Source organism: Scyliorhinus torazame, chromosome 5 (genome assembly GCF_047496885.1).
Source record: "Scyliorhinus torazame isolate Kashiwa2021f chromosome 5, sScyTor2.1, whole genome shotgun sequence".
Classification (NCBI taxonomy): Eukaryota; Metazoa; Chordata; class Chondrichthyes; order Carcharhiniformes; family Scyliorhinidae; genus Scyliorhinus; species Scyliorhinus torazame.
Window position 1 is genome coordinate 89,219,542 of NC_092711.1, and position 65,461 is coordinate 89,285,002.

The window sequence follows — 65,461 nt, forward strand, 5'->3', positions numbered from 1 at the left end:
CATTTACTGGTTTTCTCCCTCTTTCTTTCTTTAATCTATTACAACACCCTCATGAAATTCAACACTTCTATTAAATAGGATCAGACAGACATAGAGAGAGATACAGAGGAAAGGAGAGACAGAAGAATTGTGAGAAAAAATGAGATTTTAAACAGCAGAAAGGTGAGGTGGCGAGAGATAAAAGCTGAGAAATAGAGGAAACAAGCAACACAGAAAGAATGATATAAAATATAAGGGAGCAGGTTATCAGTTCCCAGCTACAGAGAGCAGAGGGAACTCAGCGACTGATCCACAGTCACAGCCGCTTCTGTCCGGGAATGGAGACTCTGAACAGAAATAACCGGCTCATTTGTAAATGTCACCACAATGTGATCTGTGTGACTCTGCACTGACTCTGTGGACAGATATAGGCCGCCTTGACAGATGTTCTCACCAGATTGTGGTCCCTGGATTTATTTTCAGCTCAGAAGTGAGATGTGCGGTTTGGAACCGGCAGCAGAGAAACAGGAAGTTGTGTCTCCTGAGAATGAAACAGCAGGCATCAGTCTCATGTTATCACCGTGAACAGTCTTCCTGCCTGTGAGGGTGAGCTCACTCTGACAGCATCAAGAACACACACAGATTGCTGCCGGTCTCAGCATCACATTCACCTCCATTCCCATTTTAAACATCAAAATAGGAGGTTATTTAGATTTTTAACATATTCACTGAACAGGAAGATGGACTGAGGATTATCACTGGGAGAAATGAGGGGACATTATAAAAATTAAATTTTCCTCAAAGAGGGTTATTAGAAAATAGGAGATTTAAAGTTAATCTGAGCCAATCAGAGAGAGAGAAAGTGGGAGATAGAGAGAGAAAGGATTCAGTCTCCAGAAATGAGATGTTGGAGGAGAGGTTCAGTGTGTTCTGTGCTTCTTCAGAGAGAGAAATTAAGTAAGTTTAGGTGCTCTCTGAAATAGAAAGTTTAAAGGAGAGAGTGTCAGAGAGAAAGATAGAGAGAGGTGGGAGGTATGTGAAATGAGTGAGTGTGAGAGCGGAGAGAGGTTAAGTGAGAATATGAGAGAGAACAGAGATGTTCTGTGAATGAGAGACAGGAGAGCAGGTTCATATACCTGAGGATCACTGAGAATGATCAGAATAAGGAGACCACCCAGAAAACGGCCAATAGGAATCTTCAGCTGAACACATCACTCATTCTTAAAGGGACAGTCCGGGCTCTGACACTGTTCAGCTCCCAGTTAAAGGGGCAGGCACAGCTTCGCCCTTTTCTCTGTTATGTTTATGATTGTTCAAGGCTGGTAGGAGTGAGATTCATTTAAAAGGGCAGAATGTGGGAAGCATACAAGTCCAAAGATGTGCAGGTTTGGTGGATTGCCCTGATTTTAAATTGCCCTCAGTGTCCGAAAAGGTGCAGTGGGGTTGCTGGGTTATGGGGATGGGGTAGAGGTGTGGGCTTAAGTAGGGTGCTCTTTCCAAGAGCCGATGCAGACTCGATGGGCCGAATGACCTCCTTCTGCACTGTAAATTCTATGATTCTATGAAAACTGGGAATTCTTGGACACAAGCATCAGCTCCTTCTTTATCTGGGAATCAAACTGTTGTCTAATTGTCCCAGCAGTTACCAGGCTCCTGTGAGCTGCTCCAGCTGCTATTTTAATGCAGACTTCAACCAATCTATTTTAAGTAGGGTTCTATTCAATTCATTGTGACTGTCACACAAGCACATTTTCAGTCTGGAAACATAAACCAGCTGCTTTACATTCAATCAGGAACATCGCAGTTTTACACCAATCTCAGATTTGACAGCACGTTTCCAGCATTCACCATTGTTCTTCCTGACTCTAAACACAATTGTAAAGGTGCTTCTGTTCTGTGTCTATGAGCCCTGAGATATGGAAGATACTGGGACACATTTCTTACACGCCTCAGGATTAACCCACACGGGTATTTTGCTGACAGTGAAGAGAGATGAGAAAGACCAAAGTGTTGTTTGTCCCTCTCAGTGTGACCCTGAAGGACTGTGTCCAGGCTCAAGTTCTGTTCCTGCCGTATGATCCTTCCCCAGATTGTCCTTTCTGAGCTCCAGACCGGTGATGTTCAGCACTCAGGTGGGAAAGACAAAAGTCTGTAACAACGTTTCAAACACATTAATTCAGAATAATAAACATCATCAGCAGATTAAGACAGTCAGAGTGAACATTATTAGGTCCTGTACATGATTAACAGCATCAATCAGGGTATAATCTAAACCTTGTAGTCGCTTGTGAACTCGCTGGTGTGTTAGCAGGTGGGATGAGTGAGTAAACCCCTTTCCTCAGACATTGCAGTTGAATGGCCCCTCCCCAGTGTGAACTCTCTGGTGATTCAATAGGCTGGATGAACGAGTGAATCCCTTCCCACACACTGAGCAAGTGAACGGCCTCTCCTCACTGTGAACCTGCTGATGTGTCAGAAGATTGTATGAACGTGTGAATCCCTTCCCACATTCAGAGCAGGTGAACGGTCTATCCCCTGTATGAAGTTGCTGGTGTATCAGAAGGTTGGATGAATTAATGAATCCTTTCCCACAGTCAGAGCAAGTGAATGGCCTCTCCCCAGTGAGAATTCTCTTGTGGTTCAGTAGGGCAGGTGGACGGTTGAATCCTTTCCCATGCACAGAGCAGGTGAATGGTCTCTCCCCAGTGTAAGCATATTGGTGTGTTAGTAAATTCTTTGTGTTTTCAAAGCTCTTCTCACAGTCAGGACAGTTAAAAAATGTGTTATCAGAGTGAACAAGTTGATGTGTCTGCAGGTGGGATGACTAAATGAATCCTTTCCCACACAGGGAGCAGGAGAACATTCTCTCCCCAGTGTTAATACGTTGATGTGTCAGCAGATCCTTTTTACATTTAAAACTCTTCTCACAGTCAGGACATATAAATGGTCTCTTATCAGTATGAACAAGTTGGTGAATCCCTTCCCACAAACAGGGCAGGTGAATGACCTTTCCTCAGTGTTAACTCGCTGGTGTGTCAGACGTTTGTATGAATGGGTGAATCCCTTCCCACAAATGGAGCAGATGAACGGTCTCTCCCCAGTGTGACTTCGACGATGAACTTCCAGCTGTGATGGGTAACTGAATCCCTTCCCACAGTCCGCACATTTCCACAGTTTCTCCATGGTGAGGGGTCTATCTGTCTCTCCCGGTTGAAGCTTTGTCCACACACAAACAAGTGTTTAATTTCTCCCTGCAGTGAATGATGTGATACTTTTTTTGAGGCTGTGTAACTGGTTAAAACTCTCTCCACAGTCAGTGGATTGGTAAACTCTCATTGGGGGTGGGTCTCGGTGCTTTTGCAGTCACACTGCTGAAACAGAACAAACACTTCTCCTTCCAAATTCAAAGACTGAAGATATTGAGCTCTTAATGAATTGAGTGACTGTCAGATTTCGATGTGATGTTTGGTTTGAATTTTCTGTCGGCCAATCCTCCACTTCGAATATCCTGGAAAAGGAGTTTACAAAAGTCATCACTGTCAATCCAGGGTAGAAATTCTGAACAGACAATTCCAGTTTATCTGGAACTTTTTTCCCTCTCTTGTTCCCCCAAAGCTGTAAATCCCCGTCCCACACACTCTCCCTCCTCCCTGGGCTGAAATCCAAACCCATCTCACCATCTGCACCATTTCTTTCCTCCACTCCCAGTTTTCTGCCTCACTCACCCTAACTTGAAGGTGGTCTGTGGAGGAGCTGTTGTCAAGTGACACTTAAACCTGAAACACTTCTTCAGTGTTTCCCTCCCTACCCCCTTCTCTAACCAAAAAAAAACAACCGCTGTAAAGATCAAGACTTCTACCTCTAGTCGAGGTAGAAGTAGAAAGCAGTTGAACCGTGAGGTCAAAGCCTGCAGGTAAAGGATTGGCTGGTGACTGGTAAGTAGTTTTTCTTTTATTTTCCCTCAGGTGTTATCGTGCGGGGCACAGAGGTTGCTGAGTGAGTGCTTGCTGAGAAGGGGAGTGAATAAGAAGTAAGCTCTTTCATTCTTTTTCTTTTTTTTTCTAGAGGGAATGGCAGTGAAGGTAGTGCAATGTTCCTCCTGCAGAATGTTTGAGGTGAGGGACGCCGTCAGTTTCTGTGCTGATTTCATCTGTGGGAAGTGCACCCATCTCAGCTCCTCAGGAACCGCATTAAGGAACTGGAGATCGAGCTGGATGAACTTCGGATCATTCTGGAGGCAGAGGTCATCATCGATAGAAGCTTCAGGGATGTAGTTACTCCGAAGAATAAAGATAGATGGGTGATGGTGAAAGGGGCTGGGAGGAAGCAGTCAGTACAGGGAACCCTTGTGGTCATTCCCCTTAGTAACAAGTATACCGCTTTGGGTACTGTTGGGGGGGCGGGCACTTACCAGGAGTAAGCCATGGGGTACAGGTCTCTGGCACAGAGTCTGTCCCTGTTGCTCAGAATGGAAGGGGGGAGAGGAGTAGAGCATTCGTCATTGGAGACGCCATAGTTAGGGGGATAGAAAGGAGATTCAGTGGGAACGAGAGAGACTCGCGGTTGGTGTGTTGCCTCCCAGGTGCCAGGGTGCGTGATGTCTTGGATCGTGTTTTCGGGATCCTTAAGGGGGAGGGGGAGCAGCCCCAAGTCGTGGTCCACATAGGTACCAATAACATAGGTAGGAAAAGGGATAGGGATGTAAGGCAGGAATTCAGGGAGCTAGGGTGGGAACTTAGATCCAGGACAAACAGAGTTATTATCGCTGGGTTGTTACCCGTGCCACGTGATAGTGAGACGAGGAATAGGGAGAGAGAGGAGTTGAACACTTGGCTACAGGGATGGTGCAGGATGGGGGGGTTTCAGATTTCTGGATAATTGGGGCTCATTCTGGGGTCGGTAGGACCTCTACAAATGGGATGGTCTACACCTGGACCAGAGGGGTACCAATATCCTGGGGGGGAAATTTGCTAATGCCTTTCGGGAGGGTTTAAACAAGTTCAGCAGGGGCTTGGGAACCTGAATTGTAGCTCCAGTATACAGGAGGTTGAGAGTAGTGAGGTCATGAGTAAGGTTTCAAAGTTGCAGGAGTGTACCGGCAGGCAGGAAGGTGGTTTAAAGTGTGTCTTCTTCAATGCCAGGAACATCCAGAATAAGGTGGGTGAACTTGCGGCATGGGTTGGTACCTGGGACTTCGATGTTGTGGCCATTTCGGAGACATGGATAGAGCAGGGGCAGGAATGGTTGTTGCAGGTGCCGGGGTTTAGATATTTCATTAAGCTCAGGGAAGGTGGTAACAGAGGTGGAGGGGTGGCACTGTTAGTCAAGGACAGTATTACGGTGGCAGAAAGGACGTTTGATGAGGACTCGTCTACTGAGGTAGTATGGGCTGAGGTTAGAAACAGGAAAGGAGAGGTCACCCTGTTAGGGGTTTTCTCTAGGTCTCCGAAAAGTTCCAGAGATGTAGAGGAAAGGATTGCAAAGATGATTCTCGATAGGAGCGAAAGCAACAGGGTAGTTGTTATGGGGGACTTTAACTTTCCAAATATTGACTGGAAACGCTATAGTTCGAGTACATTAGATGGGTCCGTTTTTGTCCAATGTGTGCAGGAGGGTTTCCTGACACAGTATGTAGATAGGCCAACGAGAGGTGAGGCCATATTGGATTTGGTACTGGGTAATGAACCAGGACAGGTGTTAGATTTGGAGGTAGATGAGCACTTTGGTGATAGTGACCACAATTCGATTACGTTTACTTTAGAGATGGAAAGGGATAGGTATATACTGCAGGGCAAGAGTTATATCTGGGGGAAAGGCAATTATGATGCAATGAGGCATGACTTAGGATGCATCGGATGGAGAGGAAAACTCTCAGGGGATGGGCACAATGGTAATGTGGAGCTTGTTCAAGGAACAGCTACTGCGTGTCCTTGATAAGTATGTACCTGTCAGGCAGGGAGGAAGTGGTCGAGCAAGGGAACCATGGTTTACTAACTCAGTCAAAACACTTGTCAAGAGGAAGAAGGAGGCTTATGTAAAGATGAGACATGAAGGTTCAGTTAGGGCGCTCGAGAGTTACAAGTTAGCTAGAAAGGACCTAAAGAGAGAGCTAAGAAGAGCCAGGAGGGGACATGAGAAGTCTTTGGCAGGTAGGATCAAGGATAACCCTAAAACTTTTTATAGATGTGTCAGGAATAAACGAATGACTCGGGTAAGAGTAGGGCCAGTCAAGGACAGTCGTGGGAAGCTGTGCTTGGAGTCCGAGGAGATAGGAGAGGTGCTAAATTAAATTTTTTCATTGGTATTCTCACAGGAAAAAGACAATGTTGTCGAGGAGAATACTGAGATTCAGGCTACTCGACTAGAAGGGCTTGAGGTTCATAAGGAGGAGGTGTTAGCAATTCTGGAAAGTGTGAAAATAGATAAGTCCCCTGGGCCGGATGGGATTTATCCTAGGATTCTCTGGGAAGCTAGGGAGGAGATTGCTGAGCCTTTGGCTTTGATCTTTAAGTCATCTTTGTCTACAGGAATAGTGCCAGAAGACTGGAGGATAGCAAATGTTGTCCCCTTGTTCAAGAAGGGGAGTAGAGACAAACCCGGTAATTATAGACCAGTGAGCCTTACTTCTGTTGTGGGAAAAATCTTGGAAAGGTTTATAAGAGATAGGATGTATAATCATCTGGAAAGGAATAATTTGATTAGAGATAGTCAACACGGTTTTGTGAAGAGTAGGTCGTGCCTCACAAACCTTATTGAGTTCTTTGAGAAGGTGACCAAACAGGTGGATGAGGGTAAAGCATTTGATGTGGTGTATATGGATTTCAGTAAAGCATTTGATAAGGTTCCCCACGGTAGGCTACTGCAGAAAATACGGAGGCATGGGATTCAGGGTGATTTAGCAGTTTGGATCAGAAATTGGCTAGCTGGAAGAAGTCAAAGAGTGGTGGTTGATGGGAAATGTTCAGACTGGAGTCCAGTTACTAGTGGTGTACCACAAGGATCTGCTTTGGGGCCACTGCTGTTTGTCATTTTTATAAATGACCTGGAGGAGGGCGTAGAAGGATGGGTGAGTAAATTTGCAGATGACACTAAAGTCGGTGGAGTTGTGGACAGTGCGGAAGGATGTTACAAGTTACAGAGGGACATAGATAAGCTGCAGCGCTGGGCTGAGAGGTGGCAAATGGAGTTTAATGCAGAAAAGTGTGAGGTGATTCATTTTGGAAGGAATAACAGGAAGACAGAGTACTGGGTTAATGGTAAGATTCTTGGCAGTGTGGATGAGCAGAGAGATCGCGGTGTCCATGTACATAGATCCCTGAAAGTTGCCACCCAGGTTGAGAGGGTTGGTAAGAAGGCATACGGTGTGTTAGCGTTTATTGGTAGAGGGATTGAGTTTCGGAGCCATGAGGTCATGTTGCAGCTGTACAAAACTCTGGTGCGGCCGCATTTGGAGTCTTGCGGGCAATTCTGGTCGCTGCATTATAGGAAGGATGTGGAAGCATTGGAAAGGGTGCAGAGGAGATTTACCAGAATGTTGCCTGGTATGGAGGGAAGATCTTATGAGGAAAGGCTGAGGGACTTGAGGCTGTTTTCGTTAGAGAGAAGGTCAAGAGGTGACTTAATTGAGGCATACAAGATGATCAGAGGATTGGATAGGGTGGACAGTGAGAGCCTTTTTCCTCGGATGGTGATGTCTAGCACGAGGGGACATAGCTTTAAATTGAGGGGAAATAGATATAAGACAGACTACTCAGAGAGTAGTAAGGGTGTGGAATGCCCTGCCTGCAACAGTACTGGACTCGCCAACACTAAGGGCATTCAAATGGTCATTGGAAAGACATATGGAAGATAGCCGAATAGTATAGATGGGCTTTAGAGTGGTTTCACAGGTCGGCGCAACATCGAGGGCGGTAGGACCGGTACTGCGCTGTAATGTTCTATGTCCTCCTTTGCCTGGGTTCAGTTCTCCAGCTCCTGTCTGCAGACTGACACTAAAATCAATGGGTCTTATTGGGGGGTTTGGGTTCTCCCCATTGTCCCCGCTCGCGGAGGCTCTAATTCAGCCTCTGGGAGCCGCAGTCACTCTCACTGCGGCTACGCTGAGCCAGGAGCAGCACCGCGCATGCTCCGTACAGGGAGGCAACTTCCGGGGGCGGGACATTCGGACGCCTGCGCCTCCTGTGATGGAGATAGGGCGTATTCATCCGCGCCTGGCATTCCGGGTAGTCTTATCCGCCATTATTCCATTACGTTTCTCAGGGTGATAAATTGGTTCCGGCACCTTTGATACAGTTCGGTGTTTGCACCGAATGGGGCGGCCGCCTCGGTGTCTTTCTCTCTGATTGGCCTCTGTTAACGGCTGTCATCTGTTTAGGAGGCGATATGCAGCAGGACACCTGCGCGGCCGCCATCTTTCTCAGGTGCAGCAGGGCGCATGTGCGGCCGTCGTTGAACCGGAAGCCGGAAGAGAGAATCTTGTGAAATTCCTTTGGAAACTCCTTTCGAAATACGAGGATTTACTGATGGGAACGTCAAACCAAACATCACATCATCCTCTGACTGAGTTACTCGATTCATCAGGACCTGAAAATCATTGGGCGGTAAAATGGTTTTTCTGTTCTGTCTGAGGGCAAAGATTTCAGATATCAGAGTGACTGGGAAAATGTAAATGACCATTCCGGGTTAAATTTGAGACTAATTACACCGATCACATTGGGGAAGTTAAATAATTTGCTGTTGTACTCTTATGTATGCAGATACATTTTAAAATTACCGCATTAGCATACTTGGCAGTTAAACTGGGCAAACTGCTGACCTTGTTCGTAGTGAGAGTTACTATCCGGGATTTTGTTAAAGTTTGTTGTTTTGTGTTGCATTTCATTCAGCTCATCGTGGCTACAAAGTAGGTATTCAGCCGAATCCCAATTTCCAGATTGTGGTCTGTAGCTTTTTAAGTTACATCAATTCGAATGTCTATCTGAATACTTTTTAAATGTTATGAGGGTTTCTGCCATAATTTCAGGCAGCATGTCACAGATCCTCACCACCCTCTAAACCTCCTAGTCCTTCCCTAAATCTCTGTCCCCTTTTATATGTATCCCTCAACCAAAGGGAATAGGACCCTCCTTTCCAATCTATTTAAATCCCTCTGAATTTAAAAAATATATAAATTTATATTTTTCTCCAATTAAGGGGCAATTTAATTTTGCCAAGCCATCTAACGTGCACATTTTTGGGTTGTGGGGGTGAAACCCACACAGAAAATGGGAGAATGTGCAAACTCCTTACAGACTGTGACCCAGGGCCAGGATCGAACCCGTGTCCCCAACACGCAGGCGCACAACCACTGTGCCACCATGAAACGCCAGAATTTTATACATTTAGAATAATCTTTACTATTGTCACAAGTAGTCTTACATTAACACTGCAATGAAGTTACTGTGAAAATCCCCGTAATCACATTCAGGCACCTATTCGGGTACGCAGAGGGAGAATTCGGAATGTCCAATTCACCTAACAAGCATGTCTTTCGGGACATGTGGGAGGAAACCCATACAGACACTGGGAGAACCTGTTGACTCTACGCAGACAGTGTCCCAAGTGGGAATTGAACCCTGGGACCCTGGTGCTGTGAAGCAACAGTGCTAACCACTGTGCTACCGCGCCGCCCATAAAACAGTCCAGCTCTATGTTCTCAGATTAAAGAAGCTGAAGCGCCCAGAGTGGGTCTTGAACCCATGGCCCTGGGATTAAGACTCCCATGCTCTGCCGACTGAGCTAGCCAGGCTGCTTTTCACAATTTCATTTGGGGGGGTTTAAACTAATGCAGCAGGGGCATGGGAACCTGGATTGTAGTTTTAGGGTAAGGGAGAATGAGAGTATAGAGGTCAGGAGCTCAGATTTGACGTCGGAGGAGGGGGCCAGTGTTCAGGTAGGTGGTTTGAAGTGTGTCTACTTCAATGCCAGGAGTATACGAAATAAGGTAGGGGAACTGGCAGCATGGGTTGGTACCTGGGACTTCGATGTTGTGGCCATTTCGGAGACGTGGATAGAGCAGGGACAGGAATGGATGTTGCAGGTTCCGGGGTTTAGGTGTTTTAGTAAGCTCAGGGAAGGAGGCAAAAGAGGGGGAGGTGTGGCGCTGCTAGTCAAGAGCAGTATTACGGTGGCGGAGAGGATGCTAGATGGGGACTCATCTTCCGAGGTAGTATGGGCTGAGGTTAGAAACAGGAAAGGAGAGGTCACCCTGTTGGGAGTTTTCTATAGGCCTCCAAATAGTTCTAGGGATGTAGAGGAAAGGATGGCGAAGATGATCCTGGATATGAGCGAAAGTAACAGGGTAGTTATTATGGGAGACTTTAACTTTCCAAATATTGACTGGAAAAGATATAGTTCGAGTACATTAGATGGGTCGTTTTTTGTTCAGTGTGTGCAGGAGGGTTTCCTGACACAGTTTGTTGACAGGCCAACAAGAGGTGAGGCCACATTGGATTTGGTTTTGGGTAATGAACCAGGCCAGGTGTTGGATTTGGAGGTAGGTGAGCACTTTGGGGACAGTGACCACAATTCGGTGACGTTTACGTTAAGGATGGAAAGGGATAAGTATACACCGCAGGGCAAGAGTTATAGCTGGGGGAAGGGAAATTATGATGCCATTAGACGTGACTTGGGGGGGATAAGGTGGAGAAGTAGGCTGCAAGTTTTGGACACACTGGATAAGTGGAGCTTGTTCAAGGATCAGCTATTGCGTGTTCTTGATAAGTATGTACCGGTCAGGCAGGGAGGAAGGTGCCGAGCGAGGGAACCGTGGTTTACCAAAGAAGTGGAATCTCTTGTTAAGAGGAAGAAGGAGGCCTATGTGAAGATGAGGTGTGAAGTTTCAGTTGGGGCGATGGATAGTTACAAGGTAGCGAGGAAGGATCTAAAGAGAGAGCTAAGACGAGCAAGGAGGGGACATGAGAAGTATTTGGCAGGAAGGATCAAGGAAAACCCAAAAGCTTTCTATAGGTATGTCAGGAATAAGCGAATGACTAGGGACAGAGTAGGACCAGTCAAGGACAGGGATGGGAAGTTGTGTGTAGAGTCTGAAGAGATAGGCGAGATACTAAATGAATATTTTTCGTCAGTATTCACTCAGGAAAAAGATAATGTTGTGGAGGAGAATGCTGAGCTCCAGGTAAATAGATTAGATGGCATTGAGGTAAGTAGGGAAGAGGTGTTGGCAATTCTGGACAGGCTGAAAATAGATAAGTCCCCGGGGCCTGATGGGATTTATCCTAGGATTCTCTGGGAGGCCAGGGAAGAGATTGCTGGACCATTGGCTTTGATTTTTATGTCATCATTGGATACAGGAATAGTGCCAGAGGACTGGAGGATAGCAAATGTGGTCCCTTTGTTCAAAAAGGGGAGCAGAGACAACCCCGGCAACTATAGACCGGTGAGCCTCACGTCTGTAGTGGGTAAAGTCTTGGAGGGCATTATAAGAGACAAGATTTATAATCATCTAGATAGGAATAATATGATCAGGGATAGTCAGCATGGCTTTGTGAAGGGTAGGTCATGCCTCACAAACCTTATCGAGTTCTTTGAGAAGGTGACTGAACAGGTAGACGAGGGTAGAGCAGTTGATGTGGTGTATATGGATTTCAGCAAAGCGTTTGATAAGGTTCCCCACGGTAGGCTATTGCAGAAAATACGGAGGCTGGGGATTGAGGGTGATTTAGAGATGTGGATCAGAAATTGGCTAGCTGAAAGAAGACAGAGGGTGGTGGTTGATGGGAAATGTTCAGAATGGAGTTCTGTCACAAGTGGAGTACCACAAGGATCTGTTCTGGGGCCGTTGCTGTTTGTCATTTTTATCAATGACCTAGAGGAAGGCGCAGAAGGGTGGGTGAGTAAATTTGCAGACGATACTAAAGTCGGTGGTGTTGTCGATAGTGAGGAAGGAAGTAGCAGGTTACAGAGGGATATAGATAAGCTGCAGTGCTGGGCTGAGAGGTGGCAAATGGAGTTTAATGTAGAGAAGTGTGAGGTGATTCACTTTGGAAGGAAAAACAGGAATGTGGAATATGTGGCTAATGGAAAAGTTCTTGAAAGTGTGGATGAGCAGAGGGATCTAGGTGTCCATGTACATAGATCCCTGAAAGTTGCCACCCAGGTTGATAGGGTGGTGAAGAAGGCCTATGGAGTGTTGGCCTTTATTGGTAGAGGGATTGAGTTCCGGAGTCAGGAGGTCATGTTGCAGCTGTACAGAACTCTGGTACGGCCGCATTTGGAGTATTGCGTACAGTTCTGGTCACCGCATTATAGGAAGGACGTGGAGGCTTTGGAACGGGTGCAGAGGAGATTTACCAGGATGTTGCCTGGTATGGAGGGAAAATCTTATGAGGAAAGGCTGATGGACTTGAGGTTGTTTTCGTTAGAGAGAAGAAGGTTAAGAGGAGACTTAATAGAGGCATACAAAATGATCAGAGGGTTAGATAGGGTGGACAGTGAGAGCCTTCTCCCGCGGATGGATATGGCTGGCACGAGGGGACATAACTTTAAACTGAGGGGTAATAGATATAGGACAGAGGTCAGAGGTAGGTTCTTTACGCAAAGAGTAGTGAGGCCGTGGAATGCCCTACCTGCTACAGTAGTGAACTCGCCAACATTGAGGGCATTTAAAAGTTTATTGGATAAACATATGGATGATAATGGCATAGTGTAGGTTAGATGGCTTTTGTTTCGGTGCAACATCGTGGGCCGAAGGGCCTGTACTGCGCTGTATTGTTCTATGTTCTATGTTCTATGTTCTATGTCTCTCCTCAGTCTTTTCTGTTCCAAAGAAAACAGTCCCAGTTTATCCAAACTTTCCTCAGAGCAAACATTGTCAATTTCTGGCTGATGTTCGTAAATCCCCTCTGTACTTTCTCTAGTGCAATCTTCCTGTACATGAATCTAGCTCTGGCCTAACTAGTCCTGTCCTGCCATTTATCATGTAATCCTTTGCCTTGTTTTCCATCCAGTTTTCTTCCTCACTATCACCAATGTTTAATCATTTTTGTGTCACATGTAAACTTCTTATTCATGTTCCTACATTTACTTTCAAATCAATGATGTAAACCAGGAGTGAAGGGCCCAGTACTGATTGCTTTGAAACCGGCACTGGAAACAGCCCTTTGATTTTCTCTTTTTTATGGGATGTGAGTGTCACGGGCAAACCAGTTTGGTTGCCCATTCCTAATTGCCCTTAAACTGAGGGGCTTGCTAGGCAATTCAGAATTAAGTACATTTCAGTGAGTTGGCCAGATCAGGTAACACAGGTACAGACTTAATGGGCCGAATGGTCTCCTTCTGCACTGTAGATTCTATGATTAATTCTGACCTTGGGTCACTGTCTCTGCGGAGTTTTCCTGCGTCTGCGTAGATTTCCTTTCCGGGTGCTCTGGTTTCCTCCCACAGTCCAAGAATGTGCAGATTAGGTGGATTGGCTGTGCTAAATTGTCCCTGGGAGGTGTTACGGGGAAAGGGTGGGGAATTTGCCAAGGTAGGGTGCTCTTTCAGAGGGTTGCTATGGGCTCGATTGGCCGAATGGCCTCCTTCTGCACTGAGGGGATTCTATGATGCTACATTGGATCCAATGATATATTCACTCACACACTGCAGCCTGACTCTTATTATTGGAACAGACAGTGTTTGTTACACTCAAAGTGAGTGAATCCTTTGCTGTTTCTCCTCTGGGCCCCATCTCCACTATTAGTGTCTAATTGTCCTACTGAGACTCTCACTGTTATTATTGGACAATCAGCGCACAGTCTGAGCCTGTGGCCGCTCTCACCATCTGTAACCGTCATAATGCCTGGGTGATTGACGGCAGCTCCAGACCAATAGGAGGTGGAGGGGCAGGATTGGAGGACCGACCGAGAGCGGCTAGTCCTCCAACCAATCGGAGTGAATGAGGGGTGGGGCCCGCTGTGATTGAAGCATGCGCTGTGTGGGTAATGGAGATGCAGAAGGGCTGTGTCTTCAGATCCGAAATCGTGAGAGGCGATTAACAATATGGAGGGAGCGAGAGATCGTGGGGGTGGGTGGAAACGTCGTGTAAAGCTGTTGTAAGCCGCAAACTTCGGAAGAGAGTTCACGGTTGTTTATAAATATGAGAAATGCCAATAAAAAGTTTTTTTTTAAAAAAGGAAAAGAGTTTAAGGTACCCAGTTTGTACTGAGCGGAGCTACGGCTCCTCATGTTCGGCTCGGGTTAATGGCCGTCATCTTTATTGGATGTGCATCAGGGCGCATGCGCGTTTGTCATCTTTGTCGGGGCGATGTTTCAATGAGTGGGAGGAGCTTGTTCCCCATTGTTCAGAATGGAGGCAACTTGTCCATCAAACTGGATTAGTCTTTGAGTCCCAATGTCTTATTGATGATGCAAAGTGGCGGCAGAGATGGAAAGAAAAGGAAGCCAATCCTGCTCTCCGGATTTCACTGTCTCATTGGACGTCCTGTCCCATGTGTCGAAAGCTCTGCGGCTCTGTTCAGTCACATGAAGACCCAGGGTAGAAATTCACAACCTTGAGTCAACATCACCCTCAAATCAGGGGACTGCTGATGACAAGAGGGACAGTGTGCAGCGGGGCGGGGGGGAGGATGAGCGATCATCCTGGACCAGGGAGCAGGAGGAGAGAATGTTGTGAATTTCTATCCTGGACTGACGGTGATTAATTTTGGAAACTCCTTTTACAGGGGATTAGTAGGGGAGGATTTATACTCAGCAAATTCAAACCGGGAGAAATGTTTATCTTTCCCAAATTTTATTTCTGGACTGACAGTGATGCCTTTTGTAATCTTCTTTCACAGGGACTTAGCTAGGGTTTCGCAGACAGGAAATTCACAACCAATCCTCACATCAATTCTGACAGCACCATTCGAGTTATCAGGACCTGGAGATGTGTAAGCATTGAATTCCATATCATTATCACTCACTGCGTAAAATTTCTTCCTCATATCCTCCCTGTAGATCTTGCTCACAACCTTAAATCTGTGTCCCGTAATCCTTTTACAATCTACTGATGGGAACAGATTGATTTATCTTTTTTCCGGGTTTGCTGTTATCGTTTCCGGTGTCTGGGTCATGCCAGATGGTCCGTCCAGGTTCCACTCCGTTATTGTGTATTTATAGCGGTTGAATGGACTTGGACCAGTCCATTTCCAGATCCAGTACACAAGTGAAGTCTCCGCCAAGCATTGATTGACGTGTATCCAGGTCTGGGATGGATCGCAACCATTTTTTTTACAAATGCCAGATCGGCCCAGTTAGGGGCTTAGCCATTCACTAGCACCCAATGACCCACTGACCACCACGTAACTCTCATTAGTGTCCGCAATGATCCCAGTGACCGAAAGAGGAATCTTTATTGATTAGAATTGCAGCAGCTCGAGCCCTTTGTCAAAGCCCGAGTGAAACACTTGGCTCACCCCTCCGCAGTCTGGTCTGATCTCTAACCCGCAAGTGAGTCTCCTGCAAGAACACCACACCAGCATTTTGATTCTTTAGGTGAGCGAAAACCCTTGACCTTCACTGGTCCACTCAATCCCCTTGCGTTCCAGGTGACCAGCTGTATCAAGGGTCTCTGCACCAGCCCCCATCATGGACTCAGCCATTTCCACCGTGAGGGTCTATCCAGCAAATTTTCAAAAAGTACAGGCCAAGGGTCCACCCAAGATGACCGCCACACACACACATCTTCAGAGTAAAACAAAAACAGTTTTATAGTCTTCATCAGCAAAGTAACCCCCCTCCCCCATTTTTCACCAACGTCCCACCGAGACACACAAATCTAACCGCCCCCCCCCCCCCCCCCCCCCCCCCCCCGGGCTGAGCTTGTCGAACCAGCTAAAACTAGTTCACCGGCTGCAGCCCCCCCCTCCATCTCACTCCCATTCACCAGCTGACTGCTGGCAGGGCAGCTCCTCTCAGGACACCAAGAAAATAAAAACAACAATGTTGCCCACTCGAGAATAAAATGTGCCGTCACCCCCCACCCCTCCCCATAGATCTACGTTGTGCTTTGTAAAGAAAATCTCTCTTCATCTCCACACAGAAAAACAATCTATCAGAAAATGTCAAAACTATAGACAGGATATCACAACACCCACCCCACCCCACAGGGAACGTACATCTTGTCCAATACAGATAACTGGACCCAGTCCATGCTTTACAATAAAGGCATTCGCCTCCTCCAGTGTCTCAAAATGGAATTCTTTGGACTCATTTGTCACCTGCAGCTTTGCCGGGTATACCACCCCGAATCAAACTCCTTTCTTACACCGAGCAGCCTGAACCTTATTAAAGGCCGCTCGCTTCCTCACCAGCTCGGCTCCCACATCCTGGTAAATCCTCACTCGGATAACTGAGTGAATCCCTTCCCACACTCAGAACAGGTGAAAGGTCTGTCGCTGGTGTGATTGAGGTGATGAATTTCCAGCTCACATGTGGACTTGAATCCCTTCCCACTGTCCCCACATGAAAAATGAAATGAAAATCGCTTATTGTCACAAGTAGGCTTCAAATGAAGTTACTGTGAGAAACCCCTAGTCACCACATTCCGGCGCCTGTTCAGGAGGCTGGTACGGGAATTGAACCGTGCTGCTGGCCTGCCATGGTCTGCTTTAAAAGGCAGCTATTTAGCCCTGTGCTAAACCAGCTCCTGTTTCCACGGTTTCAGCATGCTGTTGGTGTCCTTGTCCCTCTCCACGTTTGATGATCAGTTGAATAATAAACTTTATTAGTGTCACAAATAGGCTTACATTAACACTGCAATGATGACTGAGAAAATCCCTTAGTCGCCACACTCCGGCGTCTGTTCGGGTAATCAGAGGGAGAATTCAGAATGTCCAAATCACCAAACAAGCACGTTTTTGGGGACTTGTGGGAGGAAACAGGAACACCCGGAGGAAACCTACACAGACACTGGGAGATCGTGCAGACTCTGCACAGACAATGACCCAAGCCGGGAATCGAACCCAGGTCCGTGGTGCTGTGAATCGACAAAGCTACCCACTGTGCTATCGTGGTGCCCTTGTCTCCACAGAAGCATGAGTGGGTCTCTCTCCGCTCTGGTTTGATGTTTCAGATTATCCAGTACCGATGACAACTCAGGATTCAGGCGGTAGGGTGGAAATCCTCAGCCGGTCAAATTCGGTCGGGTGAGGCATGAGGGAGGGATGGAGCCGGCGCATGGGTCAGTAGGCTTCATAAACACTCCGTGTAGCCCGAAGCCCCGAATACGAAGCTAGGATACAGCAGTTGAACTGGCGAAAGCTGCTCGTCTTTTCCCCGAGACAGGCCTGAGTGGACGAAGTGTGGGGCCGGGTGAATGCGGAGGGAGCGATAGCCCCGGCTTAGCTCCACCTCCCATTCACTCTGATTGGCTGGAGGACCAGCCGCTCATATTTGGTCTTCCAGGCCCGTCGCCTCTTCCTATTGGTCCGAACCTGCCGTCAATCAGTCCCCGGGCATTGTGAGCTGGAGCAAACCCTTCACAATCATTGTCAGCTCCCTGGTTTGCAGCTGCGGGGCTTCTCCCTCCCTCCCGGGAACAGGCCCAGGTTAATGGGCACCATCCTGCTTCAGCCACTGGAGGCTGATTCACATCAGAGGATGGGGGAGGGGGACAAGAAATAAGAGCTTCCACTTTGCACTCAAATCAATGAGGACCCTGATCTCTGGCAAGGAAGCAAACCGTGGCAGGTGGGCGGGGAGGATTCACAAACCCGCACTGGAGGCCCCAAACCCCCAATAAGACCCATTGGTTTTATTGTCAGTCTGCAGACAGGAGCTGGAGAACTGAACCCAGGCAGAGGAGAGGGAGGGAGAAAACTGGGAGTGGAGGAAAGAAATGGTGAGATGGGTTTGGATTTCAGCCCAAGGAGGAGGGAGAGTGTGTGGGACGGGGATTTACAGCTTTGGGGGAACAAGAGAGGAAAAAATGTTCCAGAGAAACTAGAATTGCCTGTTCAGAATTTCTATCCTGGACTGACAGTGGTAGCTTTTGTAAACTCCTTTCACAGGGGGTTAGAACTGGAGAATTTGCACAGAACAAACTGAACCCAACAGAAAGGTTTGTCTGTTTGCGAATTCTATCCTGCATTGATAGTGATGACTTTTGTAACATGAGAGATTACAGCGATCAGGAAAGATTAAATGGAGTGGGGCCTTTTTTCTATCGACAACAACAAATTTAGCAGTGACCTGCTATAAATCTTTTAAATTATCAGTAGTTTGGAGAGGGGCGATGTGAGAGAATCCAAAACCAGGGACCATCAATAAACAACAAGTCATAAATACAAGATAGTTACGAATAAATCCAAGGGGGCAATACGGACAAATTTATTTATCACATGTTGAGAATGTGCAACTCATTACAATGGAAAGGAGTTGAGGAAAGTGCTGAGATGTTTTCAAAAGGAAACGGGACAAGCACATGAGAGAAAATGGAATTGAAAATCAGCTGAAAGGCTGAGATTTGATAGGTGTGACAGTCGGAGATGTGTGCCGAGTATTGACAGCAGCAAAATCTGTGACAGAATGGCCTGTTTGTGTCTTATATTTTCACAGTAATTCAATGTAATCTCCTTTTACAGAATATTTGCAGATGCAAACATCATGTTGAGATCTGACAGAGTCACTTGATTCATCAGGACCGGCCTTTCAACGTGGAAGGAGAAATGTTTGTCTGTTTTGTCTTTCGGAAAAAAATTCAAAAGTCACTGTGATTGGAAAAGCACCGAGACACAGACATCTAAGTCATTTTCCACAGTTAGCTGGAACTGAGCTTTAACCAATCACACAGCATGAAATTAAATTGCAGCATTTACATCAGGGAGACACCGTACTCAGGCTTCAACTGATGATCCAAGTTGAAGAGACATAAGGACATTCGCACCAAAGGAATCAAGAATCAGCAATTGGACATTCAGCCCCGTGAGCCTGTTCCACCATTTAATAACTTCCCGGCTGATCTGATAGTGACCTCAAATCTGCATCCCACCTACACCTGATAACCTGTCAATAACCATGGAGAAACCGTGGCAATGTGGGGACTGTGGGATGGGATTCAATTACCCGTCTGAATTGGAAACTCATCGACGTATTCACACTGGGGAAAGGCCATTTACCTGCTCCGTGTGTGGGAAGGGATTCACTAAGCTATCCAACCTCATCACACACCAGCATGTTCATACTGACCAGAGACCATTTAAATGTGCTGACTGTGAGAAGAGCTTTAAAAGCAGAAAGGATTTACTGATACATCAACGAACTCACACTGGGGAGAGGCCGTTCACCTGCTCCGTGTGTGGGAAGGGATTCACTCTGTCACCCCACCTCCTCAAACACCAACTTGTTCATAATGATGAGAGACCGTTTAAATGTTCTGACTGTGAGAAGAGCTTTAAAAGCAGAAAGGATTTACTGATACACGAACGTACTCATACTGGGGAGAGGCCGTTCACCTGCTCAGTGTGTGGGAAGGGATTCACTCGGTCATCCGACCTCCTGAAACATCAACTTGTTCACACTGATCAGAGACCTTTTAAATGTTCTGACTGTGAAAAGAGCTTTAAAAGCAGAAAGAATTTACTGTCACATCACCGCACTCACACTGGGGAGAGGCCATTCACCTGTCTGGAATGTGGGAAGGGTTTTAATGATTTGTCAAACCTCCGGACTCACCATCAGGTTCACTCTGACCAGAGACCGTTTAAATGTGCTGACTGTGAGAAGAAGTATAAAAGCAGAAAGAATTTACTGATCCATCAATGCACTCACACTGGGGAGAGACCATTCAGCTGCTCCGTGTGTGGGATGGGATTTACTCAGTCATCACTCCTCCTGAGCCATCAACTTGTTCATACTGATCAGAAACCTTTTAAATGTGCTGACTGTGAGAAGAGCTATAAAAGCAGAAAGAATTTACTGATCCATCAACGCACTCACACTGGGGAGAGGCCATTCACTTGCTCCGTGTGTGGGAAGGGATTCATTTGTTCATCCCAGCTTCTGAGACACCAGCGAGTTCACACTGGACAGAGACCGTACACGTGCCCCGTATGTGACAAGAAATTCACTCAGTCATCCCACCTGACTTCACACCAACTTGTTCACACTGACCAGAAACCTTTAAAATGTTCTGACTGTGAAAAGAGATTTAAAAGTAAACTGAATCTGCTGAAACACCAGCGAGTTCACACGGAAACAGAATCATAGAATTTACAGTGCAGAAGGAGGGCATTCGGCCCATCGCGTGCACCGGCCCTCGCAAAGAGCACCTTACTTAAGCCCATACCTCCAACCTAACCCATAACCCCACCTCAATTTTTGGACACTCAGGGTAATTTAGCATGGCCAATCCATCTAACCCGTGACAAATGTTGAATTCTTTACCCATCAGTCTGGTCTCAATAAAACTCGAGATGGATTTGTAGGCATAGTATTATTTATTTTAAACCAACTTGCAAGTCTGACTCGCTTCTCAGGGACACAGAACACAGAACCAGTCTCCTGGACCCCTTGGAAACGAATGAGGTAGGATACAAAGGGATCTCTGCAAATACATTCAAATGGCATCAAGTTTCACAGACACGATTCCCATAGGTCATCCTATGCCCCTCCTGACCTGGCCATACATCCTAATTGGCTCACTTCTCATTCCTTAACCCTGGCCACTTGTTACCCAGCATCCTTTTCTCCTCCTCTACCAGACACACCTCCCCTTCCTTACCATGCTTTCTGAAATCCTTTGTCTGTGAACTCACTAGAATTAGACCGGCCTACATCTACATTACTATAACTAATATATTTAAACTAACTATTTTATATCACATTCGTCACCCGCACATCTTTGGACTGTGGGGGGGAAACCGGAGCACCTGGAGGAAACCCACACAGACACTGGGACAACACGCAGACGCCGCACAGCCAGTGACCCAAGCCGGGAATAAAACCAGGGACCTTGGAGCTGTGAAGCAACAGTGCTAGCCACTGTGCTGCCGTGTCTCCCACACGTGGGAGCGGTACTGGGGCGAGGTTGTTCAACTGCTCCGTGCGTGGGAGGAGATTCATTCAGTCAAACAACCTAAACAGACATCAGCCAGCAAGTTCACAGGCAACAGCGGGGTTTGGATTCAGCTGTTGTTGCTGCTGTTAGTCACATCCAGGACTGAATGATGCCTTGACGTCTGATTCCAGTGAGGCGCCACAGTTTTCTGGTGTATTTAATCAGTGATTTAGACTTAAATGCATACTCCAGGATTATACAAAAGTTGCTCATGTGTTTTAGACAATGAGGGAGAAAGCCATGGACTGGGTCAGGTGGACAGAAAAGTGGTAAATGAAAATTTAGATAATGAGCCATTGGGAACGCACTTCAGTTAACTCCCGATAAAAATAAGGTCACTTTAGGGGAATGGAAAAAACTGATTGGTGGGGAAGTTTAAAAAAAATAAATTCAGACCCAATTATTATTATTATTTTTCCAATCAAGTGGCAATTTAGCAATTTTACCAATCCACCTAACCTGCACATCTTTGGGTTGTGGGGGTGAAACCCATGCAGACACGTGGAGAATGTGCGAACTCCACACGGACAGTGACCCAGGGCCGGGACTCAAACCCGGGTCCTCAGCGCTGCAGTCCCAGTGCGAACCACTGCTCCACGTGCTGCCTTAGCTACAAATAATTCTAATAACTTTATTGAACAGTTCTCAAATGGAAAGGCACTTGACCACATTAAAACTAAGGATCTGCAATAGACGTTTGATCTAGCAAGTCATATTTAGGGCAAGATTATAAACAGAGGGCATTCATTTAAAGTGATTAGAAAAATAAGCAATGCTGAGCAAGGCTAGGAGAGTGGGCAAAGTGGCAGATGGAATACAATGTGGAAAAGTGTGAGGTTATCCACTTTGGAAGGAGAAATGGAGGCATAGACTATTTTCTAAATGGGAAAATGCTGAGGAAATCACAAGCACAAAGGGACTTGGGAGACCTTGTTCAAGATTCTCTTCAGGTTAACGTGCAGGTGCACTGCAGCCTCACGGCACCGAGATCCCAGATTCGATCCCGGCTCTGGGTCACTGTCCATGTGGAGTTTGCACATTCTCCCCGTGTTTGCATGGGTTTCGCTCCCACAACCCAAAGATGTGCAGGGTAGGTGGATAGGGCACACTAAATTGCCCCTTAATTGGAAAAATGAATTGGGAACTCCAAATTTTTTTTTTAAATGTAAAAAAAAGGTTAACGTGCAGGTTCAGTCGGCAGTTAGGAAGGCAAATGCAATGTCTTCAAGTCAAGAGGGCTAGAATACAAGACCAGGGATGTACTTCTGAGGTTATATAGGGGCTGGTTTAGCACACTGGGCTAAATCGCTGGCATTTAAAGCAGACCAAGGCAGGCCAGCAGCACGGTTCAATTTCTGTACCAGCCTCCCCGAACAGGCACGGAATGTGGTGACTAGGGGCTTTTCACAGTAACTTCATTTGAAGCCTACTTGTGACAATAAGCAATTTTCATTTCATTTAAGGCCCTGATCAGACCTCATTTGGAGTATTTTGAGCAGTTTGGGGCCCCGTATCTAATGAAGGATGTGTTGGCCTTGGAAAGGGTCCAGAGGAGGTTTACAAGAATGATCCCTGGAATGAAGAGCTTGTCGTATGAGGAACGGTTGAGGACTCTGGGTCTGTACTCGTTGGAGTTTAGAAGGATATGGGGGAATCTTATTAAAACTTACGGGATACTGCGAGGCCTGGGTAGAGTGGACATGGAGAAGATGTTTCCACTTGTAGGAAAAACTAGAAGCAGAGGACACAATCTCAGACTAAAGGGCGATCCTTCAAAACAGAGGAAGAAATCGTACAACACCAGGTTAAAGTCCAACCGGTTTGTTTCGACTCACTAGCTTCAGGGGCACAGTTCCTTCCTCACGTCATGAGGAGGAATTCAAACAGATGAGGAATTTCTTCAGCCAGAGGGCGGTGAATCTGTGGAACTCTTTGCCACAGAATGCCGTGGAGGCCAAATCACTGAGTGTCTTGAAGACAGAGATAGATAGGTTCTTGATTGATCAGGGGTATGGGGAGAAGGCAGGAGAATGGGGATGAGGAAAATATCAGCCATGATTGAATGGCGGAGCCGATCCGATGGGCCTAATTCTGTTCCTATGTCTTATGATGTGAAGAAAAACATCCTGTGCTGCGTGTGGGATCATGAATGCACTGCTCGAAAATGTGGTGGAGGCAGATTCAATTGATGCCTTGAAAATAATTGGACAACTATCTGTGACTATCAAATCAGCCATGAGCTTATTAAATGGTGGAGCAGACTGGGCTGAATAGCCAACTCCAGCTCCTTGCTCATCTGTTCGTATCTTTTGAGGAGAAAAATATCTGCAGAGTTCAGGGCCAATGACAGCGGATTGTGACTGTTGCAGAAAGTTGGCACAGATACAATTTGTTGAGTGCCTTTGTTTTGTGCTGTCACCTTTCTATGCCACTGTGTTATGAGGGAAATGCAGTGCACCAATGCAAGAGAGGCAGATTGCTCCCTCGATATGGATTGGATTTGTTTATTGTCACGTGTACCGAGGTACAGTGAAAAGTATTATTCTGCGAGCAGCTCAAACAGATCATTTCGTACATGAAAAAGTAAACTAAAAAGAAAATACATAATAGGGCAACACAAGGTACACAATGTCAATATATAGACAAAGGCATTGAGTGAAGCATACAGGAGTGTAGTACTAATTTGGTCAGTCCATAAGAGGTTTAGCGGGGAAGAAGCTGTTTTGAATCCGTTCATGCGTGTTCTCAGACTTTTGTATCTCCTGCCCGATGGAAGAAGTTGGAAGAGTGAGTAAGCCGGGTGGGAGGGGTCTTTGATTATGCTGCCTGCTTTTCCAAGGCAGCGGGAGGTGTGGATAGTCACTGAATGGGGGGCAGGTTTGTGTGATGGACTGGGCTGTGTTCACTACTCTCTGAAGTTTCTTGCGGTCTTGGGCCGTGCAGTTGCTATATCAGGTTGTGATGCAGTCAGATAAGATGCTTTCTATGGTGCACCTGTAAAAGCTGGTAAGAGTCAGTGTGGACATGCCAAATTTCCTGAAGAAGTAAAGGCGCTGTTGTGCTTTCTTGGTCGTAGCATCGATGTGGGTGGACCAGGACAGATTTTTGGTGATGGAAACCCTGTGGCCCAGTGCAGGAGAGGCGGTTATTGGGCAGTGTGAGCTGAACATACATGGCTGGATAAAGACTAAGGCAGATGTCAAGACCCTTTGAGCGAAAACAGGTCTGGAGGGAGTGGGTCAGTGAACCTGGGGAGTTGCATTTTGCATGAATCGTATGACCCAGTCACAATTATGAACAGTAAACAAACCTATCACTGGTTTTATGAGATGATTTACCGTGTCCCAGATGTTGTAAATACTGTGCAGCCTGCTTGCTGCCCATGTCTATTCTGATATCAGAATAATGTGCTTCTGTATGAAATAAAGTTACCAAACCTCTCATTGTGCTTCATGCCCAGCATCTTGCCTAACTGTGGATCTTCTGTTTTGCTGACTGGGAAATAGAATCTTCCTGTTTACTAATTGCCCTATGGCTGCTGTGTTACCCAGAATCCCCCGCGCTGCAGAAAGTCCCCGATCAGTGAGTGTACGAGGCCAGTGCGCAGGGGCAGTGTGGGTGTGTGCTCCGAGCATGCTCAGTGTCAGTCATGGTGAGAGAGTGAGGAGGAGCTGGGTTGAACACAACAGTGAGCTGTACCCCTGTGAGAAGGGCATCTCCCAGTCTCTGTTTGACTCTCCTACAGCTTCATGTCATGGTTGAGTTGGACAAGGAACTCTCATCATTTGAGCTGGAAAAGGCCATTGATTGCCGAGCAAGCAGAAAGGTGCCCGGCAAGGATGGAATTCCAGCTGAACTGCTCACACACAGAAAGTCCCATCGACTGTCACACCTTCCTGCTTTCCTCTTTTGGGCTGTGAGACTGGTCCACGGAACATGTGTGATGCAATAAAAACAGCAGTGACAGAGGAGACAGCATCAACTGCAGGGACATCTCACTCCTTAGTGTCAGGGGAAGACCTTCACTTGGGTGATGTTTAAAAGATTCATCTACTTGCAGACTGAGTTTATCCAGAAGCACAGTGCGGTCTCTGTGCTGACAGATCTACGGTGAACATGATCTTCTCCACACACCAGCTACAAGCGAAGAGAACAATTGGGATTTGATCTAAAGTGTCAGTGCTGAGAAAGTGAAATGTTCTAATTACTGAGTGAAAGTGAACCTTTCATTGTGAATCACAATTTACTGGTCCAATTGGAAAAGACACCAAAATGTTTCGATCTCTGAAGATAAACTTCAACCTTGAAGTTATGTTTCGGAGCTCACACGCTGTGGGAATCTTCGTGAATGTTTCCTCTTCCCTTTTGTAAACAAGCAGAGAAGCTAACCCTTTCCCCTGACAGCACGGCAACAATTTGAAATAAAGACTTTGACTTTTAAAGATTTGTCTTCATCCCATTTGTAGGGGTCATATTCCCGTGCAAATCAGCGCGGGCGGGATGGAAATTTGCCAAATATTTTTATAATCCGAATCTTTATTGTCACAAGTAGTCTTACATTAACACTGCAATGAAGTTACAGTGAAAAGCCCCCAGTCAGCACATTCCGGAGCCTGTTCAGGTACACAGAGGGAGAATTCAGAATTGTCATGTGAGAGTACCTTTAAGAAATGGGTGTTTATCAAATAGCTGCAGTGAAGACAGACAGCCCAGCTCCACCCACACTCTGATATCACTGCAGCTATTTGATAAACATCCATTTTCTAAAGGTACTCTCACATGACAGAATGTCCAAATTACCAAACAGCACGTCTTTCGGGATTTGTGGGGGGGAAACCGGAGCATCTGGAGGAAACCCAAACAGACACTGGCAGAATGTGCAGACGCCGCATAGACAGTGACCCAAAGCGGAATCGAACCGGGGACCCTAGCGCTGTGAAGCAACAGTGCTAATCACTGTGCGGCTGTGCCACCCCTTTAAAGGTCCTTTACCTTGGGTGGGAATTTCCTGTCTTGGGTTGGGGAGAGGGTGGCGGGGGGGGAAGGGGGTGTGTGCAACCGGAAAAAAATCCCTTCCCACTCTCAGAGCAGTGAATGGTTTCTCTCCAGTGTGAGCGCATTGGTGAGTCAGCAGATCCATTTTGCTTCTAAAATTCTTCTCACAGTCGGTACACATAAAATGTCTTCTGTCAGAGTGAACATGTTGGTGTGATGTGAGATGGGTTCGAGTTATAGAGTTTTACAGCACAAAACACGGCCCTTTGTCCCATTGTGTCTGCCGGCGATCAAGCACCAATCTATTCTAATCTCAGTTTCAGGGATTATTAACATCAACTGAAACAAAGGCCAGCTGTCAGAATGAACATGGTTCTGTCCTGGATGTGATTTTGGTTCAGTCCTGGATGTGATTAACATCAATAACAGCAGATTCCTGGAGGCACTTGTGAACTCTCTGGTGTGTCTGCAGGGTGGATGACCGAATGAATCCCTTCCCACATGGGGAACAGATGAACGCTCCCTCCCAGGTGTGAATGCGCTGGTGTTTGAGCCGGAGGGACTGCTGAGTGAATCCCTTCCCACACACGGAGCAGGTGAACGGCCTCTCTCCAGTGTGACTGCGCTGGTGAATCAGCAGATCCATTTTGCCTTTGAAGCTCATCTCACAGGCAGAACATTTAAAAGGTCTCGTGTCAGAGTGAACACGTTGGTGTGAAGTGAGGTGGGCAGACTGAGTGAATCCCTTCCCACACTCCAGGTGGGTGAATGGTCTCTCCCCAGTGTGAACTCGCTGGTGTCTCATCAGGATTGATAACTGAGTGAATCCCTTCCCACACACAGAACAAGTGAATGGTCTCTCCCCAATGTGAACTCGCTGGTGATCCAACAGTTTGCATAACTGAGTGAATGTCATCCCACACTTGGGGCAGGAAAATAGTTTCTCCGCAGTGTGAACTCGCTGGTGTAACAGAAAGCTGGATAACTGAGTGAATCTCTTCCCACACTCCGAGTAGGGGTACGGCCTTTCCCCGGTGTGAACCCGCTGGTGTGTCAGCAGATTTTCTTTTCTTTTAAAGCTCTTCTCACAGTCAGAACATTTAAAAGGTCTGGTGTCAGAGTGAACAAGTTGGTGTGTAGTGAGGTGGGTTAGTCGAGTGAACCTCTTCCCACACTCTGAGCAAGTGGCCTTTCCCCGGTGTGACTGCGGCGATGAATGTCCAGCACAGACGGGGATATGAATCCCTTCCCACAGTCCCCACATTTCCACGGTTTGTCCATGGTGCCGGTGTCCTTGTGCCTCTCCAGGTTGGACAACCGGTTGAAAACCCGTCCACACAGAACACGTGTACGGATTCTCCTCGCCGTGAATGGTGTGATTTATTTTCAGGCTGTGTAACAGGTTAAAGCTCTTTCCACAGTCAGTTCACTGGAACACTCTCACTCGGGTGTGTATGTGTCTCGGTGCTTTCCCAGGCACACCGGTGTTTGAAATCTTTCCCACAGACAGAACAGACAAACATTTCTCCGTCCACATTCAAAAGCCAATGATATTCAGGTCCTGATGAATTGAGTGACTCTGTCAGATCTTGATGTGATGTTTGATTTGAGTTTCCTGTCTGCCAATCCACTCCTTGTGACCCTGTAAAACCAATTTGCATAGGTTAGTCCAGGACAGAAACTTAGAACAGATAATTCTAGTTCCCGGAGCATTATTGCTCTCGTTTCCCAAAGGTGCACACCCCAGTCCCACACTCATGCTAACTCTTCCCACAAACTCACCACAATGATTTCACAGTCACCAATACCGAGATGAACATTGAATTCCAGGTTTTTAATTGAATTTACACTCCATCAATTGCCATGATGGGATTTGAACCCTTGTCCCCAGAACACTAGCCTGTGTCTGTGGATTGCTGGTGTAGTGAACTCCCATGGAGAGTGGTACTGACCTGGAACTCAATGCTTGCACTCAAAGACCAATAATATCCAGGTTCTGATTAATGAAGTGACTCTCTCAGGTCTTAATGTCTTGTTTGATTTCACTTTGCTGTGTTTAAATCCTCCCCTTGTAACCCCCTGTAAAAGGAGTTTCCAGAATCCATCACTGTCAGTCCTGCTGAGTGGACAGGGCTCACCGCGCATGCGCCCTGCTGCACACTGTCCCCTATGAGGATGCTGGTGGTTAACTGGGGAAAGGCTCTGCAGTAAAACCTTCCCACTCGGTGCAAACTCGGAAGTGGTAATTTTCTTGTTTTAGCTTTGAGGCCTCCACTGGGTGTTTGTGAAGCCTCCCCTCCCACCCACTGCCTCCTTATCCGCCTCCTTCCGGCCTGAAGACGAGACAAACTAGCGTCTGTCCCTGGACATGAGCCGGTTCATCAGGGCAGCATGGTAGCACTAGTGGCCAGCACTGTGACTTCACAGCACCAGGGTCCCAGGTTTGATTCCCTGCTGGGTCACTGTGAGGACTCTGTACGTTCTCCCTGTGTCTGTGTGGGTTTCCTCCGGGTTCCAAAACCTCATTTCCTGCCTGAGAGGTGTTGACCAATGGGAAGATTTGGAGGACCTGATGGACTCTTGTGCTCCAGCCAAACAGACTACGGGCTTTGTGTGAATGAAGTTTGAGCTTCACACAGACTGAATCTTCTTCCTGTGTCAAACCGCTGAGTAAAACACTTTATTTTCACTTCAATGGACTCTTTTAGAGACCATTGACCCTTCTACAGAACTGTTGCAATAAGGAACAACAAACGTTACCTCTGTTTCTCTTGCCACAGATGTGGCATGGTGGCACAGTAGTTAGCACTGTTGCCTCACAGCGCCAGCGACCTGGGTTCAATTCCAGCCTTGGGTAACTGCACATTCTCCACGTGTCTGTGTTGGTTCCCTCCGGGTGCTCCAGTTTTCTCCCACCGTCGAAAGATGTGCCGGTTTGGTGGATATGCTATACTAAATTGCCCCTCCGTGTCCAAAGATGAAGTGGGGTTACGGGGAGAGGTTGGGGGAAGTGCACCTGGGTGTGGAGCTCTTTTGTAGGGTTGGTGCAAGCTCGATGGGCCGAATGGTCTCCTTCTGCACTGTAGGGATTCTATGATGCTGCCAGACCTGTTGGTTTAATCTCGCATTTTCTGTTTTTACTTGACATTACGCACCTTTTTAATCTACTAATTATATTTATTGAACCACTGTACCATCAACTACCAGGAGCAGTGTGTTGATGCTTCAGCCATTCCGGCCTCGGATGACTGTGTAGAGTTTGCACATTCTCCCCATGTCTGTGTGGATTCCCATCGGGTGCTCCAGTTTTCTCCCACAGTCCAAAGATGTGCAGGTTAGGTGGATTGACCATGCTAAATTGCCCTTAGTGGCCAAAAAAAGGATCGGTGGGGTTACTGGATTATGGGGATAGGGTGGAGGCATGGGTTTGAGTGGGGTGCTCTTTCCAAGGGCTAGTGCAGGCTTGATGGGCTGAATAACCTCCTTTTGCACTGTTAGTTTTATCATTCAGTCGAATTCTCTCTCTCTCAATCTCACCCGATTGGTGTCTGGTGGTAAATCCGTGACAATAGCACAGTGGTTAGCACTGTTGCTTCACAGCACCTGGGTCCCCAGTTCGATTTCCACTTGGGTTACTGTCTACGTAGAGTCTGCACATTCTCCCCATGTCTGCGTGGGTTACCTCCCACACAGGTGCCAGAATGTAGCGACTAGAAGATTTTCACAGTAACTTCATTGCAGTGCTAATGTAAGCCTACATGTGACAATAATAAAGATTATTATTAGGTGTTTGTGTATTTTAAGGAGCAGGTAGAACTTTTTGGTTCTCCTGGTTGTGCCGTCAGATATTCCATCTGTTTGTGGCTAATGTGTCTGGAGTCTTTCAGTTCTTCCGCCTCCAATTCCCTTCCTGCCTCGTGTATATGGGTCTCGGTAGCTTGGTGTGATATGTGTTGTTTGGTTGTCTGTCTGTCTCCAGCAGGTATTGTTGTCTCTCGATAATGACTGTGCTGCTATCCTTGTCTTCTGGTCTTATGAACATTTCCGTGTTGCATCCAAGCTCCCAGATTGTCTGTCTTTCTCTCCGGGTAAGATTCTGTTTGTCTCTTGTATTTCACTGTGACAGGGCAGACCTGATTGAAGGGATTCAAACATGGGAGTTCTGGAAAAATATGGGCAAGGATTTGGGACGTGACAACATGTTCAAAGAGTTTGGAGAGGAGAGGGAGGTTGAAGATGGGGCAGTAATTTATAAGGATGGCAGGATCAAGGGTTGTTTTATTGAGGAAGGGGTGATGATGGCAGATTTGAAGGACAGAGGGACAGTACCTGAAGAGAGAGAAATGTTGACAATATCCATGGACACAGGGTAGTTTGCTGATCAGTAGCTTAGTGGGAATAGGGTCGGTGGAGCAAGAGCTGGGTCTCATGGACAAGATGAGCTCTAAGGGGGCGTGAGGGGAGATGAGAGAGAAACTAGAGAAAGATGTGAGTTTAGGGCTCGGGAAAGGATGACATTTAGAGACAGTTTGGTCCGGTGGGCTCGTGGAAGGGAGGGAAGCAGCAGAGGCAGCTGATCGGATTTACTCAATCTCAGTCACAAAGAAACTCCACAAGCTCCTCACACTTCTTGTTGGTGGTGAGGATGGAAGAGACAGGGGAGAGCGAGAGTACTTCAAAAGGAACTAACTTGTGTCAGAGATATTAGAAAGTTTCAACACTGCGTATTTAACACAAATCTAATTTATTTGACTTTTAGCCAGAATATTAGCCCCTGTAAATTGTCTGGAGTTTGTTATCAGCAGAAAGAGACACAAATGAACATGGTTCAGTCCTGAATATGAGTTAACAGCAAAATCCAATCACTGTGGTTACTTGTGGCCTCTTTGGTGTTTCAGCAGGTGGGATGACTGAGTGAATTTCTTCCCACACTCTGAGCAGGTGAATGGTCTCTCCCCAGTGTGAATTCGCTGGTGTGTAGACAGAGCAGATGGCCAAGTGAATCCCTTCCCACACTTGGAGCAGGTGAATGGCCTCACCCCAGTGTGAATTTGCTGGTGTGTCAGCAAGTTGGTTAACTGAGTGAATCCCTTCCCACAGTTGGAGCAGGCAAATGGTCTCACCCCAGTGTGAATTCGCTGGTGCTTCTGCAGCTGGGACGACTTAGTGAATCCCTTCCCACACTTGAAGCAGGCGAATGGTCTCTCTCCGGTGTGAATTCGCTGATGTACAATGAGGTCAGATCATTGTCTGAACCCAGTCCCACAGTGAGAGCACTTAAACGGTCTCTCGTCAGTGTGAACACGTTGATGGCTCATCAGATCCCCAGAACTTTTATAGCACTTTCCACAGACTGGACATTGAAACGGTCTCTCATCAGTATGAACTCGCTGGTGTCTCAGCAGGTGGGATGAAATAGTAAATGCCTTCCCACACTTGGAGCAGGTAAATGGTCTCTCCCCAGTGTGAACTCGCTGGTGACTCAGCAGGTGGGTTGAAATGGCAAATCCCTTCCCACACTTGGAGCAGGTAAATGGTCTCTCCCCAGTGTGAACTCGCTGGTGTGTGGACAGAGTGGATGACTCGGTGAATCCCTTCCCACACTTGGAGCAGGTGAATGGTCTCTCCCCAGTGTGACTGCGTCGATGAGTTTCCAGCTTGGATGGGTAAGTGAATCCTTTCCCACAGTCCGCACATTTCCACGGTTTCTCCTCAGTGTGACTGCATTTGTGTCTCGTGAGGCCTGATGATAGATTGAATCCTCGTCCACACACACGACACGTGTACGGTTTCTCCCCACTGTGAGCGAGGCTTTTTCCTTCCATGTTCAAAGTACGATGATATTCAGGATATGATAAATTGAGAACTCTGTCAGATCCTGATGTGATGCTTGGTTTGAGTTTCCGGACTTTGAAGCCTCCTCTTCGAACACCCTGTGAAACGGATTCAAAACAGAAAATAGGGAGTGAGAGAGAACCCACAAAAACACAAAAGCAGGTTGTGAAATTGAGCTGAATGAATGAAGGAATTTATAGTATTCCTACCATTCGGTTACCAGCAGCATTTTGCGATTACTGGAACTCAGTAGAACTTTAAGTTAAAACTTCTCAGGTGCCAATAGAAATTGTTTTATTTGTCTTCTATCGATTACAATTTGAAAGTCATTTAAAAGGCAATTCATAGACAATTTGAAGCTTTTAAAAGAATCAAAGTAAGAGGAATGGCAGGGAAGGGAGTGCAATGTTCCTCCTGCAGGATGTTTGAGGTGAGGGATGCAGTTAGTGTCCCTGCTGATTTTACCTGCAGGAAGTGCTGCCATCTCCAGCTCCTCCAAGACCGAGTTAGGGAACTGGAGCTGGAGTTGGAAGAACTTCGGATCATTCGGGAGGCAGAAGGGGTCATAGATAGCAGCTTCAGGGAATTAGTTACACCAAAGATTGGAGATAGGTGGGGAACTGTAAGAGGGACTGGGAAAAAGCAGTCAGTGCAGGGATCCCCTGCGGTCGTTCCCCTGAGAAACAAGTATACCGCTTTGGATACTTGTGGGGGGGGGGGACTTACCAGGGGTAAGCCATGGGGTACGGGCCTCTGGCACGGAGTCTGTCCCTGTTGCTCAGAAGGGAAGGGAGGGAGAGGAGCAGAGCATTAGTAATTGGGGACTCTATAGTCAGGGGCACAGATAGGAGATTTTGTGGGAGCGTGAGAGACTCACGTTTGGTATGTTGCCTCCCAGGTGCAAGGGTACGTGATGTCTCGGATCGTGTTTTCCGGGTCCTTAGGGGGGAGGGGGAGCAGCCCCAAGTCGTGGTCCACATTGGCACTAACGACATAGGTAGGAAAGGGGACAAGGATGTCAGGTAGGCTTTCAGGGAGCTAGGATGGAAGCTCAGAACTAGAACAAACAGAGTTGTTATCTCTGGGTTGTTGCCCGTGCCACGTGATAGTGAGATGAGGAATAGGAAGAGAGAGCATTTAAACACGTGGCTACAGGGATGGTGCAGGCGGGAGGGATTCAGATTTCTGGATAACTGGGGCTCTTTCTGGGGAAGGTGGGACCTCTACAGACAGGGTGGTCTACATCTGAACCTGAGGGGCACAAATATCCTGGGGGGGAGATTTGTTAGTGCTCTTTGGGGGGGTTTAAACTAATGCAGCAGGGGCATGGGAACCTGGATTGTAGTTTTAGGGTAAGGGAGAATGAGAGTATAGAGGTCAGGAGCACAGATTTGACGTCGCAGGAGGGGGCCAGTGTTCAGGTAGGTGGTTTGAAGTGTGTCTACTTCAATGCCAGGAGTATACAAAACAAGGTAGGGGAACTGGCAGCATGGGTTGGTACCTGGGACTTCGATGTTGTGGCCATTTCGGAGACATGGATAGAGCAGGGACAGGAATGGATGTTGCAGGTTCCGGGGTTTAGGTGTTTTAGTAAGCTCAGAGAAGGAGGCAAAAGAGGGGGAGGTGTGGCGCTGCTAGTCAAGAGCAGTATTACGGTGGCGGAGAGGATGCTAGATGGGGACTCTTCTTCCGAGGTAGTATGGGCTGAAGTTAGAAACAGGAAAGGAGAGGTCACCCTGTTGGGAGTTTTTTATAGGCCTCCTAATAGTTCTAGGGATGTAGAGGAAAGGATGGCGAAGATGATTCTGGATAAGAGCGAAAGTAACAGGGTAGTTATTATGGGAGACTTTAACTTTCCAAATATTGACTGGAAAAGATATAGTTCGAGTACAATAGATGGGTCGTTTTTTGTACAGTGTGTGCAGGAGGGTTTCCTGAAACAATATGGTGACAGGCCAACAAGAGGCGAGGCCACGTTGGATTTGGTTTTGGTTTTGGGTAATGAACCAGGCCAGGTGTTGGATTTGGAGGTAGGAGAGCACTTTGGGGACAGTGACCACAATTCGGTGACGTTTACGTTAATGATGGAAAGGGATAAGTATACACCGCAGGGCAAGAGTTATAGCTGGGGGAAGGGCAATTATGATGCCATTAGACGTGACTTGGGGGGGATAAGGTGGAGAAGTAGGCTGCAAGTGTTGGGCACACTGGATAAGTGGGGCTTGTTCAAGGATTAGCTACTGCGTGTTCTTGATAAGTATGTACCGGTCAGACAGGGAGGAAGGCGTCGAGCGAGGGAACCGTGGTTTACCAAGGAAGTGGAATCTCTTGTTAAGAGGAAGAAGGAGGCCTATGTGAAGATGAAGTGTGAAGTTTTGGTGGGGCGATGGATAGTTACAAGGTAGCGAGGAAGGATCTAGAGAGCTAAGACGAGCAAGGAGGGGACATGAAAAGTATTTGGCAGGAAGGATCAAGGAAAACCCAAAAGCTTTCTATAGGTATGTCAGGAATAAGCGAATGACTAGGGAAAGAGTAGGACCAGTCAAAGACAGGGATGGGAAATTGTGTGTGGAGTCTGAAGAGATAGGCGAGATACTAAATGAATATTTTTCGTCAGTATTCACTCTGGAAAAAGATAATGTTGTGGAGGAGAATGCTGAGCCCCAGGCTAATAGAATAGATGGCATTGAGGTTCGTAGGGAAGAGGTGTTGGCAATTCTGGACAGGCTGAAAATAGATAAGTCCCCGGGACCTGATGGGATTTATCCTAGGATTCTCTGGGAGGCCAGGGAAGAGATTGCTGGACCTTTGGCTTTGATTTTTATGTCATCATTGGCTACTGGAATAGTGCCAGAGGACTGGAGGACAGCAAATGTGGTCCCTTTGTTCAAAAAGGCGAGCAGAGACAACCCCGGCAACTATAGACCGGTGAGCCTCACGTCTGTAGTGGGTAAAGTCTTGGAGGGGATTATAAGAGACAAGATTTATAATCATCTAGATAGGAATAATATGATCAGGGATAGTCAGCATGGCTTTGTGAAGGGTAGGTCATGCCTCACAAACCTTATTGAGTTCTTTGAGAAGGTGACTGAACAGGTAGACGAGGGTAGAGCAGTTGATGTGGTGTATATGGATTTCAGCAAAGCGTTTGATAAGCTTCCCCATGGTAGGCTATTGCAGAAAATACGGAGGCTAGGGATTGAGGGTGATTTAGAGATGTGGATCAGAAATTAGCTAGCTGAAAGAAGACAGAGGGTGGTGGTTGATGGGAAATGTTCAGAATGGAGTACAGTCACAAGTGGAGTACCACAAGGATCTGTTCTGGGGCCGTTGCTGTTTGTCATTTTTATCAATGACCTAGAGGAAGGCGCAGAAAGGTGGGTGAGTAAATTTGCAGACGATACTAAAGTCAGTGGTGTTGTCGATAGTGTGGAAGGATGTAGCAGGTTACAGAGGGATATAGATAAGCTGCAGAGCAAGGCTGAGAGGTGGCAAATGGAGTTTAATGTAGAGAAGTGTGAGGTGATTCACTTTGGAAGGAATAACAGGAATGCGGAATATTTGGCTAATGGTAAAGTTCTTGAAAGTGTGGATGAGCAGAGGGATCTAGATGTCCATGTACATAGATCCCTGAAAGTTGCCACCCAGGTTGATCGGGTTGTGAAGAAGGCCTATGGAGTGTTGGCCTTTATTGGTAGAGGGATTGAGTTCCGGAGTCGGGAGGTCATGTTGCAGCTGTACAGAACTCTGGTACAGCCGCATTTGGAGTATTGCGTACAGTTCTGGTCACCGCATTATAGGAAGGACGTGGAGGCTTTGGAGCGGGTGCAGAGGAGATTTACCAGGATGTTGCCTGGTATGGAGGGAAAATCCTATGAGGAAAGGCTGATGGACTTGAGGTTGTTTTCGTTGGAGAGAAGAAGGTTAAGAGGAGACTTAATAGAGGCATACAAAATGATCAGGGGGTTGGATAGGGTGGACAGTGAGAGCCTTCTCCCGCGGATGGATATGGCTGGCACGAGGGGACATAACTTTAAACTGAGGGGTAATAGATATAGGACAGAGGTCAGAGGTAGGTTCTTTACGCAAAGAGTAGTGAGGCCGTGGAATGCCCTACCTGCTACAGTAGTGAACTCGCCAACATTGAGGGCATTTAAAAGTTTATTGGATAAACATATGGATGATAATGGCATAGTGTAGGTTAGATGGCTTTTGTTTCGGTGCAACATCGTGGGCCGAAGGGCCTGTACTGCGCTGTATTGTTCTATGTTCTATGTAAAGACAATCTCTTCTTGCTTAGGCAGACAGCTCAACAATAAGTTTTAAAAGTCAAAGTCTGAAAATGAAATGTAAAAAAAGAGAGAGAGCTAATCTTCAGCTTCAAACCAACAAAACAAAAACTAATCTAAAACTAAACTCCACCTAAACTAAAACACCAAAAACACACACACACTAAAAACACACACACAAAAACGGCGGGGGAAACTTCTTCAGTTATACCCTTTCATATCTGTCTTACGTCATCTAATCACACCCCAATACAATCCTAATTGGTTTGGGTTAGACTCAAACACATTTGATTGGACGGCAAGCCGTCCATCTTCAATGTGCAACATTCGTTTTAATTGTTTCATGTCTGAATACTTGTGCATGTTATGGAATGCGATATTCTGCTTTATCTTTACCAGCAAAAACTGGTCTGCTGACTTAGCTATTATCTGCATTCTGATCAATGGTGCCTTCATATTACTGTGGCATTGTTATGGTGTAGCTCTGTCCTTGATCTGACAGAACAAGTATAGTGTCAAATTGTCTTGCAACTGTGCTGTTTTAATCTATGATGGAATTATGCTGTTTCATGCAGTTTTTGTGTCTCTGTATGATCAGAGATGACCTGAGGTTATAAGTGAATTTAAAATGAGTATCTAAAACTGGGGCTTAATATTTATGCTTAAACAGTTATCTTTTACCTATACTAGTTGTATTAGAAATACCTGGCTTCTACAGTCGGCCCTTTGAAAAGTCGAAAGATTAAGTGAGATATATCAGAATAAGATAAAAGACATCATTAATGCGACAGGATAGGTAAAAGCGCAAAGAATAACTCATTAATATTGTCATTGCAGTTTTAAACAAAAGAATGGACACTTGGCATTGCAACAGGCATTTCAAAATAATTATTATAATTAATAAATTAATCAAATTTGATACTACTGATTCAGTGTTAATAAATTAAATAATATGTTAATAGTCAAATAGTTGATTGATCAGTAACATTTGAACAATAGTATTTCATCTCAAATTCCTCAATTGGGGGTGCAGTTGGGTTAGTTTGAATCATTCTGATAGTTGGTCCCCTGCGTTTAGCGAATAGTTCTTTGATGCACTTAGCACATTGGTATGTTATGTAAATGATGAATACAGCTACACAGGAGAATAGGATTATTCTTATTGTGGACATTCCAGTGTGTCCAAGGCACTCGCAAATTTTATCCCAGAGAGAGATAAATTGGGGTGGATCAAGTTTTTTTTAATTTCTTTTTGGATATGTAATGCCAAATCTTTAACTTCTTTAGAGTTATCGGGAATGAAAGTGCAACATTCTGCACCAATTAGGGTGCAGGTGCCACCCTTTTCAGCTAGCACATAGTCAAGTGCCATTCGATTTTGTAATACCATGGTTTGAATTGCTCGCATTTCGTCAGAAATCTAGGGCAGTGGCGGTGTAATCGGCTACGTTTTGTAAGATGGTTGTTATTTCATTCAATTCATTCTCCATCCTCATTTCCCAATAGAAAGGAATCATTCTAGCATAAATTGCATCTCTTAAGGTAATGGAACCTATTTCTTCGAGCAGCTGCTTCTGAAGCATGACGGAGATTAGTCACATGACGAATGGCGGGTACAATGTATCCTAAATAGCAAGATCCTGACCAGGATCTTGGGAGCCAGGGATATGGTTTATTATCACAAATAAAATAAGTTACATTATAAGCCGAATATAAGTAAATATATTCTAAGAACTATCGGTCTTTGAATGTTTTATTATTTTTGAGGTTAGGTATGCCTGTTATCCTTGAGGACCGCAGAACTCTTTGTAAGCGATCATTTGTACATTTATAAGCTGTGTTAACATCTACATAATTAGTACAAACACTATTACCCATTTGTATCCCTTTAGGGTTCTTACTGATGAGGCAAATTGATCCTTTTTGTTTAATATTAGTTGGGAGGTTAAGATGTTGAGGTTTTTTTTTGTCAAGGTTATATTTTTTTTTGTCAAGGTTATATTTAAGTACCTGAAAAGGTATTTAGTGGATAGCCTGCAGATTTCTATAAGTTAATAGATTTTTGGATGTGAATCTGGTACGACATTTACAAAGCCAGTCAAAAAACTGAAAATGAGTCATTACGGTTGTATTATGGTTAACATTTTACAGATCTTAACATTGATATACTGATTGAAAATTGATATCATGATTACATAATTCAGCAATAAACAATTAATAATAATAACTTCATGTACACAAATAAAATGATTATACAATAAAAAGTTGAACATATGATCTAGTAATAAATGGTAAAATTATTATCAAAATTGTCAGGTGGCCCCTCAGCAAAATAAAGATGGCGGCCGTGGAACTGGGCCTGATACCAGATAAAATCTCCGCAGCTGCAAACGCGGGATTTGCAGCGCCTTATTCCGGCCTTGTGACCGGCAGGAGGTGTTTATGAAGCTTTCACTCCCTCCCCACCCCGACTCCATTCCTCCCTCCGCCTCACCAACTCTCACCGCCCCAAACAGCCACTCCCGCACTCTCAGACCTCCAAGCAAAGTGACATTGCGCATGCTCCAGATACAGCCCCTCATTGCATCTGCGCACTGGACTCCTGTGGAGTAAATAGGGCACATTCACAGCCGCAGGGAATGTTGGGTAATAGCCGTACCATTGACATCGCAAACAGTTAATACAAAATAACGAGATTACCAATAAAAATAATCAAACAAATTATCAATGTGTATTCTGCTGTTCTTCATTTCTCAAAATGATTAAATGCTGCTCTCCTGTGGAACAATGCAGAACTTAAGGTTTTTTCCCCAATGGGTCTTTCCTCTCTCCTCCCCAGAAGATGCAAACACTTGCTGGGTTCAATCCCAGAATCAGTAATTCCTCTATCTCCTTCCCACTTGCTCATGATACTGAATGTTCAGTGTTATCTAAAATGATCCAGCACAGATGGAAGTAACTCGGCACATCATGTCTGTACTGACTCTGTACAAGAGCTACCACTTTTCCTGGTTAAATTCCATTTGCCACTGTTCTGCCCATATAACCAGCCCATCTGTATCATGCTGTAATTTAAGGCTTTTGTCTTTGTTAGTTTCCACACCAACAATTTTCCATCTGCAAACTTATCGATTATACCTTCACATATTTCAAATCCTCGATTTTTTTATATAATTACTATTGTTGGCTGAGGATGCACAAGGTCTCCATCAGCACCTGAGCCTGTGTTTCTTTCCTGTGAGACAATCAAAAGCTTTAATTACCCTGGAGAAACAATGCTGAAAAAGCTGACGTTCTAGCCAAGGCTAATAACTGGGTGCTGCCTTGCCTGTCTCTGAATGTACTCCACTACTGCCTGTTCACTCCCCACTTATGTAATAAATATTGACCGTAATGACTGGGAAGTGTTTACTGACAATCAGTCGCTATCATGACAACGTGCCCATCAAACTGCATCATTAGGGCAGCAGAGTAGCACAGTGGTTAGCACTGTTGCTTCACAGCACCAGGGTCTGGGTTCGACTACCGCTTGGGTCACTGCCTGTGCAGAGTCTGCACATTCTCCCCGAAAGACATGTTTGTTAGGTGAATTGGACGTTCTGAATTCACCTGAACAGGCGCTGCAGTGTGGCGACTAGGGGATTTTCACAGTAACTTCATTGAAGTGATAATGTAAGCCTACTTATGACAATAAAGGTTATTATTATTTTTTAAATTGATGTTCTTGTAAAATATTGAACTGTTATATTTACTTTCGTAATGGAGGTGTCATGTGAAGAATGTGTCAGTCAGGAAGGATTGTCAGTGAGGATTAATCAGCATTTTCTAATGGGCGATGTTAATCAGAGTAAGTGTTCAGACACTGAATTGTAGAGTTTTTTACAAAGGCAATTTAGGACTAAGTAAAAATTCATTATTGTATTGTTCACCAGTTTCTTTGGGAGTTCTTAAATCGAAGGATCGGATCACTGTTGCTTTTAAAAAGGGACCCTGCCATCACACAAACCAACATGTATCTTGAAGATTAAACTCCAGCCAGTTAACGTATGAAGAAAGTTAATAATAATTTTTATTGTCTCAAGTAAGCTTACATTAACACTGCAATGAAGTTACTGTGAAAAGCCCCAAGTCGCCACATTCCGGCGCCCGCTTGGGTACACTGAGCGAGAATTCAGAATGTCCAATTCACCTAACAGCATGTGTTTCGGGACTTGTGGGAGCAACAGACTCTAACGAATATGGTTCAGTCCAGGGGAGGAAACCAGAGCACCCGGAGGAAACCCATGCACACACAGAGAACGTGCAGACTCCGCACAGACAGTGACACAAGCCAGGAATCAAATCTGGGACCTTGGTGCGGTGAAGCAACAGTGCTAAACACTGTGCCACCGTGCCGTCCACAAGACTGTGATGCGAGTAGGAGCATTAAGGTTCAGACAGGATAATACCACGAGAAAAGATAGAGAGACAACAGAAATGCAGGAAGACATCAATAGACTGATCAGCCGGCTAGGAAGGTTGCAATCTGAGGTCAATCCAGAGAAGCGCGGGGTAATAAATACATTTGGGAGGACAAATGCGGCAAAGGGAAAGAATATGAATGGTTTGACAGTGAGGTGTAGAGGGACAGAGGGGCCTAAGAGTGCAAGTCCACAGATCCCTGAAGGTGACAGGAGAGGTAGATACGGTGATTGTAAAGGCAGAGAGGATACTTCATTCACGGGGACATAGAGTACTAGAGCAGGGAATATTCCCAGCAATTTCTATTGGAGGAAAGACCTGAAACCCCTCTCTCCACAGATGCTGCCAGAGCTGCTGAGTATTTCCAGCATTTTCTGATTTTATTATAAGATCAGGGAGGTTATACTGGAGCTGTCCAAAATACTAGTTAAACCACAGCTGTCCAAAACACTAGTTAAACCACAGCTGTCCAAAACACTAGTTAAACCACAGCTGCATTACTGAGTACAGGTCTGGTCACCACATTACAGGAAGGATGTGTTCATACCAGAGAGGATGCAGAGGAGATTGATGAGGATGGTGACGCAAATGGAGAATTTTAACAATGAGGAAAGATTGGAGAGGCCGAGGTGGTTTTCTGTGGAACAGAGAACGCTGAGGAGAGATTAACTGAGGTGTTTAATATTATGAGGGGCCCGGATAGAATGGATAAGAAGAATCTATATCAATAACCAAGGGGTTTAGATTTAAAGTAATCAGCAGAGGGTTGGGAGTGGAAGGGGGTAATCATTTCAGTGGTGGGAGTCTAGAACTCACTGTCTGATAGAGTCATAGAAGCAGAAATCCCGATCACTTTAAAATAAATGTCTTGGATATCCAATTGAAGGACTGGGACACACAGGGCAATCCACTGAGACCTGCAAAATAGGATTAAGCTGAATAGCTCCACTTCAGCCAGCACACACACAATGGGCCAAATGGCCTCTATCTATACCAGAACTTTGAGGTTTTTACTTTGTTGTTGGAGTTTGTTTCTGATGATAATAACCTCTAAGGGATTGGAGTTTAACATTCTAGATATTGGTGAAATAAATCAGCTGTTTTAAACACGTTGCAGATTTTTGTCTTTCCTGCCTGAGTGTTTAACATCACCTGGCTGGAGCTCAGAAAGGACAATCTCACCTCATAGAATCAGAGAATTTACAGGGCAGGAGGCCATTCGGCCCATTGAGTCTGTGCCAGCCCTTGGAAAGAGCATCCTACTTAAGCCCACACCTCCACCCTACCCCCATAACCCAGTAACCCCACCTAATCTTTTGGACACGAAGGGCAATTCAGCATAGTCAATCCACCTAATCTGCACATCTTTGGAGTATGGGAGGAAACCGGAGCACCCGGAGGAAAGCCACACAGACACGGGGAGAACGTGCAGACTCTGCACAGACAGTGATCCAAGCCAGGAATCGAACCCGGGTTCCTGGCGCTGTGAAGCAACGGTGCTACCCACTGTGCTACCGTGCCACCCTTGCATCCAAGCTCCCGGATTGTCTGTCTTTCTCTCCGGGTAAGATTCTGTTTGTCTCTTGTATTTCACTGTGACAGGACAGACCTGATTGAAGGGATTCCAACATGGGAGTTCTGGGAAAGCTGGGCAAGGATTTGGGAGGTGACAACATGTTCAAATATTTGGAGAGGAGAGGGATGGAGCAGTAATTTGTAAGGAAGGCAGGGTCAAGGACCTGTTTTATTGAGGAGGGGGTGGTGATGGCAGATTTGAAGGACAGAGGGACAGTACCTGAAGAGAGAGAAATGTTGACAATATCCATGGACACAGGGTAGTTGGCTGATCAGTCGCTTAGTGGGAATAGGGTCGATGGAGCAGGAGCTGGGTCTCATGGACAAGATGAGCTCTGAGAACCCATGAGGGGAGATGGGAGAGAAACTAGAGAGAGATGTGGGTTCAGGGCTCGGCAAAGGATGAAATTTAGAGACAGTTTGGTTCGATGGGCTCATGGAAGGGAGGGAAGCAGCAGAGGCAGCTGATCGGATTTACTCAATCTCAGTCACAAAGAAGCTCCACAAGCTCCTCACACTTCTTGTTGGAGGTGAGGATGGAAGAGACAGGGGAGAGCGAGAGTACTTCAAAAGGAACTAACTCGTGTCAGAGATATTAGAAAGTTTCAACACTGCGCATTTAACACAAATCTAATTTATTTGACTTCTAGCCAGAATATTAGCCCCTGTAAATGGGCTGGAGTTTGTGATCAGCAGAAAGTGACCCAAACGAACATGGTTCAGTCCTGACTGCGAGGAACAGCAAAATCCAATCACTGTAGGTACGTGTGGTCTCGCTGGTGTCTCAGCAGGTGGGATGAAGTGGCGAATCCCTTCCCACACTTGGAGCAGGTGAATGGTCTCTCCCCAGTGTGAATTTGCTGGTGCTTCCGCAGTGCGGATGACTCAGTAAATCCCTTCCCACACTCTGAGCAGGTGAATGGCCTCTCCCCAGTGTGAATTCGCTGGTGACTCAGCAGGTGGGATGTCTTAGTGAATCCCTTCCCACGCTTGGAGCAGGTGAATGGTCTCTCCCCAGTGTGAACTCGCTGCTGTGTGGACAGATTAGATGACTCAGTGAATCTCTTCCCACACTCGGAACAGGCGAATGGTCTCTCCCCAGTGTGGATTCGCTGATGTACAGTGAGGTTCGATGATCGCCTGAACCCTGTCCCGCAGTGAGAGCACCTGAACGGTCTCTCATCAGTGTGAACACGTTGATGGCGTATCAGATCCCCAGAACTTCTAAAGCACTTCCTGCAGTCTGGACATTGAAACGGCCTCTCCCCAGTGTGAACTAGCTGGTGTCTCAGCAGTAGGGATGACTGAGTGAATCCTTTCCCACACTCTGAGCAGGTGAATGGCCTCTCCCCAGTGTGAATTCGCTGATGTGCAGTGAGGTGAGATGATTTTCTGAACCCAGTCCCACAGTAAGAGCACCTAAACGGTCTCTCCCCAGTGTGAACTCGCTGGTGTGTGGACAGGTCAGATGACTGAGTGAATCCCTTCCCACACTCGGAGCAGGTGAATGGTCTCTCCCCAGTGTGACTGCGTCGATGAGTTTCCAGCTGGGATGGGGAAGTGAATCCTTTCCCACAGTCCTCACATTTCCATGGTTTCTCCTCAGTGTGAGTGCATTTGTGGCTTGTGAGGCCTGATAATCGAGTGACTCCTCGTCCATACACACAACATGTGTACGGTTTCTCCCCACTGTGAACAATGCTTTTTCCTTCCATGTTCAATGTTATTGCGATGATATTCAGGATATGATAAATTGAGGACTCTGTCAGATCCTGATGTGATGCTTGGTTTGTGCTTCCGGACTTTGAAGCCTCCCCTTCGAACACCCTGTGAAACTGATTTAAAACAGAAAATAGGGAATGAGAGAGAACCCACAAAAAACACAAAGGCAGGTTATGAAATTTAGAAATGAATCTGGTCATTTGTGGGGCCGGCACTGGGAAAAAGTGACCATGAAAATGGCTGGATTGTTATAAAACCCAATTGACCTCTTTGGGAGGAGAGAGAAAGAGGCGAAGAGGGATTTTGTATATCTACAAGACATATTAAGAGAGTAGTTGGCAAAGCATGTTCGACCTTGAGCTTCATAAATAGAAATATTGATATTGAAACGATGCTTTTGGTGGCACGGTGGTTAGCACTGCTACCTCACAGCGCCAGGGACCCGGGTTCAATTCCGGCCTCGGTGACTGTCTCTGTGGAGTTTGCACTTTCGCCCCGTGTCTGCGTGGGTTTCCACCCGGTGCTCAGGTTTCCTCCAACAGTCCAAAGAAGGGAAAGTTAGGTGGATTGGCCTTGATAAATTGCCCATTAGTGTCCAGGGATGTGCAGGTTCGGTGGGGCTATGGGGTTACAGGGACAGGGTCGGAGTGTGGGCCTAGGCAGGGTGCCCTTTCAGAGAATTGGTGCAGACTTGATGGACCGAATGGCCTCCTGCTTCACTGCAGGAATTCTATGGTTCTAATTCTATTCTATGAATCTTTATAAAGCTCTGGTCACCACTCTTCAGGAAGAATGGAAAGGCTGTTGAGAAGGTGCAGAGGAGATTTACCAGAATGGTTCCAGCAAAGGAGGTTGAGGGGAGATTTGATTCAAGTACACAAGATTACGCCAGGTTTCCATTGGGTGGACAAAGAAACTCTGTTTCCATTCACTGATCATACAAGCACTAGGGAGACAGATTTAAAGTTTTGGGTAAAACCTGGATTGAACTATAAAAGATCCTGAGGGTTCTTGACAGGGTGGATGTGGAGAGAATGTTTCCTCTTGTGGGAGAATCGAGAACGAGGGCAAAATAAGGAGTCACCCATTTAAGATGAGATGAGGATTTTTTATTCTCTTGAGGGTTGTAAGATTTTGAAACTCACGTCCTTAAAAGGCAGCGGAAGCAGAGACCTTGAATATTTTTAAGGCAGAGCTGGATAGATTCTTCATGAGCAAGGGGGTGAAAGGTTATCAGGGGTAGGCAGGAATGTAGAGTTGAGGTTAGAATGAGATCAGCCGCAATCTTATTGAATGCTGAGCAGGCTCGAGGGGCCAAGTGGCCTGATCCTAGTTTGTATGTAAAAGGTACAGGAGATATGAGGTGATATGAGATATATGTTTTTACAAAAGCGAGCAGCAATACCTGATACTTGCTGCCTATGAGGGAGTTTGAAAATAGATCCATGAATCATTTGATTTCCAAAGGAAATTGGATAGATATTTGAGGGAAATAAACATGCGAGGATAGAAGGGTAGAGCAGGAGAATAGGACTGACTGGATTGCTCCAGAGAGCTAGCATGGATTCAATGGGCCAAATGCCATTCTCTGTACCATCATGTCTCTGACTCTTTTGTGAAGTCTAGTTTTGTAATTTAACCCCGGGGGGGTTCAGATATCACTCAGGTAAATCTGTGCTACACTCCCTCCGAGGTCATTCTATCCTTCCTCAGGTTTGTTGCCCAGAACTGAACACAGTTCTCCAGGTTTGGTCTAACCAGGGTTTGTGAATCTCGGGGCTTTTCCAGTCACACTGAGACCTGAAATCTTCCCTCACAGACAGAACAGACAAACCTTTTACCTTCCACACCCAGATGCTGCTGAAATTCAGGTTCTGATGAATCAGGTGACTCTGTCAGATCGCGATGTGACGTTTGGTTTGCTTTTCCCATCTGTTAAACCTCTACTCCATACTACCTCATTAGGGTGGAGTATCACCCTAATGAGGTAGTATGGGTTGAAGTCAGAAATAGGAAAGGAGCAGTCACCTTGTTAGGAGTTTTCTATAGGCCCCCCAATAGTAGCAGAGATGTGGAGGAACAGATTGGGAAACAGATTTTGGAAAGGTGCAGAAGTCACAGGGTTGTAGTCATGGGTGACTTTAACTTCCCAAATATTGAGTGGAAACTCTTTAGATCAAATAGTTTGGATGGTGTGGTGTTTGTGCAGTGTGTCCAGGAAGCTTTTCTAACACAGTATGTAGATTGTCCGACCAGAGGAGGGGCAATATTGGATTTAGTACTTGGTAATGAACCAGGGCAGGTGATAGATTTGTTAGTGTGGGAGCATTTTGGAGATAGTGACCACAATTCTGTGACTTTCACTTTAGTAATGGAGAGGGATAGGTGCGTGCAACAGGGCAAGGTTTACAATTGGGGGAAGGGTAAATACGATGTTGTCAGACAAGAATTGAAGTGCATAAGTTGGGAACATAGGCTGTCAGGGAAGGACACAAGTGAAATGTGGAACTTGTTCAAGGAACAGGTACTACGTGTCCTTGATATGTATGTCCCTGTCAGGCAGGGAAGAGATGGTCGAGTGAGGGAACCATGGTTGACAAGAGAGGTTGAATGTCTTGTTAAGAGGAAAAAGGAGACTTATGTAAGGCTGAGGAAACAAGGTTCAGACAGGGCATTGGAGGGATACAAGATAGCCAGGATGGAACTGAAGAAAGGGATTAGGAGAGCTAAGAGAGGGCATGAACAATCTTTGGCGGGTAGGATCAAGGAAAACCCCCAAGGCCTTTTACACATAGGTGAGAAATATGAGAGTGACTAGAGCGAGGGTAGGTCCGATCAAGGACAGTAGCGGGAGATTGTGTATTGAGTCTGAAGAGATAGGAGAGGTCTTGAACGAGTACTTTTCTTCTGTATTTACAAATGAGAGGGGCGATATTGTTGGAGAGGACAGTGTGAAACAGATTGGTAAGCTCGAGGAAATACTTGTTAGGAAGGAAGATGTGTTGGGCATTTTGAAAAACTTGAGGATAGACAAGTCCCCCGGGCCTGACGGGATATATCCAAGGATTCTATGGGAAGCAAGAGATGAAATTGCAGAGCCGTTGGCAATGATCTTTTCGTCCTCACTGTCAACAGGGGTGGTACCAGGGGATTGGAGAGTGGCGAATGTCGTGCCCCTGTTCAAAAAAGGGACTAGTGATAACCCTGGGAATTACAGGCCAGCTAGTCTTACTTCGGTGGTAGGCAACGTAATGGAAAGGGTACTAAAGGATAGGATTTCTGAGCATCTGGAAAGACACTACTTAATTAGGGATAGTCAGCACGGATTTGTGAGGGGTAAGTCTTGCCTTACAAGTCTTATTGAATTCTTTGAGGAGGTGACCAAGCATGTGGATGAAGGTAAAGCAGTGGATGTAGTGTACAGGGATTTTAGTAAGGCATTTGATAAGGTTCCCCATGGTAGGCTTCTGCAGAAAGTAAGGAGGCATGGGATAGTGGGAAATTTGGCCAGTTGGATAACGAACTGGCTAACCGATAGAAGTCAGAGAGTGGTGGTGGATGGCAAATATTCAGCCTGGATCCCAGTGGGATCAGTTCTGGGTCCTCTGCTGTTTGTGATTTTCATTAATGACTTGGATGAGGGAGTTGAAGGGTGGGTCAGTAAATTTGCAGACGATACGAAGATTGGTGGAGTTGTGGATAGTGAGGAGGGCTGTTGTCGGCTGCAAAGAGACATAGATAAGATGCAGAGCTGGGCTGAGAAGTGGCAGATGGAGTTTAACCCTGAAAAGTGTGAGGTTGTCCATTTTGGAAGGACAAATATAGAACATAGAACATAGAACAATACAGCGCAGTACAGGCCCTTCGGCCCACGATGTTGCACCGAAACAAAAGCCATCTAACCTACACTATGCCATTATCATCCATATGTTTATCCAATAAACTTTTAAATGCCCTCAATGTTGGCGAGTTCACTACTGTAGCAGGTAGGGCATTCCACGGCCTCACTACTCTTTGCGTAAAGAACCTACCTCTGACCTCTGTCCTATATCTATTACCCCTCAGTTTAAAGTTATGTCCCCTCGTGCCAGCCATATCCATCCGCGGGAGAAGGCTCTCACTGTCCACCCTATCCAACCCCCTGATCATTTTGTATGCCTCTATTAAGTCTCCTCTTAACCTTCTTCTCTCCAACGAAAACAACCTCAAGTCCGTCAGCCTTTCCTCATAAGATTTTCCCTCCATACCAGGCAACATCCTGGTAAATCTCCTCTGCACCCGCTCCAAAGCCTCCACGTCCTTCCTATAATGCAGTGACCAGAACTGTACGCAATACTCCAAATGCGGCCGGACCAGAGTTCTGTACAGCTGCAACATGACCTCCCGACTCCGGAACTCAATCCCTCTACCAATAAAGGCCAACACTCCATAGGCCTTCTTCACAACCCTATCAACCTGGGTGGCAACTTTCAGGGATCTATGTACATGGACACCTAGATCCCTCTGCTCAGCCACACTTTCAAGAACTTTACCATTAGCCAAATATTCCGCATTCCTGTTATTCCTTCCAAAGTGAATCACCTCACACTTCTCTACATTAAACTCCATTTGCCACCTCTCAGCCCAGCTCTGCAGCTTATCTATATCCCTCTGTAACCTGCTACATCCTTCCACACTATCGACAACACCACCGACTTTAGTATCATCTGCAAATTTACTCACCCACCCTTCTGTGCCTTCCTCTAGGTCATTGATAAAAATGACAAACAGCAACGGCCCCAGAACAGATCCTTGTGGTACTCCACTTGTGACTGTACTCCATTCTGAACATTTCCCATCAACCACCACCCTCTGTCTTCTTTCAGCTAGCCAATTTCTGATCCACATCTCTAAATCACCCTCAATCCCCAGCCTCCGTATTTTTTGCAATAGCCTACCATGGGGAACCTTATCAAACGCTTTGCTGAAATCCATATACACCACATCAACTGCTCTACCCTCGTCTACCTGTTCAGTCACCTTCTCAAAGAACTCAATAAGGTTTGTGAGGCATGACCTACCCTTCACAAAGCCATGCTGACTATCCCTGATCATATCATTCCTATCTAGATGATTATAAATCTTGTCCCTTATAATCCCCTCCAAGACTTTACCCACTACAGACGTGAGGCTCACCGGTCTATAGTTGCCGGGGTTGTCTCTGCTCCCCTTTTTGAACAAAGGGACCACATTTGCTGTCCTCCAGTCCTCTGGCACTATTCCTGTAGCCAATGATGACATAAAAATCAAAGCCAAAGGTCCAGCAATCTCTTCCCTGGCCTCCCATAGAATCCTAGGATAAATCCCATCAGGTCCCGGGGACTTATCTATTTTCAGCCTGTCCAGAATTGCCAACACCTCTTCCCTACGTACCTCAATGCCATCTATTCTATTAGCCTGGGGCTCAGCATTCTCCTCCACAACATTATCTTTTTCCTGAGTGAATACTGACGAAAAATATTCATTTAGTATCTCGCCTATCTCTTCAGACTCCACACACAATTTCCCATCCCTGTCCTTGACTGGTCCTACTCTTTCCCTAGTCATTCGCTTATTCCTGACACACCTATAGAAAGCTTTTGGGTTTTCCTTGATCCTTCCTGCCAAATACTTCTCATGTCCCCTCCTTGCTCGTCTTAGCTCTCTCTTTAGATCCTTCCTCGCTACCTTGTAACTATCCATCGCCCCAACCGAAACTTCACACTTCATCTTCACATAGGCCTCCTTCTTCCTCTTAACAAGAGATTCCACTTCCCTGGTAAACCACGGTTCCCTCGCTCGACGCCTTCCTCCCTGTCTGACCGGTACATACTTATCAAGAACACGCAGTAGCTGATCCTTGAACAAGCCCCACTTATCCAGTGTGCCCAACACTTGCAGCCTACTTCTCCACCTTATCCCCCCCAAGTCACGTCTAATGGCATCATAATTGCCCTTCCCCCAGCTATAACTCTTGCCCTGCGGTGTATACTTATCCCTTTCCATCATTAACGTAAACGTCACCGAATTGTGGTCACTGTCCCCAAAGTGCTCTCCTACCTCCAAATCCAACACCTGGCCTGGTTCATTACCCAAAACCAAATCCAACGTGGCCTCGCCTCTTGTTGGCCTGTCAACATATTGTTTCAGGAAACCCTCCTGCACACACTGTACAAAAAACGACCCATCTATTGTACTCGAACTATATCTTTTCCAGTCAATATTTGGAAAGTTAAAGTCTCCCATAATAACTACCCTGCTACTTTCGCTCATATCCAGAATCATCTTCGCCATCCTTTCCTCTACATCCCTAGAACTATTAGGAGGCCTATAAAAAACTCCCAACAGGGTGACCTCTCCTTTCCTGTTTCTAACTTCAGCCAATACTACCTCGGAAGAAGAGTCCCCATCTAGCATCCTCTCCGCCACCGTAATACTGCTCTTGACTAGCAGCGCCACACCTCCCCCTCTTTTGCCTCCTTCTCTGAGCTTACTAAAACACCTAAACCCCGGAACCTGCAACATCCATTCCTGTCCCTGCTCTATCCATGTCTCCGAAATGGCCACAACATCGAAGTCCCAGGTACCAACCCACGCTGCCAGTTCCCCTACCTTGTTTCGTATACTCCTGGCATTGAAGTAGACACACTTCAAACCACCTACCTGAACGCTGGCCCCCTCCTGCGACGTCAAATCTGTGCTCCTGACCTCTATACTCTCATTCTCCCTTACCCTAAAACTACAATCCAGGTTCCCATGCCCCTGCTGCATTAGTTTAAACCCCCCCAAAGAGCACTAACAAATCTCCCCCCCAGGATATTTGTGCCCCTCAGGTTCAGATGTAGACCATCCTGTCTGTAGAGGTCCCACCTTCCCCAGAAAGAGCCCCAGTTATCCAAAAATCTGAAACCCTCCCGCCTGCACCATCCCTGTAGCCACGTGTTTAAATGCTCTCTCTCCCTATTCCTCATCTCACTATCACGTGGCACGGGCAACAACCCAGAGATAACAACTCTGTTTGTTCTAGTTCTGAGCTTCCATCCTAGCTCCCTGAAAGCCTGCCTGACATCCTTGTCCCCTTTCCTACCTATGTCGTTGGTGCCAATGTGGACCACGACTTGGGGCTGCTCCCCCTCCCCCCTAAGGACCCGGAAAACACGATCCGAGACATCACGTACCCTTGCACCTGGGAGGCAACATACCAAACGTGAGTCTCTCACGCTCCCACAAAATCTCCTATCTGTGCCCCTGACTATAGAGTCCCCAATTACTAATGCTCTGCTCCTCTCCCCCCTTCCCTTCTGAGCAACAGGGACAGACTCCGTGCCAGAGGCCCGTACCCCATGGCTTACCCCTGGTAAGTCCCCCCCCACACAAGTATCCAAAGCGGTATACTTGTTTCTCAGGGGAACGACCGCAGGGGATCCCTGCACTGACTGTTTTTTCCCAGTCCCTCTTACAGTTACCCACCTCTCTCCAATCTTTGGTGTAACTAATTCCCTGAAGCTGCTATCTATGACCCCTTCTGCCTCCCGAATGATCCGAAGTTCTTCCAACTCCAGCTCCAGTTCCCTAACTCGGTCTTGGAGGAGCTGGAGATGGCAGCACTTCCTGCAGGTAAAATCAGCAGGGACACTAACTGCATCCCTCACCTCAAACATCCTGCAGGAGGAACATTGTACTCCCTTCCCTGCCATTCCTCTAACTTTCTACCAAGATCTGGCTAACAACTAAATTAAATTTTTATAAAAAATAATAATAATATAATAAAAATATGGTACTTACCTCAGACCAATGGGTTTTATTATTAGGTTAGAGGAGGAGGGCGGGTGGGAGACACTACACGTGTAGTGTCTCGGGTTTCCTCTCCACCAGAATTTATTGGTGAGGGTCTTCCCAGACGTCCGCGGGTCGACTTCCTGATCCCGCCTAAAAAACTAATTTAAAGAAAAGAGAAAAAGTCTCAGCTCCTGCTGAAACTGACTCACCACTCACCAGCTGCTCTCACGCCGCCGAAATCGACTGGCCTGCCCCTGCAAAGAGAAGTGCTTTTAAAGGTTGACTTACCTCCCAGCACCCTCCTTCCGCAATGCTCCCGCTGAAACTGACTAACCAGCTGCTCTCACGCCGCCGAAATCGACTGGCCTGCCCCTGCAAAGAGAAGTGCTTTTAAAGGTTGACTTACCTCCCAGCACCCTCCTTCCGCAATGCTCCCGCTGAAACTGACTAACCAGCTGCTCTCACGCCGCCGAAATCGACTGGCCTGCCCCTGCAAAGAGAAGTGCTTTTAAAGGTTGACTTACCTCCCAGCACCCTCCTTCCGCAATGCTCCCGCTGAAACTGACTAACCAGCTGCTCTCACGCCACCGAAATCGACTGGCCTGCCCCTGCAAAGAGAAGTGCTTTTAAAGGTTGACTTACCTCCCAGCACCCTCCTTCCGCAATGCTCCCGCTGAAACTGACTCACCAGCTGCTCTCACGCCGCCGAAATCGACTGGCCTGCCCCTGCAAAGAGAAGTGCTTTTAAAGGTTGACTTACCTCCCAGCACCCTCCTTCCGCAATGCTCCCGCTGAAACTGACTAACCAGCTGCTCTCACGCCGCCGAAATCGACTGGCCTGCCCCTGCAAAGAGAAGTGCTTTTAAAGGTTGACTTACCTCCCAGCACCCTCCTTCCGCAATGCTCCCGCTGAAACTGACTAACCAGCTGCTCTCACGCCGCCGAAATCGACTGGCCTGCCCCTGCAAAGAGAAGTGCTTTTAAAGGTTGACTTACCTCCCAGCAACCTCCTTCCGCAATGCTCCCGCTGAAACTGACTCACCAGCTGCTCTCACGCCGCCGAAATCGACTGGCCTGCCCCTGCAAAGAGAAGTGCTTTTAAAGGTTGACTTACCTCCCAGCACCCTCCTTCCGCAATGCTCCCGCTGAAACTGACTAACCAGCTGCTCTCACGCCGCCGAAATCGACTCAATATGAATGTGGAATACAGGGTTAACGGTAGAGTTCTTGGCAATGTGGAGGAGCAGAGAGATCTTGGGGTCTATGTTCATACATCTGTGTACAGTACTGGTCGCCTCATTTTGGGAAGGATGTGGAAGCTTTGGAAAAGGTGCAAAGAAGATTTACCAAGATGTTGCCTGGAATGGAGAGTAGGTCTTACGAGGAACGGTTGAGGGTGCTAGGCCTTTTCTCATTAGAACTGAGAAGGATGAGGGGCGACTTGATAGAGGTTTATAAGATGATCAGGGGAATAGATAGAGTAGACAGTCAGAGACTTTTCCCCCGGGTGGAACACACCATTACAAGGGAACATAAATTTAAGGTGAAAGGTGGAAGATATAGGAGGGATATCAGAGGTAGGATCTTTACCCAGAGAGTAGTGGGGGCATGGAATGCACTGCCTGTGGAAGTAGTTGAGTCGGAAACATTAGGGACCTTCAAGCAGCTATTGGATAGGTACATGGATACGGTAAAATGATATAGTGTAGATTTATTTGTTCTTAAGGGCAGCACGGTAGCATTGTGGATAGCACAATTGCTTCACAGCTCCAGGGTCCCAGGTTCGATTACGGCTTGGGTCACTGTCTGTGCGGAGTCTGCACGTCCTCCCCGTGTCTGCGTGGGTTTCCTCCGGGTGCTCCGGTTTCCTCCCACAGTCCAAAGATGTGCAGGTTAGGTGGATTGGCCATGATAAATTGCCCTTAGTGTCCAAAATTGCCCTTGGTGTTGGGTGGAGGTGTTGAGTTTGGGTAGGGTGCTCTTTCCAAGAGCCAGTGCAGACTCAAAGGGCCGAGTGGCCTCCTTCTACACTGTAAATTCAATGTAAATCTATGATTAATTAGGACAAAGGTTCGGCACAACATCCACGGTCAGCTGGTTGACTCTTAAAATGCTCTCTGAGGTACACTCAGTTCAAGGGCAATTAGTGCTGGGCAGTGAATGCTGGCCCAGCCAGCGACACCCACATCCCATGAATGAATACAAAAGAAAATCTGCCATCCTTACCTGGTCTGGCCGACACGATTCCAACCCACAGCAATGTGGTTGACTCTTTAAATGCCCTCCGAGATGGCCGAGCAAGTCACTCTGTTTAAGGGTAATTAGGGATGGGCAATAAATGTTGGCCCAGCCAGTGACTCCCACAAATGATTAAAATAAAATTCTGGAGACTCCAGTCAGTCAATCCGGGAGAGTTGGCATCCGGTCCAGGCTCGCAGCACATGCGCCCTGCGGCTCCTTGTCCTCTGTAAAGATGGCGGCCAGTAACCCGGGCCTGTCACCGCTCAGCTCTCACTCTGTTTGGTGCTGTTTAAGACGGGACCGTTAACATTTTCCTCGGGAGTTGAAGCCTCCACGGGGTATTTATGAAGCCTCCCGGCTCACTCCTCAGCTTCTATTGCTCCCCGATCACCCACCCGCTCCAATCTTGAAAGTCGCTCGATTGTTTCTTTCCCTCTCCTCGCACGGTCAGCGACAGCCTGAACTGCGCAGGCACAAGTCACAGCCCGAACGCCGCATGCTCCAGTCACAGCCGGACTCTGCACATGGGCGAGGAGCTTCTGTCATGTGGATAGAGCACATTCTCAGCTATTACACACATTGGGTAATAAACCCACTATTGGAATGGATATGTTTGATTTAAATTATGCTTTGCGAACTGATTACGATTAGTAACATTGGGCCAAGGCAACACCCACATCCCAAGAACAAATAAAGGAAAGTTGGCAGTTAGAAAGGCAAATGCAATGTTCGCATTCATTTCAAGAGAGCTACAATACAAAATGAATGGGGATGAGAAACATATCAGCCATGATCAAATGGCAAACTCGAAAACTCGATGGGCTGAATGGCCTAATTGTGCTTCTCTATCTTTTTTTTTTAAATGAGGGAATCTCATCGAAACATTTGTAAAATAATTGTTGGAATCCATCCCAGACCTGGATACAGATCAATTGATTCTTGGAGGGGACTTCAATTGTGTTCTGGATCATAAATGGATTGGTCCAAGCTGATTCAAACACAACAAAAACATGAGAAAGGAATGAAACCGGACGGACCACCCGGCATCGACCCAGGCACCAGAAACGACAACGGCAAACCCAGCAAAAGATTTTTAAAATCTGTTCCCATCAGTAGATTGTAAAAGGATTACGGGACACAGATTTAAGATTGCGAGCAAGATCTACAGGGGAGATAGGAGGTAGACATTTTATACAGTGAGTGATAATGATATGGAATTCAATGCTTACACACAAAGGTCGATAATCTCCAGGTCCTGGTAACTCGAACAGTGGTGTTAGAATTTGATGTGAAGATTGGTTGTGGGTTTCTTGTCTGTGAATCCCTTTCTAAGCCCCTGTGAAAGAAGTTTACAAAGGCATCACTGTCAGCCCAGAAATGAAATTCAGGAAGATAAATATTTCCCCTGGCTTGAATTTGCTGTGTGTAAATCCTCCCCTACTAATCCCTTGTAAAAAGAGTTTCCAAAATTAATCACCATCAGTCCGTCATTTCATTTCATTTCACATGGGACAGAATGTCTAATAAGACAGTGAAATCCGGAGAGCAGGATTTGCTTCCTTTTCTTTAACAGCCTCCCCGAACAGGCGCCGGAATGTGGCGACTAGGGACTTTTCACAGTCACTTCATTTGAAGCCTACTTGTGACAAGCGATTTTCATTTCATTCATTTTCAGCTCTGCCACCGCTTCGCATCATCAACAAGACATTGGGACTCAAAGACTAATCCAGGTTGATGGACAAGTTGTCTCCAATCTGAACAATGGGGAACAAGCTCCTCCCACTCATTGAAACATCGCCCCCGACAAACACGGCAAACGCGCATGCGCCCTGATGCACATCCAATCAAGATGGCGGCCGTTAACCCGAGCCGAAGATGAGGAGCTGCAGCCCCGCTCGGTACAAACGGGGTCCCGTAAACCTTTCCGAGGTTTGCGATTTCAACAACTTTACACAACGTTTCCGCCCGCTCCCGCGATCTCTCGCTCCCTCCATATTGTTAAACGCCTCTTACCAATTTACGATCTAAAAAAGACTTCCTTCTCCATCGCCATTACCCACACTGCGCATGCTTCAATCACAGCGGGCCCGCCCCTCATTTACTCCGATTGGTTGGAGGACTCGCTGCCCCCGGTCGGTCGTCCAGTCCCGCCCCTCCTCTTCCTATTGGTCCGGAGCTGCCGTCAATCACCTGGGCATTGTGAGGCAGATTTCAGGCTGACTCGCTGATTGTTCAATAATCATAGAGGTGCAATCATAGAATTTACAGTGCAGAAGGAGGCCATTCGGCCCATCGAGTCTGCACCGGCTCTTTGAAAGAGCACCCTACTTAAGCCCACACCTCCACCCTATCCCTAACATACAAAGTAGCAAAGATCAGTGGGGGACTAGAGGACTGGGAAATCTTTAGGGGGCAACAGAAAGCTACTAAAAAAGCTATAAAGAAGAGTAAGATAGATTATGAGAGTAAACTTGCTCAGAATATAAAAACAGATAGTAAAAGTTTCTACAAATACATAAAACAAAAAAGAGTGGCTAAGGTAAATATTGGTCCTTTAGAGGATGAGAAGGGAGATTTAATAATGGGAGATGAGGAAATGGCTGAGGAACTGAACAGGTTTTTTGGGTCGGTCTTCACAGTGGAAGACACAAATAACATGCCAGTGACTGATGGAAATGTGGCTATGACAGGTGAGGACCTTGAGAGGATTGATATCACCAAGGAGGTACTGATGGGCAAGCTAATGGGGCTAAAGGTAGACAAGTCTCCTGGACCAGATGGAATGCATCCCAGAGTGCTAAAAGAGATGGCTAGGGAAATTGCAAATGCACTAGTGATAATTTACCAAAATTCACTAGACTCTGGGGTGGTTCCGGCGGATTGGAAATTAGCAAACGTGACACCACTGTTTAAAAAAGGAGTTAGGCAGAAAGCGGGTAATTATAGGCCAGTGAGTTTAACTTCGGTAGTAGGGAAGATGCTGGAATCTATCATCAAGGAAGAAATAGCGAGGCATCTGGATGGAAATTGTCCCATTGGACAGACGCAGCATGGGTTCATAAAGGGCAGGTCGTGCCTAACTAATTTAGTGGAATTTTTTGAGGACATTAACAGTGCGGTAGATAACGGGGAGCCAATGGATGTGGTATATCTGGATTTCCAGAAAGCCTTTGACAAGGTGCCACACAAAAGGTTGTTGCATAAGATAAAGATGCATGGCATTAAGGGGAAAATAGTAGCATGGATAGAGGATTGGTTAATTAATAGAAAGCAAAGAGTGGGGATTAATGGGTGTTTCTCTGGTTGGCAATCAGTAGCTAGTGGTGTCCCTCAGGGATCAGTGTTGGGCCCACAACTGTTCACAATTTACATAGATGATTTGGAGTTGGGACCAAGGGCAATGTGTCCAAGTTTGCAGACGACACTAAGATAAGTGGTAAAACAAAAAGTGCAGAGGATACTGGAAGTCTGCAGAGGGATTTGGATAGTCTAAGTGAATGGGCTAGGGTCTGGCAGATGGAATACAATGTTGACAAATGTGAGGTTATCCATTTTGGTAGGAATAACAACAAAAGGGATTATTATTTAAATGATAAAATATTAAAACATGCTGCTGTGCAGAGAGACCTGGGTGTGCTAGTGCATGAGTCGCAGAAAGTTGGTTTTCAGGTGTAACAGGTGATTAAGAAGGCAAATTGAATTTTGTCCTTCATTGCTAGAGGGATGGAGTTTAAGACTAGGGAGGTTCTGCTGCAATTGTATAAGGTGTTCGTGAGGCCACACCTGGAGTATTGTGTTCAGTTTTGGTCTCCTTACTTGAGAAAGGACGTACTGGCACTGGAGGGTGTACAGAGGAGATTCACTAGGTTAATCCCAGAACTGAAGGGGTTGGATTACGAGGAGAGGTTGAGTAGACTGGGACTGTACTCGTTGGAATTTAGAAGGATGAGGGGGGATCTTATAGAAACATATAAAATTATGAAGGGAATAGATAGGATAGATGCGGGCAGGTTGTTTCCACTGGCGGGTGAAAGCAGAACTAGGGGGCATAGCCTCAAAATAAGGGGAAGTAGATTTAGGACTGAGTTTAGGAGGAACTTCTTCACCCAAAGGGTTGTGAATCTATGGAATTCCTTGCCCAGTGAAGCAGTAGAGGCTCCTTCATTAAATGTTTTTAAGATAACGATAGATAGTTTTTTGAAGAATAAAGGGATTAAGGGTTATGGTGTTCGGGCCGGAAAGTGGAGCTGAGTCCACAAAAGATCAGCCATGATCTCATTGAATGGCGGAGCAGGCTCGAGGGGCCAGATGGCCGACTCCTGCTCCGAGTTCTTTTGTTCTTATCCCTGTAACCCCTCAACCCCATCTAACGTAAGGGCAATTTAGCATGGCCAATCCACCTAACCTGCGCATCTTTGGACTGTGGGAGGAAACCGGAGCACCCGGAGGAAGCCCACGCAGACACGGGGAGAACGGGCAGTCTCTGCACAGGCAGTGACGCTTTGGTTGGGACTTGCTGATTTTGGTCTTTTATTTTGACTGGGCCACAACTTGGGGAAAGCAAGAGAGGAAAGAAGGTTCAATAGAAACTAGAATGATCTGTTGTGAATTTCTATCCTATTCGTACAGTGATCATTTTTGTAAACTTCTTTTTCAGGGCATTAGGACGGGAGGATTGGCAGCTGGACAACTTGAACCAAATATTACATCAAGATCTGACAGTCACTCAATTCATTAGGATGTAAATATCACAAACTGTCAATGTGCTTGTCTGTTCTGACTGTGGGAAGAGATTTCAAACATCAGTGTGACTGGAAAAGCCCCGAGACACACACACACCAGAGTGGGAGTGTTCCAGTGAACTGATGTCTCGGATCGTGTTTTCCGGGTCCTTAGGGGGGAGGGGGAGCAGCCTCAAGTCGTGGTCCACATTGGCACTAACGACATAGGTAGGAAAGGGGACAAGGATGTCAGGCAGGCTTTCAGGGAGCTAGGATGGAAGCTCAGAACGAGAACAAACAGAGTTGTTATCTCTGGGCTGTTGCCCGTGCCACGTGATAATGAGATGAGGAATAGGGAGAGAGAGCAATTAAACACGTGGCTACAGGGATGGTGCAGGCGTGAGGGATTCAGATTTCTGGATAACTGGGGCTCTTTCTGGGGAAGGTGGACCTCTACAGACAGGATGGTCTACATCTGAACCTGAGGGGCACAAATATCCTGGGGGGGAGATTTGTTAGTGCTCTTTGGGGGGGGTTTAAACTAATGCAGCAGGGGCATGGGAACCTGGATTGTAGTTTTAGGGTACGGGAGAATGAGAGTATAAAGGTCAGGAGCACAGATTTGACTTCGCAGGAAGGGGCCAGTGTTCAGGTAGGTGGTTTGAAGTGTGTCTACTTCAATGCCAGGAGTATACGAAATAAGGTAGGGGAACTGGCAGCATGGGTTGGGACCTGGGACTTCGATGTTGTGGCCATTTCGGAGACATGGATAGAGCAGGGACAGGAATGGATGTTGCAGGTTCCGGGGTTTAGGTGTTTTTGTAAACTCAGAGAAAGAGGCAAAAGAGGAGGAGGTGTGGCGCTGCTAGTCAAGAACAGTATTACGGTGGCGGAGAGGATGCTAGATGGGGACTCTTCGTCCGAGGTAGTATGGGCTGAGGTTAGAAACAGGAAAGGAGAGGTCACCCTGTTGGGAGTTTTCTATAGGCCTCCAAATAGTGCTAGGGATGTAGAGGAAAGGATGGCGAAGATGATTCTGGATAAGAGCGAAAGTAACAGGGTAGTTATTATGGGAGATTTTAACTTTCCAAATATTGACTGGAAAAGATATAGTTCGAGTACATTAGATGGGTCGTTTTTTGTACAATGTGTGCAGGAGGGTTTCCTGACACAATATATTGACAGGCCAACAAGAGGCAAGGCAACTTTGGATTTGGTGTTGGGCACACTGGATAAGTGGAGCTTGTCCAAGCGTGTTCTTGATAAGTACGTACCGGTCAGGCAGGGAGCAAGGCGTAGAGCGAGGGAACCGTGGTTTACCAAAGAAGTGGAATCTCTTGTTAAGAGGAAGAAGGAGGCCTATGTGAAGATGAGGTGTGAAGTTTCAGTTGGGGCGATTGATAGTTACAAGGTAGCGAGGAAGGATCTAAAGAGAGAGCTAAGACGAGCAAGGAGGGGACATGAGAAGTATTTGGCAGGTAGGATCAAGGAAAACCCAAAAGCTTTATATAGGTATGTCAGGAATAAAAGAATGACTAGGGTAAGAGTAGGGCCAGTCAAGGACAGGGATGGGAAGTTGTGTGTGGAGTCTGAAGAGATAGGCGAGATACTAAATGAATATTTTTCGTCAGTATTCACTCAGGAAAAAGATAATGTTGTGGAGGGGAATGCTGAGACCCAGGCTATTAGAATAGATGGCATTGAGGTACATAGGGAAGAGGTGTTGGCAATTCTGGACAGGCTGAAAATAGATAAGTCCCCGGGGCCTGATGGGATTTATCCTAGGATTCTCTGGGAAGTCAGGGAAGAGATTGCTGGGCCTTTGGCTTTGATTTTTATGTCATCATTGGCTACAGGAATAGTGCCAGAGGACTGGAGGATAGCAAATGTGGTCCCTTTGTTCAAGAAGGGGAGTAGAGACAACCCCGGCAACTATAGACCGGTGAGCCTCACGTCTGTTGTGGGTAAAGTCTTGGAGGGGATTATAAGAGACAAGATTTATAATCATCTAGATAGGAATAATATGATCAGGGATAGTCAGCATGGCTTTGTGAAGGGTAGGTCATGCCTCACAAACCTTATCGAGTTCGTTAAGAAGGTGACTGAACAGGTAAACGACGGTAGAGCAGTTGATGTGGTGTATATGGATTTCAGTAAAGCGTTTGATAAGGTTCCCCACGGTTGGCTATTGCAGAAAGGACGGAGGCTGGGGATTGAGGGTGATTTAGGGATGTGGATCAGAAATTGGCTAGCTGAAAGAAGACAGAGTGTGGTGGTTGATGGGAAATGTTCAGAATGGAGTTCAGTTACAAGTGGCGTACCAGAAGGATCTGTTCTGGGGCCGTTGCTGTTTGTCATTTTTATCAATGACCTAGAGGAGGGCGCAGAAGGGTGGGTGAGTAAATTTGCAGACGACACTAAAGTCGGTGGTGTTGTCGACAGTGCGGAACGATGTAGCAGGTTACAGAGGGACATAGATAAGCTGCAGAGCTGGGCTGAGAGGTGGCAAATGGAGTTTAATGTAGAGAAGTGTCAGGTGATCCACTTTGGAAGGAATAACAGGAATGCGGAATATTTGGCTAATGGTAAAGTTCTTGGAAGTGTGGATGAGCAGAGGGATCTAGGTGTCCATGTACATAGATTCCTGAAAGTTGCCACCCAGGTTGATAGGGTTGTGAAAAAGGCCTATGGAGTGTTGGCCTTTATTGGTAGAGGGATTGAGTTCCGCAGTCATGAGGTTATGTTGGAGCTGTACAAAACTCTGGTACGGCCGCATTTGGAGTATTGCGTACAGTTCTGGTCACCGCATTACAGGAAGAACATGGAAGCTTTGGAACGGGTGCAGAGGAGATTTACCAGGATGTTGCCGAGTATGGAGGGAAAATCTTACGAGGAAAGGCTGATGGACTTGAGGTTGTTTTCGTTAGAGAGAAGAAGGTTAAGAGGAGACTTAATAGAGGCATGCAAAATGATCAGGGGGTTAGATTGGGTGGACAGTGAGAGCCTTCTCCCGTGGATGGAAATGGCTAGCACGAGGGGACATAGCTTTAAACTGAGGGGTAATAGATATAGGACAGAGGTCAGAGGTAGCTTCTTTACGCAAAGAGTGGTGAGGCCATGGAATGCCCTACCTGCAACAGTAGTGAACTCGCCAACATTGAGGGCATTTAAAAGTTTATTGGATAAGCATATGGATGATAATGGCATAGTGTAGGTTAGATGGCTTTTGTTTTGGTGCAACATCGAGGGCCGAAGGGCCTGAACTGCGCTGTATCGTTCTATGTATGGGGCAGCACGGTAGCATAGTGGTTAGCATAATTGCTTAACAGCTCCAGGGTCCCAGGTTCGATTCCTGGCTTGGGTCACTGTCTGTGTGGAGTCTGCACATTCTCCCCGTGTGTGCGTGGGTTTCCTCCGGATGCTCCGGTTTCCTCCCACAGTCCAAAGACGTGCAGGTTAGGTGGATTTGCCATACTAAATTGCCCTTAGTGTCCAAAAATTGGCCTTAGGGTTGGTTGAGTGGGGTTACTGGGTTATGGGGATAGGGTGGTGTGGGCCTTGATAGGGTGCTCTTTCCAAGAGCTGGTGCAGACTCGATGGGCCGAATGGCCTCCTTCTGCCTGTAAATTCTATGATTCTATGTTCTATGACTGTGGAAAGAGCTTTAACCAGTTACACAGTCTGAAAAATCATTTTGTTTCCTCTTCTGGGAGAGTCTGAGTCCAGAGGGCATAATCTCAGAGTAAGGGATCTCAAATTTAGGACAGAGATTAGGAGACATTTCTTCCATCAGAGGGCAGTGAATCTGTGGAATTCTTCAGCTGTGAAATCAATCTGTCTCTGGAGTTAACCATAAAAAGGCAAAGGTGAAGGTGTCTTGACCCGGATGGGCCGCTTGGTGGCGCAGTGGCGCTTTCACTGAGGGGCCATGAGTTCAGACAGGTCTGGTGAGAAATATCTGTCTGGGAAAGGGGAGACAACTGTATAATCGGGGAAATGGAGCGGTGCCGATGGACCTCAGAGAAAGGAGTTCTGATTAGTCTTATTTTCTTGATTTTTCATTCAATTTCAGAGAAAATATTACACAAAACTTTAATTTGATGTTTACAAAAGGGAACATAACGATTGAGGGTCACAGTAAGAACAAAACACATGCCCTCTGAGCTGCCAAATGTATGTACAACTGTAACAGACACCAGAAAGAGAGAACAGGAGCTCAACATAAAGGGAAGGCAACAGTTGTGAATAAGAACGAGATACATTACTTATTTAGACATGACAGTGAGAGAAATTATTAGCTATAATTACATTACAGCCAAAATTATCTCGTACATTTTAAACTGAAAAACAGAAATACTGTCGATGATTGTCTCAGTTACAGATGCAGAATAATAAACTGAGAGAATTTTACTGTTAGAGTCACCAAGAGGAGATATTGTATTTGTGTCACACACAGATCATAATAAACAGCTGAGGAAAATCTACAGCGCCCGAAAGTCAACCGATCATTTGATCTGTAAAAGAAAGAGAAAATGATGAAGCAGATGTTTATGATCGGGAACATTGATGTTAGAGTTTTTAATCAATCAAACATTTATAGATTTTTTTAAACGGCTTCTGTCAGTTTGAAGTGTGAGTGGATTGAATCTTCTCACCTTCACCAGAGTGACTGCAGCGCTGTAGGAAATGCTCAGGAAGAACAGGGTGATGAATGTGGAAGCGGTTGTCCAGATGTTCCCGTTATCATCCTCATAGTCTTGAGTCCAGCTGTGGTCTGTGGTATCTATGAGGATAAAGCCAAATAAATATAATCAGACTGTTTATTAATCATGGATATATTTTTAATATTCTCGTTTCATTTTCTCCCGCTGCTAATTCATTCTTTAATATATTTGTCATTGCATATCTACTGTTGAGTTTGTGACACTCAGAAATCGATCTGTGTAACTTAATTTTTCCAATTAAGGGGCAATTTGGCGTGGCCAATCCACCTACCCTGCACAACTTTGTGTTGTGGGGGTGAGACCCATAGGTCACAGGGAGAATGTGCAAACTCCACTGGGACAGAGACCCAGGAGTGGGATCAAACCCAGGTCCTTGGCACTGTGAGGCAGCAGTGCTAACCATAGCATCACCGTGCCGCCCTTGCCTGACGTTTGTGTTTGTTCTTTAGCTTTTGTGTCTGTGTAGATGCAAATTCGTGTTTCTTTACTCTTCTTTTGTGTGTCCCGATGTCTTTATAAGTGTAATTGTGTGTGTTCCTGTGTCAATGAGTATTGATCTGTGTATTTGTGTGTCAGCGTCTGTATGTGAACTTTGTTTATCTTCTGTCAATGTGTAGATATGAGTGTTTTATTGTGCGTGTTGAAGTCTATGTTTATATATTAATGCCTGTGTTAATATAAGTTTATACTTCCCTGCCCAGTAATAAAAGTGTTAATGTGTCTTTATACGTTCAACATGCATGTCAGTGTCTTAATGTTTGTGTCTGGATAAGTGCGTTTGTGTGTTTGTTGATGTGTGTATTTCATCATAGAATCATCATCGTATAATCCCTACTCTGCTGAACGAGGCTATTCGGCCCATTGAGTCTGCACCGACCCACCAAAAGAGCACTCTACCTGAACGCATGCTCCTGCCCTAACCCCAGAACCTCGTAACCCCACCAAATGTTGTGGGTACTCAGGGATAATATAGCATGGCCAATCCACCTAACCTGCACATATTTAGTTTGCGGGAGGGAACCGGATTATGCGGAGGAAACAGGAATAGACACGGGAAAACGTGGAAACTCCACACAGACAATCACTAAAGGCTGGAATTGAACCCGGGTTTATGTAGCTGTGAGGCAGCAGTGCTATTTATCCGTTGGTGATTGTTTATAACTATCTATTGATGTGTATTGATGCCTCTATGTGCACTAGTGTATGTTTGTGCTAGCATGTGTATGAGTATGCTAATATGTGACCACGTGTGCCCATAAGTGTGTTAGTGTGGATTATTGACTCTGTTTGAATGGAAAAAATTGTGTCATCGTGAAATTCTGCTAATGTACATGTTATTGGTTACATTTGTGTTTCATATTCTGTCAGCTTGCTTGTCTCGTTTCATATGTTTGTGTGTCAGTGTGAACATGTGGTTGTATGTGTCTGTTTGTATACATTTGTGTAGCCGCTTGTGTGTGTGGATTAGTGTGTGTATGTGTATTTGCACGTGTGTCAGTGTGTGTATAAACGGGTGCTTTTTTGTGTTTATGTGCATGTTTGTGAATTTTTGCGCACGTTTGCGTGTGTTTTTGTGCCTGGGTGTATGTTTATGCATGTGTTTCTGTGTGTGTGTCTATATGTGTGTTTGTGTCTACGTGTGAGCGTGTGTATGTTTGTGGGTCTGTGTACATGTGTGTGTAGTGTTTGTCTGTTTATCTGTCTGTGTATTTGTATCAGCTGCCTGTAGCTTGGCCAGTTGTGGGTATTATTGGTACCGATGTAGAATATGTTGAACTTTCTGCTATAAATGTGTTTTCTGTGAGATGCAAGCTGACATCAGGTGACCGAATGCAAAAATACAAGGAAGCGCCTCAGGAGAGAACAGTGAAAACCCAGGGAGAATTCAATCACCAGTCTGGATTTGGATTTTGGGGAATCGGTCTTAGCAGACGGATAAGAGGAACAATGGGGCTAAAAAAATACATCTTGATCATGATGGTCTTTTAAACGCTTCAGCCAGTAAGCTACATGACGTCTTGTAAT

At 46.2% G+C, this 65,461-nt stretch overlaps 2 protein-coding genes and 1 non-coding gene across 10 annotated transcripts; 1 reads left to right on the forward strand and 2 right to left on the reverse strand.

Moving 5' to 3' along the window:
- The first annotated feature begins 8,432 nt into the window (after positions 1 to 8,432).
- Positions 8,433 to 20,443, forward strand: LOC140418850 (uncharacterized). Of its 5 annotated transcripts, none has more exons than XM_072502485.1 (3): positions 8,433 to 8,579; positions 14,817 to 14,909; positions 18,603 to 20,443. In XM_072502485.1, the coding sequence occupies exon 3, from the start codon at positions 19,036 to 19,038 to the stop codon at positions 20,224 to 20,226; it is 1,191 nt and encodes a 396-aa protein (XP_072358586.1). In that variant the 5' UTR covers positions 8,433 to 8,579; positions 14,817 to 14,909; positions 18,603 to 19,035; the 3' UTR covers positions 20,227 to 20,443. The 5 variants fall into 5 exon arrangements, with proteins under 5 accessions (XP_072358586.1, XP_072358589.1, XP_072358585.1 ...); XM_072502488.1 differs by having other exon boundaries at positions 8,439 to 8,643; XM_072502484.1 differs by having other exon boundaries at positions 8,439 to 8,587.
- Positions 9,694 to 9,766, reverse strand: trnak-cuu (transfer RNA lysine (anticodon CUU)). The gene has a single exon. It is a non-coding gene; the product is annotated as a tRNA-Lys (tRNA).
- A 5,151-nt stretch (positions 20,444 to 25,594) lies between the features above and the next one.
- LOC140418851 (uncharacterized) lies at positions 25,595 to 56,061 on the reverse strand. Of its 4 annotated transcripts, none has more exons than XR_011945370.1 (4): positions 56,005 to 56,061; positions 55,221 to 55,327; positions 28,832 to 32,004; positions 25,595 to 27,713 (listed from the first exon to the last, which is right to left on the reverse strand). XR_011945370.1 is itself a non-coding variant. In XM_072502490.1 (4 exons), the coding sequence occupies exon 3, from the start codon at positions 43,944 to 43,946 to the stop codon at positions 42,984 to 42,986; it is 963 nt and encodes a 320-aa protein (XP_072358591.1). In that variant the 5' UTR covers positions 43,947 to 44,066; positions 55,221 to 55,327; positions 56,005 to 56,061; the 3' UTR covers positions 30,799 to 32,004; positions 38,700 to 42,983. The 4 variants fall into 4 exon arrangements, 1 of the variants encoding a protein (XP_072358591.1); XM_072502490.1 differs by lacking the exon at positions 25,595 to 27,713 and adding an exon at positions 38,700 to 44,066 and having other exon boundaries at positions 30,799 to 32,004; XR_011945372.1 differs by lacking the exon at positions 28,832 to 32,004.
- Between the last annotated feature and the right edge of the window lie 9,400 nt (positions 56,062 to 65,461).

Bases quoted from the DNA above. Each gene is read 5' to 3' on its own strand.
- LOC140418851 (XM_072502490.1), bottom strand. From the start codon at position 43,946: ATGGAAGGAAAAAGCATTGTTCACAGTGGGGAGAAACCGTACACATGT.
- LOC140418850 (XM_072502485.1), top strand. From the start codon at position 19,036: ATGGAGAAACCGTGGCAATGTGGGGACTGTGGGATGGGATTCAATTAC.